The sequence below is a fragment of the Babylonia areolata genome, chromosome 16 (genome assembly GCF_041734735.1).
Source record: "Babylonia areolata isolate BAREFJ2019XMU chromosome 16, ASM4173473v1, whole genome shotgun sequence".
Classification (NCBI taxonomy): Eukaryota; Metazoa; Mollusca; class Gastropoda; order Neogastropoda; family Buccinidae; genus Babylonia; species Babylonia areolata.
The window spans coordinates 12,852,789-12,924,877 of NC_134891.1; the positions used below are offsets into that span (position 1 = coordinate 12,852,789).

Consider the following 72,089-nt stretch of genomic DNA (forward strand, 5'->3'; position numbering starts at 1 on the left):
TGTACTTTACAAGTAGGTTATCTCGGACAGGTACTGGCCACTGAAAGTTGTTCTCAGCTTTCCTCATACCAACAGCAATGATAAACCACACAGCGAAAACATCAGAAAATGTTGGCGTTGTTTTCTATTCAAAAAGTAACATAACACACACACACACACACACACACACACACACACACACACACACACACACACACACACACACACACACACACACACACACACACACACACACACACAGGGGTGGGGGGTCACAGACAGAAAGTACTCTGAGCACTTGAAGTGTTTTCTGCAAATCATGAACATTCTCTCTCTTTGTCTCTCTCTGTCTGTCTTTCTCTTTCGGTCAGTCTGTCTCATATATAAATGACTTCTCAATGTAATGGAGAAGCAATATATATATATATATACATTACATTGAGAAGTCATTTACAGCTTGACTGTGGCTCTCAATGTAGGAGGCAAGATTGCACTTGCTCTTGGTGGCGCTATTTGGTATTTGGAAGCCATCCGAACGCCGACTGAAAGGGTACATATATATTTACACACACACACACACACACACACACACACACACACACACATATATATATATATATATATATATATATATATACATATATATATGTTCACACACACACGTGTGTGTGTGTGTATGTGTGTGTGTGTGTGTGTGTGTGTGTGTGTGTAAATATATATGGACCCTTTCAAACTGTGGAGATGGGGTTGAGTTTTTATTATGAATATAACAAATGAATGCTTTTCGTGTTCATTATTGTATAACTCATGTAGAAAGTACAGGAGGATTGTTTAATCGCAAATACACTGCGTTGTTCTTTCTGTTCTTTTCATTCCCTTTTTGTTCTTTTTTTGTTTTGTTTTTTACAATGGAGAACCAATACCTCAGAGAGCAAAGTAACAGGATTGAATCAATCTTTATACTGAAAAAATACAGTACAAAACAGAGGTGGTGATGATGGACAGAGAGAAAGAGACAGAAACAGACGGAGACGGACAAACTCACGTGTCTCCATCGTCTCCAACAACGTCGGGGGAGAGGTTGTCAGGGTTGATGAACACGGTGATGATTTGGTTGAAGATGACGGACCCCAGACCAAAGCCAAAGAAAATGGCCCCGCCCACAAAGCCCCGGTAGTCAGGGAACCACTGGAGAAAGGGAGAGGAAATACAAAATGGGAAATTTAATGTGCTGTAACACAGTTCGAAATGCCATTGTGTTGTAACACAATATGAAATGTCATTGTGCTGTTACACAATACGAAGTGCCATTGTGCTGTAACACAATAAGACATGCTATTGTGCTGTAACACAGTTCGAAATGCTATTGTGCTGTAACACAATATGAAATGTCATTGTGCTGTAACACAATATGAAATGTCATTGTGTTGTAACACAAAAAGAAATGCCATTGTGCTGTAACACAATAAGACATGCTATTGTGCTGTAACACAATAGGAAATGCCGTTGTGCTGTAACACAATAGGAAATGCCGTTGTGCTGTAACACAAAAAGAAATGCCACTGTGCTGTTACACTATAAGAAATGCCATGGCCTCTGCAGATGGTTTTCCTGTCCATTCTGCACTGTTGTCAGCAGCAGCAGTAGTAGCAGCAGTAGTTGTTATTGCTGCTGTTGTGGTGATGGTGGTGGTGGTGGTGGTGGTGGTGGTGGTATGCTGCCAGAGTGAGGGTTTAAGGGACATAGCGACAGGCAGAGAGCGGTGGCCACTCACCCTCATGGCGGCGCCCACAGGGATGGCATAGGACGCCCCACAGCCCAGGCCGAACATGACTCCGTACGTCAGCACACTGGTGATGAACGACGTCTTCACTGTCAGGTAGGTAAGCAACACGCCCGCGCTGAACAGTCAATCCGTCATTCCATTCAATAACCTATCAATCAATCAATCAATCAATCAACCAATCAATCGACCAATTAATCAATGTATTAACCAATCGACCAATCTATCGACCAGTCAATCAATCAATCATAATAGAATTAAGAAACCAATCGTTCAATTAATCAATTATTCATTTGATCGATCGATGCAATCAATATTTGTTAATACGCCTCAAAGCAAAATAAAAGGAAAGAAAAAAAGTAAATATGTATAACAAAAATATTAATGAAGAGAAATACCTATCTGCCTTCCCACATACAGAAATACCTGCCTACGTGCCTACCAACAGAAATACATAGAAAAACGTATCAATGGGCCTACTTGTCGTTCAAGTGTGTACGTGTGGTGGATGGAATGATATATATATATATATATATATATATATATATATGTGTGTGTGTGTGTGTGTGTGTGTGTGTGTGTGAGAGAGAGAGAGAGGAAGGAAGCCCCTGACCTGAGGAACCATGCCCCAATCAGCGTGGCGAAGCGCGGGCCCAGCCTGACCTCCAGGACGCCACCCAGGAACATGCTGACTCCCTGACCCATCAGCATGCAGGCTTGCACCCAGATGCCGTCAATGTACTGCAGGTCGGAGGGCGACGAGCTGTTCCGGATGTAGGACACGAGGTAGGGGTTCGTATTGCCTGCACGTGCACAACGCTTCTGTCACCACAACAACCTCACCCCGTGAGAATCATGTGGTGACAACATGCAGCGTGATACTAAAGGTCCCATCTTAACGTCTGTTGCGGTCAGTGATGCCATGCTGACTGTGTCCAGTGCTCGGCGGAACCTAATCCGTCGTTTTAACCTTCCCCAGCCTCACACGTGTTCATCTCACTTTCTCACCACTAGATATAACTACTGCTAAAACACAACAAAAAACGTGTGTTCTGACCATAAAGCTTTGCTTCCATTTAGCGATGATTATATATTTCTATAATTCCGCGTTCATGCAATGTGTGTATGTGTGTGTGTGTGTGTGTGTGTGTGTGTGTGTGTGTGTTCTCTCTCTCTCTCTCTCTCTCTCTCTCTCTCTCTCTCTCTCTCACGCACACACGCACGCGTGCACTCTTATTCATACACACACGTGAAGGCGCGTTTACGAGCGATAGATACAAAAAGAGAGACAGGCAGACAGACAGACAGACTGATAGACAACTGACCATAGGTAAGCTGTGTGCCCAGTGTCAGGTGGACCAGGAAGCCACCAACGATGGTCATGATGCCCTTCACGGGCAGTCTGTGTCCCGCACAATGCATGGTGACTGACCACTCTGTCCTGCCTCCACTGACCACTCTGTCCTGCCTCCACTGACCACTGGTGACTGACCTCTCTGTCCTGCCTCCACTGACCACTGGTGACTGACCACTCTGTCCTGCCTCCACTGACCACTGGTGACTGACCGCTCTGTCCTGCCTCCACTGACCACTGGTAACTGACCACTCTGTCCTGCCTCTACTGACCACTGGTGACTGACCGCACTGTCCTGTCTCCACTGACCACTGGTGACTGACCGCACTGTCCTGCCTCCACTGACCACTGGTGACTGACCGCACTGTCCTGTCTCCACTGACCACTGGTGACTGACCGCACTGTCCTGCCTCCACTGACCACTGGCCTCTGCACACCTGAATGAGCCCGAGACTGTCTGTAGAAGTGTGTGGGGGGTGTTCTACACTGCTTCTTCTGTCCTCGTTCTGTTATTAGCCGTTTTCTTCAGTTTTCTCTCTTCTCTCTGTTCTTCGTCTTATCAATATTATTCTTTGTTTCTCTTCTTCTTCTTTGATGTCTTCTGTCGTTGAAAGTTTTTGTTTTAATTGCTACAGCTCCCACGTATCTACTATTATAACTTCTTTACCGTGTATGTTTTCGAAGTGATTTTTGTCGATCAACAACAAGAGTGCAAGAACCTGTAGAAGAGACCAGTGTGGTTGGTGATAACCTGTCACTCTCCAGTGGTGGTGATCACTTATATAGGCCTGTCATGACATTATACATGAGGTCTGACCCTCGATCCTCACCAAACACACACCACCACCCACCCACCCACCCTGTCCACTGTCCCTGACGCAGAGCGTGAGGACGTTTTGTAACAAGTTGGTTATCTCCTTCACGTGCACTGGCCGCCAGTCTGTGACATAACTTCTGGCTAAAGGGGCTGATCCACCCCACGAACGGTGATTTAACAGTCGTAGGACATCGTTCATTTCATGACGTTCGCAAAAATGATATTGTTACAGTTATAGTTGTTTCATATGTGAATTCTGAACCAGAAATGCCCTCGTTTCGATCGCTCTGTTTTGCTATCGGCCTTTATTCATACTCTTTTTTATGTCGTCTCTTACTGTCTGATCAGATGGCCTGTATTTTGTTTTCCAGAAAACCTTTGGCAATCCTTGAGATGCTAGACTGCCGTATACGCGTAGTCTGTTATCTTGACATGGATTCTAAACACTGGGCTGTACTATCTGCGACGTTGTTGTGTTGTGTAGTGTTGCATTGTGTTGCATTGACGATCAGCCTTCCACACTTCTCAATCGATCTGCTCATAACGTCTGGCTCGGTAAGGACATTTGATTACACTTCCATCACTCCTTCAAAGCCTATCCACACCCCACCTCCTTCTCCTCTGTTCCCCATCGTAATATTCAATAATATTATCTGTCTGGCAAGAGCGAAGGAAAAAAAAAGAAGACAAAGGGGGTTGGGGAGGGGGGCCGTGGGGGGGGGGGGATTCAGACCTCTAGTGAATTGAGGGCTTATTATTATTATTATCATCATTATTATTATTATTTTATCTTTAAGGGTGCTGACCTTTTTTATGACGTTACAATATGTAACTCAATGGGTGGGTGCATGATGTAACTGACTGTTGCGATGTGTCAACATTACGTGAGATGTCCACTGTTTTACCTTTGGTTTTTCACTTCTCGTTACTGTCTTACTTTGTGTATATACACCCCCTGTGTGTGTGTGTGTGTGTGTGTGTGTGTGTGTGTGTGTGTGTGCGTGCGTGCGTGCGCGTGTGTGTATGTGTGTATTTTCTTTTTTCCCCTTTTTATATATGATTTTGCATTTTTGTTTTTGTTTGATTGTTGTTGGGATTTGTTGTTGTTGTTTGTTTTGTTTTAAAAAAATAAAATAATGTTTTCCTGTCTTGTCTTGTGCCTTTACCAGTATCTGATGGGTGTGACATTACATTCCGTGGGGGAAGTGGTTACTGTGCTGTTGTGTGTTGGACGTGGTAGCCTTTTCGCTGTTCCACAAGTTTACCAGTAAGTGGGGTCCATTTTTCATGACATACTTTGTTATGCTGGAAAATAGAACGCTGCTGTCGAGATATCAGAATACCAGCTTTGCTCAGTGTGATCAATGTACTCCGACACAACTCGTGTATGCTGTGAATTTGTGGTTGCCACATGCAGTCGGTTTGAAGAAGAAAGAAAGGTACTTGGCAGTCTTCTACATGTCCAGTCCTCACCTGCCCTTCCTGGAGGACTGGTCTCTTCAGTCACCACAAGTCATGCCGCCATGGACAAAGTGATCTTCGTGTGAAAAGAAACGGCCATTATCATTATCATTATCATTACACATGCTGGTGGTTTCGAACTTTAGATCAGTTGAAATGTTATAGTATGTATTAATTCTGTTCTTTTATACTTTTTTTTTCAAGATAAAAAGAAGGTAAATGAGCATCAGAAAGACAGAAAAGCAAAAAGTGCAAATGCTTTATTCAGAAGACCTTGGTCACACTTAAAAGGAAAGTACATCACTTATGTGACAAGCGCTTCCAAATTGAGAGAAAGAGAGAGAGAGCGAGACAGACAGACACGGCTTAAAAGAAAGAAACCTGGAAAGGAAAATTAGCAGGCACCCTCTCACTAGCCATTCCGTCAATACTGAAAGAGAGAGGATCGTGGCCAGACATAAGGACTATACTGAACTGAGTGACTGCATTTAATAAACACCACGTGAGTTGAGGGGATGGGGTTGGGATAAGCACGGAGATAAAGGCATTGACCTGTTTTGAGGAACGCAGCATCTGGGGGCAACAAAGTAAATTAATTTAAAACACACACACAATGTTCAGAATACAGAGACTGGAGAAGTGGTGGTGGTGTGGTGTGGTCAGAAAGAGAGAGAGAGAGAGAAAAAAAACCAGGTAGATATATAGACAGACAGATAGATAGATAGATAGATAGATAGATAGATAGATAGATAGACAGATATGCATAAGAACACATCAGTACATGCACATAAACATACATATTCAAAGAATGAAACACTGCTGGTTCCCTCCACCCCTTTGGTGGTATGGGTGAAGGGGAAAAGTATGTTTAGACATATTGGTTTCTTGGAGAATCGACTAACAGAAGAAATCAAACAACAAAAATTGTAAGCTGCCTTGGACTGACCATGTCCTCCTTTCAGAACAATGACAGTGACTATAGCCACACCCTGTCCTCCTTTCAGAACAATGGTAGTGACTATAGCCACACCCTGTCCTCCTTTCAGAACAATGACAGTGACTATAGCCACACCCTGTCCTCCTGTCAGAACAATGACAGTGACTATAGCCACACCCTGTCCTCCTTTCAGAACAATGGTAGTGACCGTAGCCACACCCTGTCCTCCTTTCAGAACAATGACAGTGACCGTAGCGACAACCTGTCCTTCTTTCAGAACAATGACAGTGACTGTAGCCACAACCTGTCCTCCTTTCAGAACAATGGTAGTGACTATAGCCACACCCTGTCCTTTCAGAACAATGACAGTGACTATAGCCATACCCTGTCCTCCTTTCAGAACAATGGTAGTGACCGTAGCCACAACCTGTCCTTCTTTCAGAACAATGGTAGTGACCGTAGCCACACCCTGTCCTCCTTTCAGAACAATGGTAGTGACCGTAGCCACAACCTGTCCTTCTTTCAGAACAATGATAGTGACCGTAGCCATACCCTGTCCTCCTTTCAAAACAATGACAGTGACTATAGCCACACCCTGTCCTCCTTTCAGAACAATGACAGTGACCGTAGCCACACCCTGTACTCCTGTCAGAACAATGGTAGTGACCGTAGCCATACCCTGTCCTCCTTTCAGAACAATGACAGTGACCGTAGCCACACCCTGTCCTCCTTTCAGAACAATGACAGTGACCGTAGCCACAGCCTATCCTCCTTTCAGAACAATGACAGTGACTATAGCCACACCCTGTCCTCCTTTCAGAACAATGACAGTGACTATAGCAACACCCTGTCCTCCTTTCAGAACAATGGTAGTGACCGTAGCCGCACCCTGTCCTCCTTTTAGAACAATGGTAGTGACCGTAGCCACACCCTGTCCTGCTTTCAGAACAATGGTAGTGACCGTAGCCATACCCTGTCCTCCTTTCAGAACAATGGTAGTGACTATAGCCACACCCTGTCCTCCTTTCAGAACAATGGTAGTGACCGTAGCCACACCCTGTCCTCCTTTCAGAAGAATGACAGTGACTATAGCCACACCCTGTCCTCCTTTCAGAACAATGACAGTGACTATAGCCACACCCTGTCCTCCTTTCAGAACAATGACACTGACCGTAGCCACACCGTGTCCTCCCTTCAGAACAATGGTAGTGACCGTAGCCACACCGTGTCCTCCCTTCAGAACAATGGCAGTGACCGTAGCCATACCCTGTCCTCCTTTCAGAACAATGGTAGTGACTGTAGCCATACCCTGTCCTCCTTTCAGAACAATGGTAGTGACTGTAGCCATACCCTGTCCTCCTTTCAGAACAATGGTAGTGACTGCAGCCATACACTGTCCTCCTTTCAGAACAATGACAGTGACCGTAGCCACACCCTGTCCTCCTTTCAGAACAATGGTAGTGACCGTAGCCATACCCTGTCCTCCTTTCAGAACAATGGTAGTGACTGTAGCCACACCCTGTCCTCCTTTCAGAACAATGGTAGTGACTGTAGCCATACCCTGTCCTCCTTTCAGAACAATGGTAGTGACTGTAGCCACACCCTGTCCTCCTTTCAGAACAATGGTAGTGACTGTCAGACTCCTGTCCCACGTGCTGGACGTTGGAAAGTTATTACCGTTTCATTCGATCTGTATTTGGAAACACAAGACATGAAACATCCTTCCAGTGGATATGTGATCTACGACTTTGAACCACCAGACTGTTTTGTGTCCTGAAAATAGAAACTGATACCGCAGGTTACCACTGTTGCTTATTTCCCATTCGACATAAATTTTGTCTGACTTCTACAACTCCAACAGCAAGCAAATGAGATTTGTGGATGTCAGAGGGTGAGGGAGCTTTGTTCATGGAGAGGGGGGTGACGGGGCGGGCAGAGGACAGGCCACAGGCCACTGTCAGGTATAAATCACCAGTGACACAGGGAGATAACAAGGGCACATCCACCACAGCCTTCATGGGGAAGTCAGACCACATGTTGACCCTTTCCAGTACCATGTCTCGCAGTTGTATTGTATTGTATTGTATTGTGTTTTGTTGTATCGTATCGAACAACAGTTTTCAAAGAGAAAGATTGTTTTGGCCACGTTCTTTGATGTACAAAAAGCTTATGACCGCATTTGGCATGCCAGATTACTGTTTAAGCTAAAGAACATTTGGTTAAGTGACAATGTATACAGGTATATAAAATTTCTTTTGACAGAAAGAAGCATCATCACTAAAGTTGGGCAATCATTGTCGTCTTCAAGATCAATTAACATGGGTATTCCGCAAGGATCTGTAATTTCGCCACTTTTGTTCAACATAATATTTGTCTAAATATTTCTCTGCATCTATAAATCTCGCCCAATACGCTGATGATATAGCAGTTTCGTTGAACGTAACTTTCCGAAAGAAAACGGGCTTGCAATTTATACCAATCAGAACTTGACAAATTAGACATTAATATAAAAGATAATGGATTATATTTTCAACTGAAAAGACACACATGATACTTTTTAATAAGGGTGCCACCCCCACCCCCCCTCCCCCCACCCCAAATTACCAACTTTTCATCTTGATGGAAAAGAACTCTTCTACAAATCTGAGGGCAAATTCCTTTGTGTTTATTTTACTCCAAAGCTAAATTGAAAGAAACATCTAGAAAGCATGATATCAAAAGCAATGAAAAGCTTAACTTTTCTTAAAATCGTCAGTAAACAGCCTTGGGGTCAAGATTCAAAAACACTTATTCATCTCGCTACTGCACTGGTAAGATCTAGACTGACGTATGGACAGGTGGCATTTTTCTCTGCTCCGAATGCTTTCCTTCAAAAATTGCAAAGCCTAGATGGCAAAGCCATAAAGTTGGCCCTGGGTGTTCCGTTTCATACGAACACATTACAGTCGTACAGAGCTGCAGGAATACTTTCGAGTTTGACATGGTTAATATATGTATCACTAAACATGGAGTATAATACAAACTCCTCCTTTTGGTGTCATATACTGTACCATGTCAAACTGATGCAGAATGTAAAGCAAATGGAGGAGGGCAACGCCTACTGGTTCGTATGGGGAGCCCTTGTAACCGAGACGGCAGTGTTAGCCGTGACAAAGGAAATCCCCTTGGAACCGTCAGCCCTGGTCATACGGAAATCCCTGAGGTAGAAGTTGATGAAGGGATTCTCAGACCACCAGAAGGCTGCCTCCAAGACATGCTGCAGTGGCACTGAGTGCTGGAAAGCAGCCGAAGTAGCTATGGCCCGCATTTTGTGTGCTCTGGAGACCTATCCTAATAGCATTTGAGACACCGAACAGGGCAGAGATGCCCATCCTCATCATCTTGGGCAAGAATATCAGACAAAGGTCTGACCCTCAGAGAGGGGGGAGGGACCTTGGGGTCTTGGTTCTTAGCCAGAAACTCTGGAAGGAAACGAAGAGTGATGGAACCATCTTTGGGGAAGGCCAGATCTTGTGGCATTCCACTAAGACCATGAATCTCGCTTCTACGACGGCCTGTGGCCAGCAACTGAAGGAAAGTGGTCTTGAGGGTAAGTCGAAAGGAATAGAAAGGAAGGGTTGTTTTCGAATGAAATCCAGCACCAGGAACAAGTCCCAGAGGGGCACTCTTCTGGGGTTTCTAGCTTCCTTCAGAGAGGTGCCCCTAGCCACCTCTCTGAGCAGGAAATCCGCTTCAAAGGCGGGACCACCTAGCTGTTTGATTGTGGTACAGATGGCAGACCTGTACCCTCGCACAGAACTGGCAGACAGGTTGAGAACCGAGGAGCAGTGAGCCAGAAAGTTGGCCAGCTGCATGCTCGTAGGGTTAGTAGGGGGAACGTCCTGAGCTGTACACCACTGCAACCGTTTCTTCCAGTGAAAGTCATACAAAGTCTCAGTTCCCTCCCTCCTTGCTTTGGTGACTATGGAGAGGAGGTCAGAGGAGGCACCCCACTGGGTCAGCGCGGCCGACACAGAGGCTGACCGAGGGGTGGAAGACTTCAATGGTGATGCTGACAGTTCCGACCGCACAGCAGCCATGCGTGCAGGTGGAGCAGTTGAGGATTGGCATAAGGAATGCCTGAACGAGGCTGCCTCAGCAGATGAGGTTTGGTTTTGAGTTTCAGAGGTGGAACGTGTGTCAGGGACTGAAGGTCCGGATATCAGGTCTGGGCTGGCCATTTCGGCGCAATGAGAATCAGCTGCGGGCGTTCCAATCTGGCTTTCCGTATCACCTTGGACAGAATTGGAAATGGAGGAAACGCGTAGGCAATCAGACTGCTCCAGTCTAGAGAGAGAGCATCCACTGCCCACGCTTCTGGGTCGGCAACCGGAGAGACATAAGTGGGAAGTCTCTTGTTGAACTTTGTGGCAAAGAGGTCCACCATCGGCCGAAACCACCCTTTCCACACCCCCTGAAGGGTGTCCTTGTCCAGGTTCCACTCTGTGTGGATGACACTCTTGGACCTGCTGAGAGCATCTGCCAAGATGTTGGCTTTTCCTGCTATGTGTCTCACTGAAAGTGCAATGCCCTTGCTGTGGCACCAATGGAGGAGAGCCTCGGTCTGCAGGGAGAGGTCTGCCGAGTGTGCTCCCCCCCCCACCCCCCCACCCCCCCTTTGTTCACGTAACATGCGACCGTTGTATTGTCCGTGAACAAGCGGATGGTCTTGCCAGTGGCCTCCCCCATGAAGTGCAGGAGAGCCCTGCGAACTGCCTCCAGTTCCAGAACATTGATGTGGCATAGGCGCTCCTCCGGGGACCAAGTCCCTGCTGCATGGAGTGAGTCCATGTGGGCTCCCCAGTCCAGGGAGGAAGCGTCTGTGAAGAGTGCCACCTGAAGAGCAGGTGGGGCTATGGGCACCCCCTGTGTCCGAAGAGGGGTGGTTAGCCACTCTGGTGCCACCTTGAGGAACCACTCGCCCAGACATATCTGGGTATCCCATGGCTGAGTGCTCTGGGACCATCGTAACCTCAGTGCCCTCTGAAGAGGGCGCTTGATAAGCCTGCCCAGGGGAATGAGAGGTGCCATGGACTCCATCATGCCCAGGAGGGAAGAAAGTGTCCGCGCTGTTGCTTGGGAGGAATGGCGTAAGTGGCTGAGGAGGCCTGCCAGTCGGTCCCAGCGATCTGGCGTCGGAGAGACTATCATGGACCGCGTGTCGAATCTCATCCCTGAGAAGTCGAAGGACTGGCTCGGGGACAGATCGCATTTCTCCTGGTTCGTGATGATGCCCAGTTGGGAGCAAAGGTCTAGAAGTCTAGCCGTATGACTCTGGCACAGGGATGAATGGATTCCGACTGGATGATGGACACCAATTCCCGCACCACCTTGGTAAACAGGAAAGGGGCAGAGGACAAACCAAATGGGAGGGCCGAGAACTGGAACACCTTGTCCCTCCACACGAACCTCAGGTACCGACGTGACGCCGGATGGATGAGGATATGAAAATATGCATCTTTCAGATCGATAGAGGTAGCCCAATCGCCCTGTTGAATGGTCTCCCGAATCTGTGCCTGTGTGTCCATCTTGAATTTGATTCTGGGGAGGAATTTGTTGAGGGGGGACAAGTCCAAGACTGGTCTCTACCCTCCCGAGACCTTTGGAATCACGAACAACCGGCCGTAAAAACCGGGGCCCGGGTCCGAGAGTTGAGATATCACCCCTATGAGGAGTAGGTGCAATATCTCGGTCTCTAAGACACTCTCCTGCTCCATCGAGCTGGGCACATAAGGAGGAGGAGTGGATCTTAGAGGGGGGCGGTCCTCCACCCAAGGCAGCATGTACCCCGACTCTTGCACCGATACAATCCAGTCGTTGAGTCCCAGAGTACGCCACTGATGTGCATGCCGGGACAAGTTTCCTACTTGGAGGGGCTGAACGACTGGCGGTGCTGAATCTGGGCCCAGTCACTGGGGGTGCTGCCTTCTGGCCTTGGGCATGGCCAGTCGGCTTGGACAGACATGAGGTGGTTTATTCCTCTGCTGCTGATTCTGCACACGCCGCTTTGACTTAGGTGGCATGGTATATGGAGGGGCCCTGGTGGCCAGTCTCTTCAATGGCATAGAACCCTGGCGCCCCTGGGAGGTGTGGGATAAATATGAGGCCACCTCCCTGTTTGTCTCTGCCCTGTGGCTGACAAAATGGCGTGCATACTGGCCGAAGAGGGAGTACTGCTGTGCTGGGATGGACCGCAGGGCAGCCCTCTCCTCTACTGGAATGTTAGAGAGGCGGAAAACGGCATCACGCCGCGCTAGCACAGTATTGAAGTGAAGGCTGGTAGCTGTGTTTGCAGCTGCCGTGAGACCAGATGCTACCCTTTTGCCAAAAGTGTTTAACCTCTGGTCAGTGAAGAGGCCTGGCGGGACAGAGGAAGGAGACCCCGTGTCCTGATTAACCAGACGCTGTTCCCACAGCTCATTGGCCCTGTGGAGGAACGCGTCGAAGAAGGTACAAGCCGTGGAAACCTTGAGGCAGCGGCGGGCCAATCTGTCCCACTCTGCTAACGTTTTAAAAGATAGAGTAGCTGAAGTGGGGGAAGGTGGTGCACTGTGAGACCAACATCCTATCCTACGCAGAGGGCTCTGCTTCCCTGTAGGCAGGTGGTCCTGTGTGTACCAGGACCACACCCCTCCCTTGGAGGAATCTTTAAGGAACTTTCCCGGGGAAAAAGCGCCCGGGGCAGAGAGGGACTCCCTGCCTGGAGGAGGGATGGAAGCAGCACCCCTGACAGTGCGGGCTGCCTTTTTAAGCCATTCCTGCACCATTTTTGCCCCTCTGAGTCACCTTGTGGTTCTGGAGTTAGAGTCACATGGCCTAAGGAGGGTCAAGGGTAACAAAGTAGCCTGAGGGACTGATTCGGCATGCGTGACCCGATTGGGGAGGGTCAGTTCAAGCTCGGCTAAGTCCGAGTTTGGTTCAGGCTGGTCCCTAGGGAGGCGTGGGCTCCATCTGTCCCCCTGGGATGGGGGTGAAGAGTGCTCGTCCACTTGTTCGTCCTCATCCGAAGACAGGGGCTCCCACTCTTGTTCACAGTCCATCCCCTGCTGGGTGCTATCCCAAGTGGATGTACCCGCTGGGGCATCCTGTGAGCTGTAGTTAGCCCAGTGGGATGAGCTGGGACGATCCCGAGTAGGGACCATGGCCGCAGCTGTTATTTCCTTGACGCCTGAAGCGGGCGGAGAGAGTGTGGACCATAGGTCCAACCACGCTTGGGATGGTGGGTGCCACACCTTCTCAGAGAGGGCGTCCCTGGATGCAAGAGGGACCCACGAGTGCTGTGAGGGGACAAACACCCACTCATCTCCCTGTAGGACCGAGAGCTGGGTAGGTGGGAACTGCAGGCTCCCCCGGGCCGGGTGGGGCCTCTCGGCAGCCGTCGTTCCTGACAAGGAGGCCGTTGTGACCGTGATCACCTGTGGGTTGACAGAGGCCCGATTTGTGGACTGAGTGGCAATATTGGTCGAGGAGCTCGACCTGACCGACAAGAAGTCAATCCCACTTGTCGGGGCTGTGTGTGTGACCCTGTGAGATGTGCTGGCTTGGGTCTGGAGGGGAGCGGACAAGGGGTTGGCCCCTGGTCCTCCCAGCAACCCAGCGTGCACCATAGATGCACCCCAGTACGGGTAGAATGGGGGTAACCACCCGTGGGCACCAGCCATCCTGTGACCCCAACCCCAAGGGTCACTGGTGCCTTGACCTTCATGAAGGGAAAAACCTGGCCAAGTCAGAGGGAGGTCAGGTCCGACTTGGGTGTCAGTCCCGTCCAAAGACGAGCGGGCTGACTGCCCGGAACCGCCTGACATGTGCGGGCCTCCCCAAGCAGGGGAGACCAGCCGGATAGCGGGAAGACCTGCAGAGCAGGTGGCCACGTACCCCGAATCCGAGTAGGGACTCGGGTAACGGCCGGGCGCGGCCTCCCCTTGGGAGTTCGCACCTAGCCGCGAGTCCCCACCGCCAAGAGAGGACTTGCCACTCACCCCTCTTCCTGCCTCGTGCTGGGACACCTCGGGAGGCGACGCTCGTACTCCTTTCCCCCCAGTCCCCTTCATGACCGTTTTACTGGTACGAGTGTCGCCTCTGCGATCAGCGTCTAAAGACGCATCACCGCGGTCCCTATCGGGTGGAATCATGAGCTCCAGGCCTGGGAGAGTCTCTTGCCAAGTCTCAATCCCAGCCTCATGATTCCTGCCTTCGTGGGATGGCATACGAGGCATGGTACCCACGCTTAGGCACCCAGCGAAAATCCGATCCCCAACAGAGAAAGGAAAGACAGGATCGACAGAGAGGGAGAGAAAAACGAACGAATCGACCGAGTCGAATCAAGTACACGGAATAAACACAAGCTGTCTGCAACAAAATAAGGCCAAATTCTTTCTTTCTTTTGCGTTCGACAGCTATGCAGTCAAGGTCGAAGTCCGAGGGATGCCACAAACTCAGACGTCCGGTGAAGATCGGCTACCGTCCCCCAGAGCTTGGTGTTGAGGTCAGCACCCCCAGGCCAGGACTGCTGCCGCATCTTCTCATACAGGAGGCAGTCTTGGAGAATATGGGATGGGGTCTGGTCAACCTGGCCGCAATCACATAGTGATGTGGCTGCCACTCCAATCCTCTTCAGGTGCGCTCGGAGGCCGTAGTGTCCTGTGCGAAGGCGGTAGATGGTAGTCTGGTGTCTCCTCTCCAGTGTCCTGATGGGATCCTGGTGTGCCTGGTAGCCTCTTCGGAATCTGCTGCGGAGGAGAATTTTTGCTTCCTCATACGTGGCAGGAACGGTTGGCTGTGTGAGTTGGCTTCCTTCCTTAGCAAGGTGGTCTGCACGCTCGTTGCCTGGGAGGCCTACATGTGCAGGCACCCACTGAGGGGTCGTTGGGGCTGTTTGGGTACGGGTTGCGAGGGAGGCCTTAAGGGACTGGATCAGTGGACCAGGATCAGGGGAGTCAAGGGCCTGGAGTGTGGACATGGAGTCAGTGAAGATGGAGATGCTGCCAAGGGGCTTTCCACAGGAGGAGAGGAATTCTGCTGCTGTTTTAATGGCCAGGACTTCAACTCTGAAATTGGAACAGAGCTTTCCTCCAGGGAGTGCGATGCTGCTGTGCTCTCCATCGGGAAATCTGATGTAGACACCACTGCCTCCATTGTGTGTGGCTTCCTCCGCTGATCCATCCATGTATACATAGGTCCAGGAGCTGACTGGGTAGGACTCCTCTATCATGGCCAGAGTCAGGATCTTGAGAGTAGCTGGTTGCTGGTCTTTGGTGGTGATGCCAGGAACTCTGAGGTTGATGGTGGCCTCTATCTCTTGGTCGAGCCTCCAGTCAGGCAAGGCAAGGTCAGTGCAAGACTCCCCTTTTGCCGCCAGAACATCGCTGTGCTGTGCTCTGAGTGCTTTATACTGGTGGTTGAGGCTCTGACGTTTGAGATGGTTCTTGGTGGGCTGCTCCAGTCTGTGGTGTAGGTGATGTGAGGGCAGTCTTCTGAGCTTCTCTCCCTGCATCAGGACTTTCAGGTCGCGTCTTCTCTCCAGGGGCTCAACGTTAGCAGTTTTCTCCATGTCATGGATCGGCGTGGACCTCATGGCTCCAAGTATGAGGCGTAGTCCCATATTTTGGACTTTGTCGAGCCGGCTCTTGTTGGTCTTGGAGGCTGTGCCCCACGAGGTTGAGGCGTACTCCATGGTGGGTCTGACCGCTCCCATGTAGACCCTGGCGAGAAGCCTGCTATCTGCTCCCCAAGTCGTCCTGGCCAGCTTCTTCAGCAGGGCTAGCTTGCGGATGCCTCTCCTCTCCATCTCCTCAATCTGGGGCCTCCAGGTCAGGTGGGTGTCCAACTTGACGCCAAGGAATGTTGGTGTATCCGTCTGGGGCAAGACCTGTCCCTGGGGCTTCAGCTTGACTTGCTCGTTGGCGGTTGAGAGAGAGAAGAGTGTTGCGCTGGTTTTTGTGGTGTTGAGCTCAAGACCCCAGTCTTCTGTCCATGTAGCAATATTGCTGATGACTTCCTGAAGCCGGTAGGAGGCCGTGCTGGTGTGTTCAGCGGATGTCCATACTGCCAGGTCGTCTGCGTGCAGACTGTTGGAGACGTGCTTCATGATGTTGTCTCTGATGTCATTGATAAACAACAGAAACAATGTTGGGGAAAGCACTCCTCCCTGGGGGACACCCTCACGTAGCTTGACCTTTCTGCTGTGGAAGCTGTCTAGTTTGGTCCTGCCGAAGAGGTAGTGTTGGATCCACATGTACATCTTGCTACGTATGCCGGCTTGGAGAAGTTTCAGGATGAGGCCCTCCTTCCACACTTTGTCAAACGCTCTCGACAGGTCAAAAAACACGGCCAGTGTCTTCTTCTTCTCCAGAAAAGAGTTTTCGATGTCCTGGACTAGGAGGGCTAGTTGATCTTCTGTGTTTCGGAATTTTCTGTAGCTGGTCTGGGTAGGTGAAAAGATGTTCTGTGTTTCAAGGAGGAAGGTGAGGCGGCGGTTGACCATCCTTTCCAACAGCTTGCCGACACAGCTCAGAAGGCTGATTGGTCTGTAGCTGTGGGGGTCCTTCTTGTTCTTTCCCTTCTTTGGGATCGGGATGATCTCTGCCTCTTTCCAGATGGAAGGCACAACTCCCGCTGTCCAGCTGTAGTTGAAGATCTGAAGCAGCACTGTTCTGGATGCTGGTCCCAGGTGCTTCAACATGTCACCAGTGACACCATCAGGCCCCGGAGCTTTCTTGGGCTTCAGCTTGCGAATGCCTTGTTTCAGCTCCTTCATGGTTAATGGTTCGCTTGTACAGCTGTCATCTATGTCATGTGGGTCTGATGTCATAAGTTTCGTGGTTTCCTCTCGTACCTGCTTGATGCACTGTCTAGATATGTGGATCATACTCTCCTCTTGGTACAGTTCCGCAAAGGTGTTGGCTGCAGCCTTTTCTGTTTTCAGCTGGTTGTCCTGCTCGATGACGGTCTTGCCTCTGCTGGGGTTGTCATCGTTCAGTTTCTTTGTCAGCTTCCAGAGCCCCTGCATGTCTGTCTCCATGTTCAGGGAGGATGTCTTGTCTTGCCAACTCTTGCGTGTTGCTTGCAGCTTTTCCTTTATGAACGCAGCTTTCGCTCTGTTGTGTGTCTCTACATTTTCGTCAGTGGGGGAGCTCTCCATTGTGTCCCTGGCTTCACTGAGGGTCTTGTGCAGGATGTCGAGCTCAGGTGTCTAGTAGGGATGATAGTTCCTGCGTTTGTCTCGTGGAATAGCTGCCTGCGCCACGTCTAAAGCTGCCTTATTAAAATTCTTGGCATTTTCGTTGATGTCTTGGTGCGACAGTGTCAGCGCAGAAGTCCTCTTGTCTGCCTCGTGCTTGAAAAGGTCCCAGTTTGCCTTCTTGTAATTCCAGCTTGCTGAGAGCCTGGTGGGATGGGTTTCAAAATGTTTCTGTACTGTAATGATCACTGGCCTGTGGTCGCTGCCTCCAAGCTGGAGCGACACCTCCCTTTGGGCAATGCTGTGGATGTCGTCTGTTGCAAAGGCCAGGTCAGGAGTGCTTGTGGTCCTCCATGCTTGTGAGTAGCACGTAGGTGGATCTTTTGGACTGTTGATGAGGATCAGCTGGTTACTGATTGCCCAGTTTTCCACATCTTCTCCCTTCTTATTGGTAGCCCCAGCTGGGTGAGTGGCTGTTAAAGTCTCCTGTGATGATCCAGCTGTGGGAGTCAACGAGGATAGAGTCAAGCTGTATTTGGTTTGTAGGTGAGTAGACATTGAGGACTGTCACTGACGTGCCTGGCAACACCAACTTGACACCCAGAAATTCTGTGTCGAGATCAGCTTGACCAGAACTCTGGGTCTCTGCTGCTGGGATGTTGTTTCTTACCAGGGTGAAGAGGCCTCCCTTTGGTCTGTTCTCTCGGTCTTGTCTGAACAACTTGTAACCTCTTATGAAAAAGCGGTGAGTGTTCTTGAGGTGAGTCTCTTGGATGCAACATACATCGATCACATTTTCACGCAGAAACTGCTGGAGCTCAACCTTCTTGCGCTGTACTTCTTCTGCATTCCAGTGGACGATACGAAATGCTGCTTGCCCATGTGCTCCAATCTGTTCTCCCCAAAGAGTCTGAGAAGCATCATGTCTGTGGTCGGTAGTAGTGGATGGGCCCCTTTGAGGCTGAGGGCCCGGCACCGTCTCCCCCCGGCCATGGTCCAGGAAGACGACACATCGGTCTAACGTTGTCTGCGTAGCCATGTGTCGTAGAGTGCGTGCACAGCCGGTTTTGACTAGATCACGCCCCTTAGAGAGGCCACTGTGGCGCCTTCGGTGATCTCCTGTTCTGGCAACGGTTTAAAGTTGGCCGGGTTTTCTCTTGGGAGTTTTCCTTCTCTTGGGAGGACTGCCTGCTGAGGCTAACGGACTCCATCTGCCCGGGTTTGAAATCAGAGTTGTCCTTCTCCTAGGCTATGTGGGTTCACGGCACCTTATTCCATATCATTTGGTGCAACCCCCAAAGGGAGGGTTCCCCCAGCGACCGCCCGGAAGACGCGCCCCTACACCGTATAGTCCCAGCGCGAGGTAAGGCCAAATGAATACGCTTAATAGCCAAAAAAAAGCGTAAGACGAGACAGAGCGTAAACCTGACAAGATGGCGTGGAGAGCCTTGGCCAAAGGAATGATTTAGCGCTTATAGCTTTCAGAGGCGTTTGATTGGCTAAGAGCGGACCGGGCAAGACGGCTCGTCTTTTCACTGTTGGCTGCGCGAAATTTGGCCAAGCAGAGCAAACCGATAGGCCTAGTTTGCATCAGTTGACATGGTACAGTATATGACACCAAATATATATTGCACTGAATGGTGATCAGCAAGTGTTTTAGTGTGCATGGTCCATCAAAACAGAAAGTAGTGAGATGTCATCACCCTTTTCTTACATTGGCTTTCCTATTCACACTGTCCTCTTCTCATCCCTTGACAACGGGCTTATGGTTCGAAACGTCAGATCCCAGTAAACAAAGATGATTCATCTACCACCAAATAGGTTTTTATAAACTTTTTTTTTTTTTGTCTTTGAAGAATCCTGCAGTCATTTTTGTCTTCTTTCAGGAGAACGGTTTTCTTTGTATACTTCATTTAAATCAGTTCCTGACATTCCCCAAGCTGTATTCAAAATAAGTAACACTGCTGTTAGAAAAGCATTAATACACTTCAGGTTAGGTGTTTCTCCCTTAAAAACTCATAGATATCGCTTCATTGCCCGATCACCTGAGAGTATGCTTTGTCCATTTTGTAGAAATGCTCCAGAAGCTGAAATTCACTTTTTACTGTTCTGTTCAAATTATTGTGACACCAGGGAAAAATATTTACCCCGCAAATTTTTCTCCCGACCATCAGCAACCATGACACTTTTGATGGCCAGTGACAAACACTGTAAAGTTGTTGCATGGTATATTTTTGAGGCTTTAAAAAAGAGGCATTCGGATTTAGAGAAACTGTGTAACAGTTAACTTATCAAATTATTAAAAGTTAAAACGTGCTTAAACTTAAATACCTCCTTAACCGAACATTTATCAATCGCACTGCTGTGTATGTGTATGTCTGTACTATTGTTTGTATGTGTACTGATATGTATTCAATGTTGTTTATTTGATTTTGGCGTTTGTTTTTACTGCATTTTTGTTGTTGTTGCTGTTGTTGTTGGGTTTTGTTTGTTTGTTTTTCTTTTTTCTTTTTTTTTTGTCCTCGTCACTATGACATGGGTATATGGCATAGTGCATAGTGCATAGTGCATTCAATAATAATAATTGATAATATCATTTATATTCAGTCTAATATCATCAACTTAGATTAACAGACTACAAATAAATAAACGAACGAAACGGTTTTTTTCCCTATGATTTTCTATCTTATTCTGAGGCAAAAAGAGGTATCATCTGTAAACTGGCATATCTTAAAAATTTGTATTCACAATTCGTTCACCATTATTTTTTCTGTCTTCTCTTATCTTACTCGTACATTCAAGAATTTTTGTCGTGATAAATTTGAGCGTCAGCCTTCCCCGACCCTTCAACCCCTCCCCTCCCCCACAGCTCTCTCCCGTGCTGGACGTCAGCGGAATGCGGTCTGCTGCTGGGGTAACCTGGTACATGGTGACAGTGCAGTTTTACTGGCACTCTCAGTTGTGTGATCGGGAAATGTGATCTCATGCGTTTGCGCACGTGTACACTCACACAGACATGTGCGTGAGCACACACATCATACAAACATGTAACATGCATGTGCGCGCACACACACACACACACACACACACACACACACACACACACACACACACACAATCTGGGATGGACATCTACACCAAAAAAAAAAAATTCCTTCTTCCAAATATTATTGATTACATTAATCATTGAACTGTATAAAAATATTTTTGAACCATGCATTAAATAGTAATTTCTGTCACCCTTTCCTCTTTCTTTCAATCAAGCTAACTCCATCCAGGCTTTAGACTCAAACCAAGAACACACATTAGCCTCTGTGGCTGCGTACATGTGGTTTCAAGAAGAGGGCAAATATTCGGGAAAAAAACCCAACAAAAAACAAACCCCAAACAAAACAAACAAACAAACGCTCTGTAGTCATGTGTGACGTGAGTGCTACAGGCGGTGAACTGGACATATCACGTAGGCTGTTAATTTCCAGCCCCTCCCCTGTCAGTTTGCCCCGCCCCTGACCGCCGCACTGTGTCCTGGAATGTTATCGTCAGTTGACCCTGAGAACGAGTGTTGGAATTATCTGTTATATAGCAGGTTTAAATACTGATTTCTCAGGTTGACCGCTGCTCCGAGTGCATGACCTGCATTATCCGACTGACCCTCAACTGCCCCATCCCTGTTTTATAAACTGCCTCTGAAATAGCAGACGACAACCCCTCTGCTTATTACGCCTTCCTGGGTGACAAACTTATCTAATGGGAAGAGTTCCATTGTTTTTTGTCTGAAGCAGTTGTTCTTTGTTTTGATTTGTTTGATCTTCTATTGGGGGGAGGGGCTAGGAATTAGTGGGGGTCGAACATTTCTGTTACTTTTGCTTTATTTCATTCCTTTAATAATTGTATTATGAATAACTACCCATGATCAAAATAAAGTCATGTGTGTGTGTGTGTGTGTGTGTGTGTGTGCTGGGAGGTGGACCTCAAGTGTGTCTGCCTTCTCAACACTGTGTGAGGTGACTGAACAAAGAAATGAAGACAGTGAAATACAGCAGTCTATATTTCTGTACAGCTTTTGTGGGAGGTAAGTTGTCACAAAAGTGCACAGTCACATGCCTAACCAGCGTGTTGGGTTTTTGCGACGGTGAGGTATCTGCTCCTTTTCCCCCCCACAGCAGATGAGGTGTAGCGTATACAGTTCATGCTTTCTACGTCCCTTTCACAGCGTGCATTGTGCTTGTTCCCATGCCACAACACAGCATGAAGTCATCAACAGCAGGGAAGCTGGACCTTCTTAAGTTCTTTCTTTGTCAAATTCACAGTCACACTTTCTGCAAAAACAGCAACAACAAACAAATAACAAGACAACTGAATGGGACAAGAGATCGAGGCTGAAACAAAACCCAGCACATCTGCCATGGAAAGAGAACTAAAACAGATTTGTATTTCTTTTTTTTGTTTTTTTGTCACAACAGCTTTCTCTGTGTGAAATTCGGGCTGCTTTCCCCATGGAGAGCGGGTCGCTTCACTGGCAGCGCCGTCTTTATTTTTTGTATTTTTTTCTGCCTGCAATTTTATTTGTTTTCCAATCGAAGTAGATTTTTCTACAGAATTTTGTCAGGGACAACCCTTTTGTTGCCGTGGATTCTTTCATGACACACATAGAAAAAACATATGCACCAACTAACCAACGACAAAAACAATTGTACAACAAAACATTAACAACAAAAAAGTAAAAAGCAATTTGAAAAACTTCTGAAATGAAATGACTGTTTGAAAGCTCTGTGTGCATTTTAAGGTGCCTCACTTCCAAATCTAATATTAGCACCAGGTTCTTGTGTAATATGTTTTGTTGACAAATTTTGGATATTTTGTGGGTATTGTTTTCTGTTGACTTGTTCAGGAAGTGATTTTGTGGGTGTTATTTTCTGTTTGACTTATTTAGGAAGTGATTTTGTGGGTATTGATCTATTATTTTCTGTTGACTTATTTAAGAAGTGATTTTGTGGGTATTGATCTATTATTTTCTGTTGACTTATTTAGGAAGTGATTTTGTGGGTATTATTTTCTGTTGACTGATTCAGGATGTGATTTTGTGGGTGTTATTTTCTGTTGACTTATTTAGGATGTGATTTTGTGGGTATAATTTTCTGTTGACTTAATTAGGAAGTGATTTTGTGGGTATTATTTTCTGTTGACTGATTCAGGATGTGATTTTGTGGGTATTATTTTCTGGTGACTTATTTAGGATGTGATTTTGTGGGTATTATTTTTTGTTGACTTTTTTAGGATGTGATTTTGTGAGTATTATATTCTGTTGACTGATTGAACATGTGATTTTGTTGGTATTACTTTGTTGAATTATTTAGGATTTGATTTTGTGGGTATTATTTTCTGTGGACTTATTTAGGATGTGATTTTGTGGGTAATGTTTTCTGTTGACTTATTTGGTATGTGATTTTGTGGGTATTGTTTTCTATTGACTTATTTGGGTGTTATTTTGTGGGTACTATTTTCTGTTGACTTGTTTAGGATGTAATTTTGTGGGTATTATTTTCTGTCGATATATCAGGACATTGATTTTAGTGTGTATTATTTTCTGTCAACATATTTAAGACATGATTTCTATTATTTTCTGTCAACATATTAAATAGAATGTGGATTCTGTGTATCATTTTCTGTCAACATATTTAGGAATTATTTTCAATGCATATTACTTTGCTCTTCCTTTCACCTGTTTAGTACTACGAGTCTTTTTCTTTGATATTCAAACATCACACTTTGACCTGTTGCTTCTGTTATATGTAAATTTGATTATTCTAATAAAATAACTTTCCTTTGTGAGTCAAGCAAACCTCTTTGATATTCAAACATCACACTTTGACATGGTGCTTCTGTTCAATGAAAATTTGATAATTTCAAATAAAATAACTTTCCTTTGTGAGTAAAGCAAACACTGCACAGAAAGATCAACAGAGAGAGAAAGGAAAAAAAAGACAGTCAGTCACACACACAAACACACACTGAGACAGAACAACAGAGGCAGAGACAAGTGGGAGAGATAGTGAGAAGGGGAGGGAGGGCACAGAGAGAGGGGAAGGGAGAGAGAGAGAGAGAGAGAGAAGGGGAGGGACAGCAGAGAGAGAGAGAGAGACAGAAAGAGAGATATATATGAAAGGAACAAAACTGTCCACTTGGATTGTCAATTTTTCTATCATGTTTCCAGCCACTGTTCAAATTCCATGGTGTGTTTATTTGGTAAACAGTGTACACTCTTAGTCTTAAGGTAAGCAGCATACACAGGAGCACAGGTTTCACTTCCTCAGATCAACAGTACGCCATCAAAACCCATTCACCTAGCTTTAGTTGATCTATTGTTAACATTAGTAATCAGACAGAAGTGTCACTCCTGCATATTCAAAACACAAAGCTCTTTCAGCAATAAAATGCCATGCCCAGATTATATTTTAAAAAGTGTGTGTGTGTGTGTGTGTGTGTGTGTGTGTGTGTGCATGTCTCTCTGTGTGTGCAAGTGCATGTGTGAGAAAGAGAACTGCCTACCCAACTGTCACATCTACAGATAATTTGTGGACTCTAAACAATCAGAATGTTGTAATTGTTACAAAATACATATTTTTCAATTCTGTTTTCTTCTTTCATTCACTGCCATTGTTCACAGTTCCCCTGAAGGTTATATCACAAGCAGCACACAAGGCCTGTGATTTCCCTCATTATTGTCTGATTCAAACCAGTCTTGGGTTGATTCTATCCATACCTACCACTCTCGTCTTGCACAACCACACATCTCATCAATGTCATACACAAATACACATCCATGGTAAGCATTAAATACAAAAACCATGCTGAGTAATGACAAAAGCACTCCATGTTCAAGGTTACAACCCAACTGACTGAATGAATGTTATGAGGTCATTAAAACAGGACTGCACTGCTCAACCACTGTACTCATTAACACACACACACACACACACCACCACGCAAACCTGAAGTCAAATAAAACAAAACTTAACACTTCTTTTTGCACACGGTCTTCAACACTGCCAAGGCACACCATGTAGAAGAACAAAATTATCTCATACACTTTCACATCATGGGTGAGAGAGATTGATTTTTGTAATGCTAAAATGTTTGTGGCTGGTGTCGAGATGCCACTTGGCGAAGTTCATATCTTGACACCAAATAAAAATAAAATAACAGGGAAGAAAATTTCCAAAATTCCAATTTGGAAATCTGTTATATATATATAGAAGCACTCCCAGCCATGCCACACACTCTGTCTCTCTCTCATCACTCATTCGTTTCCCACTGTCACCACCCCTCTCTCCATACACATCAGCTTCCTCACCCTTTTTAATTCTCTCTTCAAATGCACACACACCAACCTCTGTCACACAAAGTCACAACCGTCAGCATCACATCTATCCCTGTTCCCCTGCTCCCTCATCTCCACTACTGCTGTTGTCTGATTCCAGCACATATTTCTGCACGATGGCTGACAGAGATTTGCGGGAGGGCTGGGAAGGGGAGGAACTCAGGTCAGTGGCGGCACTGGCTCGCTCCTGCTGGGCCTTGTCAAAGAAATAGTCAAAGCCAAACTGAGCGTAGCCCTGTTCCAGAACCATGTTACACTCCTTCCTCTCCCTGTCGTACCTCTGTACCTGCACACACACACACACAGGACAATGAACACATGTTTCACTGACACTGTTACTCTCCCACACACACACACAGGACAATGAACGCATGTTTCAATGACACTGCTACTCTCCTGCACACACACACATAGGACAATGAAAACATGTTTCACTTGACACTGTTACTCTCCTGCACACAGGACAATGAACACATGCTTCACTGACATTGTCACTCTCCTGCACACACACACACACACACACATGACAATGAACACATGCTTCACTGACATTGTCACTCTCCTGCACACACACACAGGACAATGAACACGTTTCACTTGACAACATTACTCTCCTGCACACACACACACACAGGACAATGAACATATGTTTCACTGACACTGGTGGTTCCTTGTACACACACACAGGACAATGAACACATGTTTCACTGACACTGGTACTGTCTTGTACACACACACAGGACAATGAAAGGAAATTTTCTACCTAAAATTAAGTTTAAGTAACATACTTACCGTGACCCACTAGTGCAGACTCCGGCAGGGGTCTGACATTCCTGTTCTGTGCAAACTACAAACCGCCTATGCGGTAGCTACGGCCGATAACCTCCCTGAAGAAGGTAACCTCCCCTTTGCCCCCATGACTAGCGCCCTCTTTTTACGGCAATTCGCCGCAACCAGCGCAGTGTGCAGGAACAGAAAGCAGGGAGAACGGGAGGGTCTTAAATGTGGGTCATGGTAAGTATGTTACTTAAATGTAATTTTAGGTAGAAAATTTCCTTTTAATTACACATACTTGACAGTGACCCACTACTGCAGAATGGCACAAGGTGGAGGGCTTGTCTGTTCTATCACCAGTGCGCTGCGATGGCCTGTTGTGTGACCACCACAGAGGCAATGCCTCTTGGGCCATCATCCCTAAAGCGGCAGATGTCCCTAAGTAGAATTCGATGAAGGTAGAGTGTACTGTGTCACCTAAGGATATTGGTGCAGGCAAAGAAGACAGAGGTCCGCAGCTGTATTGTGGGAGAGGTCTGTGGACCACAGCTGTGCCGATAAATGTAGCGCAAAGAAAATTGGGTCAGTGTGTTGAATCCACACTTTACTGAGAGCCCTTCGAATCAAAGGGAAGGAAACACGTACCCTATAGGGTTGTCTCACTTGAGCGCGGTTGAGCGTCAATGCAAGGAGGTGCACATGTGGTTTGATCTGATGATTCCACATCAGTTGTGGGCCGATAGTAGAAGTGATATGTGTTTGAAGGAAACTGTGGCACGAGACAGAGGTAGGCCACCATGTTGGGCTTGCCTTAGGCGTGATCGCCAGATCTGTAGAGCTCCTCCATGTGAGCTGACAGGCGATGGGCGCTCCCCCCACCACTTTTTTGTCACTGCCAAAAAACAGCACTGGCATGCTGCCTATGCATAGAATGGCAGACATTTGGCAAAAAGAGACTTAAGGTCCCTGGTGTCTCTGGGACAGGGCTGTGTAATTGCCCAGGTAGGTACCATGACGAAGGGGCATACGGAAGGCTTGGTGGCTTCACTACCTGCATGGCATTTTTGAGCAACCTGCAGAAAGTTGTCGGCAGTCAATGGCTGGGTTGGATCAGGCTGTGGGAGTGCACTTCATGTGCCTCCAGGTCACTGAGTCTCATTCTGTGGTGGAATTCCTAATGGAAGTGGGTTTCCATGGGGAAAATTTTCGCTGAAGGTTCTTTAGTGAGAAAGGGGACTGGATCCATGACAGGCCTCTGGCTGTGTGTGCTGCGCACTAAGTCTGAGATGGAGTGGGGCGGGAAGACCAAGTGCAGAAAGTGCTTTCAAATGCCAACTGTTTGAGACGTCGATGCTGGATCTCTGTTCAAGCAAGGTGATGGGGCAAACTGATGTGCTTGAATGTGGCATCTGCCGTGCTGGTATGAGTGGGCAGAAAGGTACACCCCTGTGGCTAATGAACGGTTCGTTGTGCTTTGTGAGACACATCCGTCCTCGTCAATATAACTTTCTCCCGAGTATAGAGGAAAACTGCTACTAGTGAGGAGTGGAAGAGATGGACTTAGGGTGATAGTCTCCTGCCCAGTGGGCAGTTTTTGGGCCTGCTAAAACTTGGAAGGCAAAGATAGACACCCCTTCATGGGAGGGCTGGCTAGGATGTAGGGCCCCTGTGCAGCTGTTGTCACAACCGCAGTGGTGCAAACCAAGGGTTGTTGTAGGCAAGGGGGGGAAGAAGGGATGCCTTACAAACTTGGAAGGAATGAAGGGCATGTGTGTCCGGAGTGGCACCTTCAAGTTGGACTGCTCATCCCTCCTTGTACCAGGTTAGGGCATCTCTAGCCCTGTAGGTGATTGTTGTAGGCAAATGAGTTGGGTTGCCTTGTCCCTCCATGCACCAAGAGAGGGTATCCTTAGCCCTGTGGGTGGGAAGGGAGTGTGTGTCGGTCCCTAAGGACCAGCCACTACTGATATGTGAAGAAGCATACATTCAGGTGTGAATGAGGCAGTTTTGTCTGTGAGTGCAGTTGTCCTCCGAAAGCAAGGTAGGGATGAATTTATGAAAATGAATACATATATGTGCAAAGGGATTATAAACTTCCATCAACTTAAGTGGTGATGTCAGGAATATGCCAATGAAAAGAGATCGAGTCACAAGAAATAAGCGGTTGTTTAAGCATATGTGTAGCGTGCACAGATATACCCAAGTAAATGGGTAAGTGTGCATAATCAGTAATGAAAAGGAATCTGTGTATGCACTTATATATAAGAGATGCACATATACATATGAATGATGTGCCAGTATGTAGACGCATGGAGTTCTGGGTATTGTGAACAGAATGACGCAAATGCAAGTGTGCCTATATTGCTATGTAGGGAATTTCAATGAACAGATGTCAATGAATAGATAGAAATATAATTGTACATGTTAATATGAAAATCGTATGAACCTATCCCGTAAGCGCACACACGTGTATACCAAGGGATAAGTATACATCTATAAGTGTAAATAGAAGTGTGTATAAATGTAGCAAGATATCATATATATATATATATATATATTTTTTTTTTTTTTCTGTTGGTCGTCGTTGTTGTTTTATATAATAAATCAAAAAGAATAGGAAGGGAAATATTGTGATTTATTTCCTGTTATTGTGTATAAAAAGAAAAGAATGGTAATAGGGTTGATTGCCTGCAGAGGACTGTGTGCAAGTCTGGGGGGATGAAGAACCCAAAAGTTCAGTGGCCAATAGCCTGAGAAACAGCAAGGTGCAATTGCTGTGCAAAGTTGTGTAATGCTGTGCAAAGTTGTGTAAAGTCCATGAATGGGCAGCAGGACCCAATGAGAAACCGAAAAAACATTGTTGGTGGACAGCATGGGGGGCAGGAGTGACGTGCTGTGTCAGCGGAAGTAACTACAGCGTCAACCGCCCAGGTTACAAATGTGTAGTTGCCTCCCTTGGCGCCGATTATCGGTGAAAAGGATGGTGTCTTTAGAGCACATATCCCCTGGTGTGACGTTTCTTCGCTGTAGAGGAAGGAGTGTCATGCTGCGTGTGAGAGTCCGTGGTTCAATGCCACTGTAACCGACACAGGTGAATACGGCCGCAAGGGGAATAATTATAACAGGGTTCCCAGGTGGTGGGCATGAAGCCAAAAAAGGACCTTTAAAGGACTTTATAAGGACCTCAAATCAGTTTAAAAGGACCTTTGCCGACATGACTTTACAGTACACCCCAATCTATTTGACATGCAGAACAGCAGACACTTACCTCTCATAAACGGAAGAACAGCTAATCCCATTTGACTGTCGTATTTAGTCTTTGCAATTCACGTCACTGTAGGCTAGGCCTAAGCAAAGCAGCAGCAGCAGGCGTGACTCACAGCCACTGTACCACGCTTCGCGTCTGCCACCGAGCAGAAAGCGCACTACTGTTAGGGCCTAGGCCTATAGGCTGTATCCTCCTACAGTAAGTACTGAGTTTCAGACGATCGCGTCAGCATCTTTCAACGCGCTTTGCAACTTGCGGTTTTGGTGTCGAAGGTGTTTCAGTTTTGTTCTCAAGTCTCTTTCTCTTCATAAAACAGGACTTAACAGTACCTTTCAAAAATTAAAAGGACCTCCTGATGAGTTAAAAGGACCAACTTTGCTGAATCAAAGCACTTAAAAGGCCTTTTGACCAAAATCCAATTCCTAAGGACTTAAAAGGACTTGAAAGGACCCTACGAACCTTGTATAACGTCACTTAGTGCCATGGGCATCCCTACTTGAATCGGTCGCCATCGGACGCGAGACGGTCGGGGCATGTGGCATGATGGCACCGTAATTCAGTGTTATGGGCATCGTGGATGAGGGGTGGCAAGTCCGTCAGCTTGCCGTGGGATGTGCATCCCCCTGTAGCTGAACTGCAGTCCAATCTCGCGAATAGCTCCTGCGAGAGGACCGACGTTCAGCTGTTGTGTGTTGACGGATAAAGGGATAGACAAGATCGGCCCGAGCACTGCTGAGTGGCAGGATCGAGTTATCATAGGGGAGGTTACCTACTTCTGGGAGGTTACTGGCCATAGCCACTTTCGTTTTCTCCGCATAGGCGGATAACAGTTTGCACAGGACAGGAATGTCAGACCCCTGCCAGAGTCTGCACTAGTGGGTCACGGTTAAGTATGTGTAATTCAACACATGTTTCACTGACACTGGTACTTTCTTGCACACACACACACACAGGACAATGAATATGTTTCACTGACACTGGTACTCCAAGAGGGCACAATGAGCATTTTCATAGTCCAACAGGCAACAGATTTGCTCCCCTTATTTAAATGGGTGTTCATGGTGTTGGTAGAAAGTGTGTAAAAAAAAACAACAAAAAAACAAAAAACAAAGAAAAAAGAAAAGAAAAAAAACTAACTTGCACACTGATAAGCATATGTAACTTCCTGCACAGAGACGAAGAAGAAAGCAATGGACAACAGAATAAACTGTCTTCATAGGAGTGTGGAAATTACCTGTGCTTCAAACTCTGCTCCCTCTCCATGTATGTCCAGTCCTGTGATGTGGTTGAACAACTGCTCTGGACTCAGCACACCATGGACCCCTCGCTTCTGGAAATGCTGTTCAACAACACACAACAGCAAATCAGTGCAGGAATATATGCTTTCAGTATTATGAGATCTGATATTAATGAAGGACATGACCAGAGCAATGAAAGAAATATAAATATTCATGCCAATTTATCAAATATTTAAATCTGTTACTAAAACAGCATGCCTGTCTAACAATTTCAAAGATGCTTTTTTTTCCCCCCTTAACTCACTCAGTACGGCCAGTCCTCTCTTCTCTTCTACACAGACCCCTCGGATGTCCAGAGGGTGTCTGAATGACCCAACCTTTAGCTTCCGTCGTCAGAATAGTGGTATTCTTTGTCAACATTCACCTCTTCAGTATAAGAGCCTTCCACTTGCAATATTTTGATGATGGTAATTGGGGTGAAACGCTGTTTACGTCGTTTCTTTCGCCGTTCGTATGGAGAGAGTTAACCAGTAGAGAGCCTATAAGACGTCAACTGACGTCTTACAAAAAGTGTTGCCTTACTGCCTATAAGACGTCCGTCCACTTATGTCCTTCATATGTTCCGATTTTTCCTTCAGTGGAGTTTGGTTCAATTCACATGAACAGACTCTGAACTGTTAGTTTGATGTGCCTGGATTATAAGAATACTATTGAAATGAACATACATCAGGTAGAAGACCCCTTTCTACTCAATAATTTGCTAACTGACCACATGATACGTGTGTGGAAAAGGGGGGGGTTGCATCATGTGCAAAAAAAGGCACTGAAAACTGTGTCCAGAAAAAACAAATAGTCACAGTCAGCAGATTTACACAATTCTGAAAGCTCTGCTTGTGATTATGGACAAGTTTTGTGATGGAGAAGGATCTCTCATGTCTGATGATTGGTTTGAAATTGAAGGTGATTGACAATGACAGTGATGAAACTGACAGCCCATTTGATGGTAATGCAGTCCATCCATCAAATCAGACAGCATTTTTGAACAAGTGGCTATGACCGAGTGACAGAATATGTCCAGTGAGCGTTGGAAGAAGGGGGACGAGAGAGAGAGGAATGATGTAAGACGATAGGTCGAATGCCAGCCAGAGGTCATCAAGGGGGCGTGGCTTTTGGGAAGAGTGTACTCAGATTTCAAGCGGACTGTAGGAAAATCAATAACCTCCAATGCCCCATGATTTTCATGAAACAGAGCTGAACCTGCACTGGACGTGAAACACATGCTTCTTGTTTTTAACGCTTTTTTTCCACTGAATCAGATGGATGGCTTGTTTTGAAGAGGTGGCAAGCCGGATGCACAGCAGACACTTTAACCCTTCTCCTGCCAGGAAAATAAGATTTAAGTGAAATCTATTTGCCAGGGTTTTATCACAAAAAACGGGTATAAATTTTCAAAAAATTCTGTGCTCTTTGTTATTGGAGAAAGACCCATAAAAGTATATATTTTCTGAAAGGTAAATGAATAAAGATGTTTAACCATTTTATATATTTTTAGTGACATGCTGTTGTTTTGAAATCAGTGTTTTGTTTTTTGTCACATTTTCAACTCGTTCATTACAAACAGTCAGGTAATTTGCACTAAAATATCATATTTTCTGGTCAAATGGATATCTGCACACACAGAATCATACTAGAACAACCACAATAAAAAAAAAAAGAAAATAAAAAAGAGATAGATACACAATGCATTGTGACTTCTCCCAGTGATAATGTGGATGTGAGGCCACGCCCCCTCAGTCTCCACCCCCCTCCTCTTCACCCCTCTCACACAGTCACTTTGTCCAGTTCTCATCAGACCACATTGGCTGAGTGCCAAGAAAATTGCTCACACTGTGTCCTGCTAATAATTTGGTCAACTTTCTGTCATCTGCTACAAGTGTACAGCTGGCATCACTCACTGATAGTCGTATTTTGGCCACTCTCTTGATTGCTTCTTTTATTTTCTATCAAATCGCCCTATAAATGTTCATCACTGTCTTCTCCGTCGAATTTACACTTCAATTCTTTCTGAGCATCAGCTAAAGAAAGCAATCTTGGTTGATTTAGTTCGCCACGATCTCACGTCCTGAGGACGGCATCAGTCCGACATTTTGTTGACGAGAGAGGAGAGGAGCCAGGCAAACACTGTGGCCAGTAACCCAACCAAAACGTTCAAATAAAGGACTGCCCCATGACGCTGATGGTGTTTCCAACTATGAATGGAATCTAGAAAGATTCCCCAAGCTAAAGCTACCAGCAATTTTGTCAACAAACTGAATGCAAAGCAGGGAAAAGTCAGAATATTTTGATGACGAGTTATCTCGTCATTGTGGCAGCGAAGCATACATGCTTGCCATGACCAGTTATCTCGTCATATAGGCAACCTAGGGGTTAATCAGCCCACATGCAACTTGAAAGGAGTGAATGCAATCAAAGAACTTCACCCTCTCACTCCAGATTGCTCCTAGCTGTCAAAAAGCTTGCCAGCTCAGTTTCTGAGACCGTGACTGACCTTTTACGTTGACTTTACCCACTTTTGTCATTGTTGGGACAGTGATTTACTTTGATGTCTGCATGAGCTGTGATTTGTTTTCATAAACTTCTAGCCTGTCTTAATTTCTTCTACAGGTATAATCTTACAATAGACATGCTATTTCTAGCTGTATTTTGTTTCTTTTCTTTTTGTTGCACAAAAATTATTATCTTGACTTTACATGCCCAAACAGTTATCTACAATCACACAAAAACGTTTACGTTCTTTCTGTATCGCCCATAGCTTTTGTGGTAGAAATTTTTGTGATTTATTACCCCCGAATCCTCAAAATTCCATGGCAAGGGGAGAGCACTTTAATTTTTTTATTTTTTTATTTTTTTTTTTACAAAATTCTCTGGCACTGAACTGGTTAAGGTCATGAATCAGACTACTATGTAACATAATCGAACGGCAGACTCTGTAACACTCACTTTGCTTTTATTTACTGAGATGATTGTATTTACACCTGATTATTACTGTTTCTGTTACCATAACTCTTTCAGAAAATTCACTCTTTTCATCCACTCCAATCAATTAAAAAGAAAGAGATAAAAGAAACAGCCAGTGAGTGTGTTCATACAAACACTATGATTGCACTAGCTTGCCCATTATTCCCTCCCGCATGTAGAGCACCAGTTATGATTGTACAAGTAACTAAATGGATTTTCCAACAGATAAGTCTGTGCTGAAAGAAACCATTCACTGATGGTGACGATACAATCATCAGCTTTAACAGCAACACCTGTACAAATTGTATGGTACTGAGATGCAGCCTTGCTGTCTACTGTCAGTTGCTATTCTTTCTCTGTTTCCCATCCGGAATGAGCTACCCATTTAGCTCTTTAAAGTCAACCCTAAAAAAATTGATTTATTTCAAAAACAATGTCTTGCAAGCATTTGTACAAACTTTCTCTTCTTTCTGTCTCATCCTCCACTTTAATTCACTCTTGTAAGCTGTTCCTGAACATGCATGCAAATGATCAGTGCTTTGTTCGTGTTTATCATTTTAATTAATCCGTGTCAGGTGTTCCTGTGTGCAAATGTGAATGATTTGCACATGCTTTCATTTCAATAAAACAAAACAAGCCAAGAGAACAGCAGAAGACTCACAGTGGAGATGTTGGTGCAGTCCCGGAACAGGAAGTTGAAGGCCTGATGATGGGTCAGATCCACCGCCTGGGAAACGTCAATGACATACACTGTCCCATCATGCCACAGCAAGTTGTAGGCACTCAAATCTGCGTGCACCAAACTGCACTTACTGTGAAGCATTTTCATTATCTGCAAAAAAAAACCCCAAACAAACCAGTCCTGTTTACTTAAAAACAAGTGACACTGCAAATCAGGCTGAAGTCTGCTGGTGATTGTCACTGCACTGAGAATATCAGGTAAATATTTCAGGGATAAGAACATTCTTTAAATTACTCTGCAACAATCGTGAAACTCCAAGTAAGTTCACATTGATTTAAAATACACACATACACAAACCCCGTCCCCAATTTTTCATAAAACAATATATGTTCCTGGTGCATGTTCTTTTCTGTTTTGTGTGAAATTTGTGTGCAAAACTCTCCATCTCACTCACACATAAATGCACACACATTTGTATTTCAAAAGAAAACCTAGACTTGTAAGAATAAATGTACCTAATGTTCAAATGTTAAAGCCCTCACCAGAAAACACCTTTGGTGCTGGCAGTAATCAGCAACCCATTACTACTGATCTTAAAATTTAAAAAAACCCAAAGGCTTAGTATTTGTTGAATTGTCAAATGTGTTCGCTCTTATTATGGTCACAATAAAATATTTCTGTAGTCTAATATCGTTTACCATAGCATTTGATGAAACTGAACCTCTTCACAACCACCAATGAAATAAAAGAAAAAGATCACAAAGAAATATACTTGGATAAACATAGCATCTTACATTCAGAAAAGATTTACAGCAATTTTATGTGTTCACAGTAAGTCTACACATCCACATTAAAGACACATATACTGATATAGCAACCACTAGTCATCAATTTCAAATATTTCTTTTCATCATCACCTTCCCATTTAGTCTTCCAAGACTGACTCAGTAAATGGCACATTCAATGAAATAAAACTCAAAACCCATTAACCTATCATATCATTTTTAGACAGTGCATACAAGCGCACAATGCAACTCAATGTGCTGTACATGCACCATGTACCACACTATTCATGCAATATGCACCAACACCACACACACTCATCCACACACACACAACCTATGACACAGCTACGGGAATGCCTGGCAGCACATAGGACTGACCTCCACAGTCTGTTCATACGCATCCTGCTCATCAGGGACGGACAACTTGATGTCGTGCAGTTTGGGGGCAGGTTTGTCATCTCCAATACATGACATCACCAGCACATGTTTCTTCAGGGTCACCACACGGGGACATGGAACATCAAACTTCCGCATCCTGAAATAATCAACGTTTGGACTGGTGCTGTAGTTTGCCTCATATCACACATTATGCAGGGCCAGAATATTGTTAAATCACTTCCAGTGTTCATCGTCTCAAATAAATATGTTCACCAGGAAATGACAACCCTTCGTCAGTTTCTGTCAGACCAAAGCCAGTGAAATAAGTAGCCCAAACTGAACTTGCACTTGCCAAAAAGCTAACACAATGTTCACTTTCAAAAATCTAAAACTGAGGATACAAATATGAAATTCACATTATCTCTGATCACCTATGAGCTGAACAAAGATTCATGAAATTGTGGAAAATAAATGAAGTCTAGCTACCGTTCCTTTTATCTTTAAAAAAAAAAAAAAAAAAAAAAAAAAAAAAAATTAAGTAATTGATTCCAGTGGTGAAATAAGCTTCTGCCTGGTGTGTTTTTCCTCCACCTTTTCCATGTTTCAGAGAAACTTCTGACATGAAAACTGCTGTGTGTCCAGTCAGATACCTTGTCAATATTTTCACCTGCCTGATCATTTGATCATTAGTCTTTCGGATGGGTTATAATCAATTCATTAAAACATGACTCAATAAAAATTACATCAATGCCAGAAACTACATAAATAAAACCTAAAAAAATAAATTAATCTAACAATTTTGGGTTTCATAATACATTTCCGGCATATACAACTTAACCATCAACGTGAGCCACTGAGTGTGTGCATTCACACCTTCAGAATTATTTTTCTACTTTAGCTGATCCCCCCCCACCCTCCCATACACACCCAGCTATTCCCCACCTGTCCACACACCTTTCCCTCCACAGCCTTACCTGTTCAGGTTGGCCACTTCCTTCATGGCCCAGATCTTGATGATTTTGCGGGGGTTCTGCTTCTTGTAGTCATCACTGGAGAAGCGGTGATCACCATGAACGTACTTCTCCCTGGTGCGGAAATCCAGCAGGGTCGTCTTGAACACCTTCACAGCCACTTTCTGTGGGACTTCCACCCCCTCCATGCTGTGACAGTGCAATACCATGCTGTGACACCACTTCACCACTGACAACAATGTACATCAACACCTCCATGCTGTGACATCACTTCACCACTGACAACAATGTTCATCAACACCTCCATGCTGTGTCATCACTTCACCACTGAGAACCGTGTACATAAACACCTCCATGCTGTGACAACACTTCACCACTGACAATGTACATCAACACCTTCATGTTGTGACATCACTTCACCACTGACAACAATGTACATCAACACCTCCATGCTGTGACATCACTTCACCACTGACAATGTACATCAACACCTCCATGCTGTGACATCACTTCACCACTGACAACAATGTACATCAACACCTCCATGCTGTGACACCACTTCACCACTGACAACAATGTACATCAACACCTTCATGCTGTGACATCACTTCACCACTGACAACAATGTACATCAACACCTTCATGCTGTGACATCACCTCACCACTGACAACAATGTACATCAACACCTTCATGCTGTGACACCACTTCACCACTGACAACAATGTACATCAACAACTTCATGCTGTGACATCACCTCACCACTGACAACAATGTACATCAACACCTCCATGCTGTGACATCACTTCACCACTGACAACAATGTACATCAACACCTCCATGCTGTGACATCATTTCATCACTGACAACAATGTACATCAACACCTCCATGCTGTGACATCACTTCACCACTGACAATGTACATCAACACCTCCATGCTGTGACATCAGCTCACCAATGACAACTATGTACATTAACACCTCCATGCTGTGACATCACTTCACCACTGACAACAATGTACATCAACACCTCCATGCTGTGACATCACTTCACCACTGACAACAATGTACATCAACACCTCCATGCTGTGACATCACTTCACCACTGACAACAATGTACATCAACACCTCCATGCTGTGACATCACTTCACCACTGACAATGTACATCAACACCTCCATGCTGTGACATCACTTCACCACTGACAACAATGTACATCAACACCTCCATGCTGTGACATCACCTCTCCACTGACAATGTACATCAACACCTCCATGCTATGACATCACTTCACCACTGACAATGTACATCAACACCTCCATGCTGTGACATCACCTCTCCACTGACAATGTACATCAACACCTCCATGCTATGACATCACTTCACCACTGACAATGTACATCAACACCTCCATGCTGTGACATCACTTCACCACTGACAACAATGTACATCAACACCTCCATGCTGTGACATCACTTCACCACTGACAACAATGTACATCAACACCTCCATGCTGTGACATCACTTCACCACTGACAATGTACATCAACACCTCCATGCTGTGACATCACTTCACCACTGACAATGTACATCAACACCTCCATGCTGTGACATCACCTCTCCACTGACAATGTACATCAACACCTCAGTGCTGTGACATCACTTCACCACTGACAATGTACATCAACACCTCCATGCTGTGACATCACTTCACCACTGACAACAATGTACATCAACACCTCCATGCTGTGACATCACTTCACCACTGACAATGTACATCAACACCTCCATGCTGTGACATCACTTCACCACTGACAATGTACATCAACACCTCCATGCTGTGACATCACCTCTCCACTGACAATGTACATCAACACCTCCATGCTATGACATCACTTCACCACTGACAATGTACATCAACACCTCCATGCTGTGACATCACCTCTCCACTGACAATGTACATCAACACCTCCATGCTATGACATCACTTCACCACTGACAATGTACATCAACACCTCCATGCTGTGACATCACTTCACCACTTCCTGGTGCGGAAATCCAGCAGGGTCGTCTTGAACACCTTCACAGCCACTTTCTGTGGGACTTCCACCCCCTCCATGCTGTGACAGTGCAATACCATGCTGTGACACCACTTCACCACTGACAACAATGTACATCAACACCTCCATGCTGTGACATCACTTCACCACTGACAACAATGTTCATCAACACCTCCATGCTGTGTCATCACTTCACCACTGAGAACCGTGTACATAAACACCTCCATGCTGTGACAACACTTCACCACTGACAATGTACATCAACACCTTCATGTTGTGACATCACTTCACCACTGACAACAATGTACATCAACACCTCCATGCTGTGACATCACTTCACCACTGACAATGTACATCAACACCTCCATGCTGTGACATCACTTCACCACTGACAACAATGTACATCAACACCTCCATGCTGTGACACCACTTCACCACTGACAACAATGTACATCAACACCTTCATGCTGTGACATCACTTCACCACTGACAACAATGTACATCAACACCTTCATGCTGTGACATCACCTCACCACTGACAACAATGTACATCAACACCTTCATGCTGTGACACCACTTCACCACTGACAACAATGTACATCAACAACTTCATGCTGTGACATCACCTCACCACTGACAACAATGTACATCAACACCTCCATGCTGTGACATCACTTCACCACTGACAACAATGTACATCAACACCTCCATGCTGTGACATCATTTCATCACTGACAACAATGTACATCAACACCTCCATGCTGTGACATCACTTCACCACTGACAATGTACATCAACACCTCCATGCTGTGACATCAGCCTCACCAATGACAACTATGTACATTAACACCTCCATGCTGTGACATCACTTCACCACTGACAACAATGTACATCAACACCTCCATGCTGTGACATCACTTCACCACTGACAACAATGTACATCAACACCTCCATGCTGTGACATCACTTCACCACTGACAACAATGTACATCAACACCTCCATGCTGTGACATCACTTCACCACTGACAATGTACATCAACACCTCCATGCTGTGACATCACTTCACCACTGACAACAATGTACATCAACACCTCCATGCTGTGACATCACCTCTCCACTGACAATGTACATCAACACCTCCATGCTATGACATCACTTCACCACTGACAATGTACATCAACACCTCCATGCTGTGACATCACCTCTCCACTGACAATGTACATCAACACCTCCATGCTATGACATCACTTCACCACTGACAATGTACATCAACACCTCCATGCTGTGACATCACTTCACCACTGACAACAATGTACATCAACACCTCCATGCTGTGACATCACTTCACCACTGACAACAATGTACATCAACACCTCCATGCTGTGACATCACTTCACCACTGACAATGTACATCAACACCTCCATGCTGTGACATCACTTCACCACTGACAATGTACATCAACACCTCCATGCTGTGACATCACCTCTCCACTGACAATGTACATCAACACCTCAGTGCTGTGACATCACTTCACCACTGACAATGTACATCAACACCTCCATGCTGTGACATCACTTCACCACTGACAACAATGTACATCAACACCTCCATGCTGTGACATCACTTCACCACTGACAATGTACATCAACACCTCCATGCTGTGACATCACTTCACCACTGACAATGTACATCAACACCTCCATGCTGTGACATCACCTCTCCACTGACAATGTACATCAACACCTCCATGCTATGACATCACTTCACCACTGACAATGTACATCAACACCTCCATGCTGTGACATCACCTCTCCACTGACAATGTACATCAACACCTCCATGCTATGACATCACTTCACCACTGACAATGTACATCAACACCTCCATGCTGTGACATCACTTCACCACTGACAATGTACATCAACACCTCCATGCTGTGACATCACTTCACCACTGACAATGTACATCAACACCTCCATGCTATGACATCACTTCACCACTGACAATGTACATCAACACCTCCATGCTGTGACATCACTTCACCACTGACAATGTACATCAACACCTCAGTGCTGTAACATCACTTCACCACTGACAATGCACACCAACCTGAAATGAAACCACGTCAACAATGCACATAACACTATTTTCCTTCTCTCAACACACTTTCTGTTCTCACAGTTAATGTTTAAACTCAACACTCAATGTTATAAACAAATACCACCAAGAACCAAACTTCCAAGAACATAACTCTTCTCTGACGATAACGAAATTAAAAAACAAAAACAAAAAAAAACAACCAAAAAACCATCATGCTGAAGTTATATCCTCCCAACTCCCCTCCATGTTAACACATACAGTTAAGTTATACAGATAACCTAAAAACAGACATGCACACACACAGACAACATAATGAAAGGTTGAAACATCAGCAAAGTGACCACACATAGGTTGGTTCAGTCTTTACCTTCCTCCTCTGCCTTCAAACACAGCCGACTCCTTCCCTTCAGCAAAACAGCCACCAATGGACTCCAAAAGACCACTGTTCACTAGTTTAAACAGCAGCACTCTGGTTTTGGAATCCACAGCCTTTTCCTGTAAACATATAAACCACGCCACACCTTGGGAACATTCAGCGGTATCTTGAATTTACACATTCTATAATATCTTAGAAATACTTAGCTTTTAAAGTATCAGTTAACCTAATTTTACAGCTATCAACATAGCAACTAACAAGTAAACCTCCTGCACAAGAAATAACAACAATGTGAACAATTCATTCACAAAATTCCCCTTAACCTTTAAAGTTAATGAGAGCAATGATCCAATCAGCTTTAAAAGTAAAAGCTGGAACTAGTGTAAGCCAAACAATAAATTGTGGCCCAAAACCAAAAGCATGATGAACACAGCAACATTTGAGCTCTTCATCTGTCTTTTGCCCATCTTGTACTGAACAACAGCAGAAGTAAAGTACATGAAGCTGCTTGTGGTTATAATAATTATATATATATATAGCGCTGAATCTTGTGCAGAGACAAATCAAAGCGCTTTCGCACCAATCATTTAAACGCATGCATAACTCTAAAACCGGAGAGAAAAAAACAAAAACAAAAAACCCACAAAAAACTCATAATGTTCAGCATACTTTCATTGCATTATTTAAAAAAAAAGTATTATCAATTCATAAGGTGGAAAAAAAAAACAACACCCACCCCCCTCAAACCAAAACAAAAGCCAACCCAGTAAAAAAAATAAATAAATACCCCCCCCCAAAAAAAACAAAAAACAAACTCACAGCAGTGGAATGTTCTTTGTGTTCTGATTCTCTGGTTCTGCGCTTCAGTTCAGTCATGGAGTGCTTCTTCAGCTTGTTGTACACTTTGTTGGGCAGCTGCATGTCCATGCCCTCCCCATCACCACTCTCAAACTCAGGGGGAAACTGTACATAGTCAACAACAGGTCAACAGTTTTCCTTGAGAGAAATTTTTGGTTCAGCAATACAAAACATGTAGCATTTCTGGCATTTCCAAAGAATATATAAACTGTACATGTAAATAGGTTTGTTATTTTCAAATATATTAGTTTGATACAAAAATAGTGAAATACTACTCCATTCAACATTGAACAAGGTAACAGCAGTTCAGTGAGTGACCCAAATGACTTTCTGCACACACTTGTAAACAAATGCACACAAAGTCACACAAATGACAGATAAACACAAACACACATAGAAGTTACACTGGAACAGCCACTGGTCACTCAATCTGTCTGAAGGTCTAGCTGATCCATAATAACAAGTCAGCAGAGTGTCCAGAACTGCAGCTTTTCAACCCCACTGAACATGTCCACCAATGTATCAATTGTTATCATGCATTATTTCCTGATAGTAACTGCTGATCTGAAACAAGAACTTGCATTTAAAAGAACAGTAGTAATTATTTAAAAGAATCAAATATCTTTTCAAGTTCAGTAACTGAATTCATTATGAAAATCAAAGACTTTTCTCAAACTCAAATAAAAAGCTTTTTCTCTCAAATATTCTATTTCATTTTCAATTACTTAAGTCCAGGACATATATTTTTGACATCCCAAGACTTAGTTTCCAATTTTACATCAACATGTTGATCTACAGGTATAAACCCTATCAGTAAAATCCAATTTCATGCTGTCATTCAACTTGCAATCAAAAGAGTCAACACATATGATTGAACATTTTTAATAAATAACAAAATCTGTCATCAATTCTCCAATACATTATCAATTTCATTTATTCCATATATTCTAATGCAGTTTTCTTAAATTTCTTAAAAGAATACCAAAAAATAACTCTTGGGGATACCGGACAGGCTAAAAAAAAAAAAGATCACAGAAAGAAATGAATGAAATACAATCACTGATTGACTGAACCTGCAACACTGTTTCCTACTTACCTCCATCAGACGCTCAGCATTCTTTCTTCCACAAATGACTTTGTCGTGTTTGGTGGTGATCTTTTTCCCTGATCCAGCATAGCCCTTACTACCCATGTTTGGTGTCTTCTCTTCTGCAAACATAGACAATAAAAAGCTTAATACACAAAACTTTGTGGCAGCTGTAATTACTGACATTATCAGATCCCTGTTACCAACAACTTTATGCAATTGCACATAAACAGAATGAATTAAAATAAGTGATCAAAATGATTGTTAGTGGCATTGTTTGGACAAGCCACACAGTCCACTTTTCCTCCATTGAATTTTACATGATTGATAATTCATATGCAATGTTTGTTAGTCCCACCAACATCTTTCTGCAATAGCTACAATGCACAAAAAGACAATTTTTGACTCACTTGTGTAAACAAAGTTTACATTGCCATTTTCTCTGCAAATACTTTGTCAGTTGACACCAAATTTGGCATAAAAATAGGAAAAATTCAGTTCTTTCCAGTCATCTTGTTTAAAACAATATTGCACCTCTGAGATGGGCACAAATTTTTTTAAAAAGAAGCCAAATTATATGCAAACTGATAATTTACTGTTATATTTATATTTTTTTATTCTCTAAACTTGGCACTTTGATCTGATATTCTGACACAACAACAAGAGCAGTCATTTTTATCATTTTTTGTTCAAACAGGAACTTCTTTTGCTAAGCATGGAAGTTATTTATTTTGCATGTCTTTGGTGCAGACAGTAAAAAAGGGAAATTAATCTCTAATTAATGCTAGGGGGGTTAATTTGCTTTAAACTTTTCTTTCTCATCTTAAACATTGCATTTTGAAATTATGCTCAATACATAAAAAGCTTGTGTGTTTTACTCTCAGTGTACAGGGCTTTCACTATGTTCATTCGCCCAAGTGGTCTTTTTCAGAAAATATAAAATCAATTCTACGAGTGGACTTTATAGATCTATTGGCTGAACAATGAAGGTCATGGGCAAAAATCAACTGCGTACACATATTTATACATATTCAAAGCGCATACTCGCAAGCTCAAACGGCGACATTTTGTTTAAGTAGTTGACCTGCCCGTTCAATCCAATATTCAATCGACAATACATGATAACATGTGATGGAAAGTTGGAGACCGTTAAATATTTATTCAGAGAAAGATCTGTGAATGCCTCATCACTTACTGGATTATGCCCCAAACTGCCATAAAAATATCAACAAAATCAGTTGGAATTCACAGTTAAAAATAATAAACCATGAGAGTTAATACCCTTGATGAAACATAAAAATTTCCAGTCTTTACTTTTTTCAAAATTAAACCAAGTTAATAATAGAAATCCACTGATAATCAATAAACTGCAATGTATGCTTGATAGGAAATATTTTCCCTAAAATTACGTTTATGTGACCCACTAGTGCAGACTCCGGCAGGGAGTCCGATTCCTGTCCTGTGCAATCTACTATCTGCCTATGTGGAGAAAACGAAAGTAGCTACGGCTGATAACCTCCCAGAAGTAGGTTACCTCCCCTCTGTATCCCTGACTAGCTTCCTCTTTTGATAGCACCTAACCATAACCAGTGCAGTGTGCAGAGAGAACAGGAAAGCTGGGAGGACAGAAGGGTCTTAAATGTGGGTCACAGTAACTATGTTAGATAAACGTAATTTTAGGAAAAAAAATTCCTTTTCACTACACATACTTTACCATGACACACTAGTGCAGAATGATATGACAAGGTGGAGGGCTCACCTGTTCTACTGTCTGTGTATGGCGATGGCTTGTTGTGCGACCACTGCAGAGGTGATGCCTCTTGAGCCGTCCTTGCTGAAGTGTGAAACGTCTCTCAAGTAGAAATCAGTAAGTAAGCAGGGTTTTTCCTGAGTGGGCAAGGCGAGAGATGAGGACCATGCCCTGACTTCATGAACTCTGGCTGAGGAGGCATAAGTCCTAAGTCCCAACCCTACGTCTGCATGCATGCTTTTGATCACATTGATCGTCCTTCGAGACAGAGATGTTTTGCTTATCTCGTGAGAGTGGTCAAGGAGTGAACTGATGAACTAGTGTCAAACCCTTCCAATCAAACTGAGAGGTGGCAAAGTGTACCCTGTGGGGTTTTCTGAATTGAGCTAGAAGGCGGACAGTTTATCACGAAGGCCTCGAGAAATGTAAGAGGGCAGGCGGAGGCTGAACCTCAATGCAAGGTGCACGTGGCCTGATCCTATGAGTTGTGGGCCAATGGGAAAGAAATAATTGTGTTTGAAGGGATCTGTGGCCTCAGATAGAGGCAGCCCATAAGGATGTTGGGCTTGCCTAAGGCGTGACTGTCCTGTCTGTAGAGCTCTTCCATGTGAGCCAACAGGTGATGGGTGCCCCCCCCCCCAGCCCCCCCATGTGTGGTACGTTTGAAGTAGGGGATGGAGCTGTGAGGGGCAGTTGGGGTAGAATGGCTGTTGATCTGCTGTACTAGCTATTGGAGGGCATGAGTCAGCATGAGTAAAACAGGAAACGGCTGTTGTGTGCTTGAACTGAGTTGATGTATGCAGGTGACCACCAAGGAGGTTCTGCTGAAATGTAAGGATGTGACATGGTCTGTGGGGCAACCGTGTGACAGAGAGAAATGGTGCTTGCTGTCACAGTGACAACAACAAAGTCATCCTCAGACAGGCCCTTGGCTGAAGAATGAGGCTCTGTAAACACCTCAGGGGGTGTCCCACTGGCAAGGCAGTGCTTGTTGGCAGGGGATGTGCCAGAGTATCAACCTTTCTGTGAGAAGCCCCTGGGGTGGTCACTGTGTTGAGTGATAGGGGAAACAGGAGGTGACCCTGTGAATGAGGGGACTGCATGAGGAGTTAATGAGGGGCCGCCTGTAGTGCGGAGAGTGAAAACTCTGGAGAGAGAGGGAACAAGCATCGCAATAGGGACGATGCCGGCTTAAAGAACAGAGTAGGCCGGTATTGCGTGCTGCCACCTGGCTAATGGCCTTTGTTGCAGCAAGATTTGTTGGAGAAGTGTATGCAGAGATTGCCCCTCTGTAATCACTGCAGTGGTTGTGTCAAAATTGAAAAGGGCCAGGCAAGTAAGACCAGGTGGGGAAATCATTTTCCAACACCAATGGTTTTGGGAGTTGATGTGGCGTTAATGTTCAAGCAGGATGGCGGGCCAAACTAACTGACCAAAAAGCGGCGGCCACTGTGCTGGTACAAGAGGCCACAAAGATGTGCTTCTGTGGCCAGCAAACGAATCCACTGATAATCAATAAACTGCAATGTATGCTTGATACTGATTTTTCAGTTACACATCAAAATCAAAACAAAATTAATTTAATTTTATTTGCCAATGGAACTGATTGTGACACCAGATTACAATATGATCCCAACCTCAGAGAAGGATCAATACACAGTATGCACACCAATGTTTCTGCATGATGTCAAAAATTGAAAAAGACGCGCATGTCACTCTCCAGTCACCAAATGTTTCATAACTACTGAGACAAATTGACCACAGGGTGCAACACCATGGAACTTTCTCCACTTTGCTAAAGGTCAAAATGGGCAAGCAGACTGTCTGTATAAAAGTATTAAAACTATAAAGGACTATTTGCCGCAGTTTCTTTCGATTTCTCTGCATAGCGGACTAGTAGTTTGGACAGGACAGGAATCCAGACCCCTGCCAGAGTCTGCACCAGTGGGTCACGGTTAAGCATGCGTAGTTAAACTATAAATATTGCAACTCACCCCATTTTGTTTTGGCAGGCATTAATTCATCATCTTCATAATCTTCGTCATCTTCTTCTTCATACACTGGATGTTGTGTTTTGTAGTTTTCAAAAGATACAGTGACTGAAAAAATAAATAAACAAATTAAAGTGTTAAATTTTCTAAAAACTAATTGCTCCTGAAAACAACTGCAACAAAAAACAACTCCAAAACAAATCCAACCTGAAGTAGTATGGTAAAAGAAATAAGATAAGACAGTGGCCTACAATATTTACCGTCACAAGTGTCATAATGAATTATCAAAAAAGGAATCTACAGATAATATACGTTGAACACTTGAGTGCAGAGCATAATTCAATTCCTTTGCACAAGTACAAAATGAATATGATCCTACCAATATTAAACTTATGAAGAAGATACAATGTTTCATTTATATTTCTTAATAATATTATCATATCCAAGAAAAGATACTTTTTGTTTCTCTTTCAAACACTACTTGGTTAGTAGGGTATATTTTGTTTGTTTTCTTTTCATAATGTTTATTTTCATGTTTTATGTACAAAAAATGTACAATCATTTTAATGAATCACTGAATGTCTGTACATCTGTCTCAATGCAACATATGAATAAAAAAAAAATCGAGAAAAGCAAATAACTAACTTCCTGTCTGCAAACATATTAGTTATTAATACTGCACAACTTCACGACTGCTCTATTGATACTATGATAGGGACAATGAATAATTCCCAACAGGTTTTCATGTTTGATTGCAAACAGAAGCATCAATTAACTACAGTACCAGGTAGTCATGTGTTCCCGCTAAAGAAATGAAGATCATCAGGGCCTTAATTATATATATATATATATATATATATATATATATATATATATATATAAAATACATTAAAGGAATCAGAATAAACAACTGAACACACTTCTCACCTTTGCTGGAGCCATTGAACTGTTTGGCTTCTCTGTCCAGCATTGCGTTGTGCTCACGGTCAAACTGAAGCTGCAGCATACGTGCTATCATTTCATCACTGTAAGTCTCGTTTGCATCTGCTGCTGCCAGTATTGCTGCAAAGTCTTCTTCACTCGGTTCTACTGCCAGCGTTTCTGTTTTCTGCACACTGAAGAAGATATATAACAACCAATTAAAAAGTGATTAAAAAAAAATTACTATTACTATTCCTTACTATATATATATATAATCATAATATACATACATATATATATATATATATATATATATACCAAGCTTGCTTAATAAGCCTTTACTGTCAAATAAAAATTCTATTCGGAATAAACTGTGTGTATCTGTATGCATTTATAGAATATATCACACACAAACACACACATGTGCACATGGGTACTTTGGGGATAGACCTCACTGTATGGAATTCCACATATCCACACTCACATTTTTATTTTTGGAGCAGACTAGGCCTCACTGTAGAACATGTAATTATGGAGATTTGTGACTTTTCTGTTTTCAAACATGTGCTGCATATAATTATATGCACAACAGTAAATAGCAAGGCTTGACCTGTCTAGTCTGTGAGTTACTGTGTATACTTGTAGTAAGTGATGGTATCATTTATCCTGTTTTGTTTGGTTTCGGCGATGACCATTAAAGTTTACCACGTCATACACACACATGCCACGCATGTCATATGACAACGAGAAAGTCAACTCACAAAGATTCTTCGGTTGTTAGTTGTGGTGTTCTTTGATTTTCGCCATCTTGTATTTGTGATGCCAACTGCTCACTCATGACATCTTCCAGAGAACAAGGAACCACCACCGGTGCTTTTCCCCACGGACTGGACACAGTCTGCGAACTTGCCATGTTGGATGTTCTTCACGAGTCTGCTTACCTTCCTTTAACTAAAACAAGTACTAGATCTATATCCTTTTCTTTTACAACGGTGCTTCACGTTCACCGACTACTGGTACAGAAGTTTGGTCCTTTCCTAATATATATTGTAAAATTTCACAACCGTTATATGTTACGACGGAAGTATGCAAGAATAATGTATTTTAAGAAGCCAGTCTGTGGTGAAATGCGCAGCCTTCCTTTCCAAAAGTTGCTCTTGCGTGGCTTGATGCAACTTCCGCTGGGTCAGTGACCGGAAGTTTGGCTTGATCATCACGACAGCAGACGACAAATTTGGGTGATTCGACTTCAAGTGAAGGCAAAACATTGAATCACATTTTGTGGTTTGATGGTGAACATCGATTCAGCTCCAATGAAACAGTTTCAAACTTCCATTATACGGAAATCTTCAATGAAAAAAGCCCCATAAAACTGATTCATTTCGACTTTTTCACTGTTGGAGCTCGGTAATGTCCCACTGACATTTGGAGCTCACATCATGACTGTCGTGGCTGCCCATTCAATTGTTTAAACTTATTTTTCCTTGTCCTTGTATAAAATTGAAAGCGTAAATAAATCTGACAATGCTTTGAGAGGTAAATCATTAGTAAAAAAAGAAAAGAAAAAAGAGACTTTATTTTATTTTATTTATTTATTTTTTTAAGTTGACGACAGATCGCCGGATCGGAGATGGAATCTAACAATGAGCTCAGCGAGAAGACGGATTCACCATTTACGCATAGTGACATCTTCCGTTTGAGAAGCTGCATCGTAGAACAAATGGAAGATCTGAAACTGAGAAAGGTACAATTAAAACTCTCTCTCTCTCTCTCTCTCTCTCTCTCTCTCTCTCTGGGCTTACCGTAGGTCACCGAATGAGTAAGTAAACTGAACTCCATAAATTAGTTGTCATGGTCTGTAAATCAAGACTTGAGTATCTGCCCGTCTCAACAGTGTTTGTGTCGGTCTCATCTTCAGCCTATGGCATATTAATACAGCCTCATTCCTAACAATTCTGATTTCACTAGGCGCCCTGTCGCGGATCTCGTTGTCTGGTGAAGAATATATAGCTTTTGCTGCCCCGTTCTCCCTGTCCAGTTAGTTCACAAACAACGCAAATAGTCTGTAAATACAGCCTGCACACACACACAAATAACACACACTCGATCAGTGTACACACACACATGCACACTGGCACACACAGTGGTACACACCACTTTCTCGCCAAAGACAGTGCACTCGGATGCCAAATGCAGTCAGGAGGCTTTATACATTATGCGAATGTATCGCCCATGTGTAGTCGAATCTAGATTTGAATCAGAATGTAAGGCAGTACAATAACATATATGTTTATTTTACTTTTGCTTATCCGATTATTTCATATTACCCACATCGATCAGCCCTCGCTCCCTCTCTATGGTCTGTCTCTGCCTCTCTATCTCGGTCTCTTTGTCTCTGTCTGTCTGTCTCTCTCTGCGTGTGCATGTGTGTGCATGTGTGTGTGTGTGTGTGTGTGTGTGTGTGTGTGTGGCTTAGCAAATGCACTGACTAATTGTCTTTGTGACCGTGACGGTGTGTGGTGTGGTGTGGTGTGTGTGTGTGTGTGTGTGTGTGTGTGTGTGTGTGTGGCTTAGCAAATGCACTAACTGTCTTTGTTCTCCCCAGGTAGTGGAGAAAGACAACGAGGAACGTATTAGCCATCTTCTTTCTGAGAAACATGAACTGGAACGGAGTCTGGTATGTCACAGTCATACACTGAGATGCGATATAGTGATGATATGATATGAATACCTGTATAGCGCCTGTTCTCGGTTAGGTCAAACACGTAGTCATTTGAACAACAGCCTGCCAACCTGAGTAGAACTGACTGAGAGCTGTCTTTTAGCATTGATTGTCATCAGTTCGTTTCCTGTGTCATTCATTAAGTTTTCAGTCACACTGACACTCACACACACACACACACACACACACACACACACACACACACACGCATACACACACGGACGCACGCACGCACGCACGAACACACACACACACACACACACACACACACACACACACACACACACACACTGACACACATACACACACATGCAACTTTTTACGTGCATGACCGTTTGTTTATTACCCCGCCATGTAGGCAGGCATATACCTACTTAAGTTTTTTGGCGTTTGCATACTGGGTATATTCTTCTTTGTATAACCCAGCGAACGCTGACATGGATTACAGGATCTTTAACGTGCGTCAGGTTTGGCTGATTATCGTTGATATAAACTTTAAAGACTTATATTTCGCGAACCGCGTACACTGATCAGCTGTTCTCCGAGATCATAGATTATCGACAGTGCAATAATATGGTGCATATCAAATATAACTTTGTAAGTTTGAGATAGCGCTGTGCATAGATGCAAAATTTCGCCAACGCTGAGTTGCTAGATACAGTGAATATCCCCAGTTGCCTGGTAAATGTAACAGCAGATTAATACCAGATAGTTAATCTAGTAAATAAACGTTTTACTATCATTTTCACTTCACTTATAAATTTCTAAAATACCTGAAAAATGAAAGGACGACACATGTACGTCAAAATACCGCTGAGTCTGATCTCAGTAAAGTGTGAACTTTCCATATGGGGCTCTTTGTGCGTGCCTTAAAACGTTGATGACAGTGACATCAGTTTAACCAGTAGAGAGGATGGATACTAATTACTAAGTGCGGTATTTAAAGACTGCAGCTGCTAGGTATGACAGGACTCCACCCTTTCGAACAAGAAAAAACCTTCACAAAACCAGGACGTCAGTATTGAACAACATAACCTTAGGTTACAAACCAACAGGTCGTGAAATTCATAAAATTATTTACTACTACTTGGTATGACACAATACCGTGTGAAGGCAAGGTTAAAATTATTGATCTGCAGCCGTTTGAACTGAAAGGCAATGTAAGACAATGTGTGCACCAACTAATCAGGAAGGCAGATTGCCCTTTCATTGCTTGTTGTTTGGTCCACAAGCAGAAAGTCATGCCTGAAACTGCAGATACTGAAAGGTATGATTTCTTTTTTTAAAGGAAACATTTTCGTCGGGATTCGGAGGAAACTAAATCCGTGAAAAGATTTTTAAAGGCCAGACTTGAAGGACGCTTTCGTATGATTTTCTTATCATTGGTGGCAGAAAAAATGTCATCGACACACACAACCCATTTAAAGAACAGAATTAATAATAATTATTATTATTGTTATTATTGTCAATATTATTATTCCATAATAATGGTCTAGTTGGAAACGCAAAGAAGGGAATTTTTAATACGAACACAAGACAGACAGATACTATACAGTTCGTCAGAACAGTCTTTAACTTTCATCGTGTATCCAACACGTGAGGACTGAGAGTGCGAGTTTTTGTTTTCGGGTTAAGTACGAATGTGAAAACAGCTCGTTTTTACTATCATTATCATTATCTTAATATTATACGGTCTGGTTGGAAACATGAAGAGGGAAAATGACACTTTACTTTCACATGATAAAAAAAAAAAACAATTTTTTCCTCAGCAATGCTTCCTTCTGTCTTGCGTACATTAAACTCCGACGTTTTCTGGGAATATTGTGTGTGTGTGTGTGTGTGTGTGTGTGTGTGTGTGTGTTTCACTGACGACATGTTGTACATGACAGGAATCGGAAAAACAAAGTCAGCAGAGACTGGAGGAGAAGCACCAGCAAGAAATGGTCCAAGTCAAACAACAGTGTGAGGAGAAACTGAAATCCCTGGAAGAGGAACAAGTAAACACAAATTATAAGTACACTGATTTATAAACTCTTTTCGAAAAATACCACCACCACTACCACCACCACCAACACTACTGCTACTACTACTACTACTACTACTACTGTTACTGCTGCTACTACAACTACTGCCGTTGATGATTATCAGTGATGGTGATAACAGCAGCAACGATAATTGATAATAATACTAATATATATAATAAGAAAAAAAAAAACGGAACAAGGAGAGGTTGGATGTCACGTGGACGGGTGGAGATACAAGAGGAGAGGGGGCGGTCGGGACTTAAGTGTTAAGACTGTTTATTGACCAAAACCGGTGGCATACTGTATGTGTGTTTAGTGGGAAATAGAGGGGAAAGATGGGGGAGGGAGTGGGAGTAGGGTCGAGTTCGTTCAACATAATTGATTTGACTGCTTTTTGTTACAATAGATTCGCAGTTTTAAACGATCCCTCAGAACACGGACTGAGTGACAAGGTCAGTAATTATTATGTTAGGGTTATGTGTTAAAACGAACTTTTAATAAGTAAAAAATCCCATGTATGGTGACATATAAAAACCGTAAAGTAGAACTGATGAATATTAAAACCTATCAAATAAAATACCAGCGAAGCAAACTGTCAGGTTAATCGTCATCATAAATTTTCTTGACTTTTCAAAACTACAAAACCTCGTTGCACCACACCAACAACCACCTTTAGATGGTAAACCCACTGTTTATTTGGGAGTACACATACACGAACACAAGCACGCACGAACGCCTCTTTCCCCTTTTCTCTGTACGAGAAATATACAGTGAAAAACTGCAATTCTGATAGTCGCACAGTTGTTTTACTTTCAGATCAACTGAGCTAAATGTAAAGCAAGGCGCGCGTCTTTTGTATCTTGTTCATACCTGCAGGAGACAGATAGACAGAGAAGCGAAAAGACAGACAGTTAGGTTATCACGTTCTATGACTCGGATGTGCAGAAGCAGTTCCACATTCTGAAGAACTGTGCCGAGAAAGACATGGCGGCAATTAGAGAAGAGGCTCGTGAATTGCAGGTAAGCAAATGTTATCTCTGTGTGTGTGTGTGTGTGTGTGTGTGGTGTGTGTGTGTGTGTGTGTTAACGACCACCCGTCTACTTGAGAACGGAGAAAAGTGAAATGATTGTATCGACAATTGAACCAGTATCTGACGCAGGACCAACGACAACACAGGGCTGCGGCACTACCGGGAGGACAGGTCCAGGAACCAGACGTCAGTTGTACCGTTACCGATAGAGCATAATGAAGGAGTTGGGGGAAGGTGGTGGTGGTGATGATGATGATATGGATACTTATATAGAATCAGTATCAGTAGCTCAAAGAGGCGTCACTGCGTTCGGTCAAATCCATATACGCTACACCACATCTGCCAAGCAGATGCCTGACCAGCAGCGTAACCCAGCGCGCTTAGTCAGGCCTTGAGGAAATACAAAAAAACCCAAACATATATATATATATACGTATCCTCGGTCAGAGACCACTTTCCAAGCAAGCGCGCGTGTGGGGGGACTGGGTGGGGTGAGTGGGTTGGGTGTGGGGTTGATCAATATCAATGTATGATATAGCACGATTATATTCAGTCTGTCGTGTATTCTTGATTTTTGACTGTTTGATGCGCGCGCGGGCACGTCTGTTCGTTCGTTCGTTCTTTTGTTTAACGTCTTTTCACTGTAGGTGATATTAGACGAGAGTAGGGAAAAAATCAAGTGGGTGGAGGGGGCGGGGAAATTACTGTGTACGCATGCGAGTAAGTGAAAGTGTGTGTGTGTGTGTGTGCGCGCGCGCGCACGTGTGTGTGTGTGTGTGTTACATATAGAAAATGATTGATTTAAGTTTTGTTAAAAAAAAAAAAAGCAAAAAAAAAAAAAAAAAAAAAGCATAACAATATAGCATATCTCTAATGAAAAACTAAAAACTATAACATTGAACCAACTGGACTATTTAACAAGGAGTTATGTGGTGGTGGTGGTGGTGTGTCAATCGAGATCGATGATGACCATCGTTGTCATCCAGCTGGGGGATGGGGGGAGGGTGGTGATGGGGTGGGGGGGAGGATGCTCATGAATCTATCTGTGAATGCGCAGATGGCTGAATAGTCCAATCTGCGCACGAAATGTTCGCTGACAGTTGGGGCAGACAAAGACAGGCATATCATTGTCAGGGAGCTTTTTTGCCCGTGACTTTCTGGCCTGCCTCTTCTGAATAGCTGCAGCAGTCCTGTTGGCCTCGCACAACCTGGCGCCTTTGTGCACAGCAGCGCGCCATTTGTCACGGTCCACTGCAGATTCCTCCCAGGAGTCAGGGTTGATATCAAATGCTTTCAGAGAGACTTTCAGAATATCTCTGAAGCGCTTCTTCTGACCTCCGTGTGATCTTCTGAATAGCTGCAGCAGTCCTGTTGGCCTCGCACAACCTGGCGCCTTTGTGCGCAGCAGCGCGCCATTTGTCACGGTCCACTGCAGATTCCTCCCAGGAGTCAGGGTTGATATCAAATGCTTTCAGAGAGACTTTCAGAATATTTCTGAAGCGCTTCTTCTGACCTCCGTGTGATCTCTTCCCTTGTTGCAGCTCGCCATAGAAGAGCCTTTTGGGCAGCCGATGGTCTGGCATGCGCGCCACGTGTCCAGCCCAGCGAAGCTGGGACTGCATCAGGATGGTGAAGATGGTGGGAAGGGTGGCTTTTGCGAGCACCTCTGTGTCTGGGGTCCTGTCTTGCCACTTGATGTTCAGTAGCTTCCTGAGGCATGTTGTGTGGAAGTGGTTCAGCTTCTTGGCATGTCGTTGGTACACTGTCCAAGTTTCGCAGGCGTACAGTAGTGTGGGGAGAACTACTGCTCTGTAGACCTTTAGCTTGGTCTCAAGACTAATGCCTCTTCTGTTCCAGACATTTGCATTGAGTCTACCAAAAGTTGCGCTTGCTCTTGCAATCCTGACGTTCACTTCATCGTCGATGGTCGCATTTCGTGACAGTGTGCTGCCAAGGTATGTGAACCGCTCCACCGCACTGAGTCTCTGACCGTTGACTGTGATGTTGGGCTCAACGTAGGGTTTCCCTGGGGCTGGCTGATGGAGAACTTCAGTTTTCCACGTGCTGATGGTAAGGCCAAAGTTCCTGCTGGCAGTGGGAAACTTGTCGACGCTGAGTTGCATGTCAGCTTCAGATCCAGCATTGAGGGCACAATCATCAGCAAACAAAAAGTCTCTGATGATGTCTGTCATGACCTTCGTTTTTGCTTGAAGCCTTCTGAGGTTAAACAACTTGCCATCTGTTCGGTACTTTAGGCCGATCCCAACATCGCCATCTCTGAAGGCATCAGTAAGCATTGCAGAGAACATGAGGCTGAACAGCGTTGGAGCCAGGACGCAGCCTTGCTTGACACCATTTGTGACAGCAAAAGGAGCAGATGTTTCGCCATTGTCCTGGACTCGAGCCTGCATGCCTTCATGGAATTGGCTGACCAAGGAAATAAATTTCCGAGGGCATCCGTACTTGGCCATGATCTTCCACAGTCCCTCTCTACTCACGGTGTCGAAGGCCTTAGTGAGGTCGACATAGGTGGAGAACAGATCAGCATTTTGCTCCTGACATTTCTCTTGCAGCTGCCTTGCAGCAAACACCATGTCGGTGGTTCCGCGCTCTTTCCGGAATCCACATTGGCTCTCAGGCAAATGACCTTGGTCAAGGTGTGCTGTGAGGCGGTTTAGTAGGATCCTGGCAAGTATCTTGCCTGCGATGGAGAGCAAGGAAATGCCCCGATGGTTATCACAGGCTTGCCGGTTCCCCTTTCGCTTGCACAAGTGAATGATAGATGCATCTTTGAAATCCTGGGGGATCATCCCTTCTTTCCACATGAGTGAGTACAGCTGATGGAGCTTCTCAGTCAGCACAGTGCCTCCATCCTTGTAGACCTCTGCTGGTATGGAGTCTGAGCCAGGTGCTTTGCCACTGGATAGCAGACGGATTGTTTTCTGGGTCCCAAGAAGTGTTGGCGGATCGTCCAGTGCTTCGTTGATGGGGACTTGTGGGAGACGGTCTATGGCTTCATCATTTATGGAGGAAGGGCGATTTAAGACACTGTTGAAGTGCTCAGCCCAGCGTTCGATAATTTTCTCCTTCTCGGTGATCAAGGTATTCCCATCTGCATTGAGGAGGGGGGGTGATCCTGAGGATGTGGGGCCGTAGACTTCTTTTAAGGCATCATAGAACCTCTTCATATCGTGCCTGTCAGCATATCCCTGGATCTCATCAGCTTTTTCACTCAGCCACTTATCCTGCATCTGGCGTAACTTTTGCTGAACAGTCCTGCGGATGGCATCGTACGCATCCTTTTTTGATGTGGACTTTGGGTTGCTCAGGTAGGCTTGATGCAGACGGCGTTTCTCATCCAGAAGCTGCTTGATTTCATCACAGTTTTCATCAAACCAGTCTTTGTGCTTTCTGGTCATGGGTCCCAGGGTCTCTGAAGGTGTACTGTAGATCAGCTCACGCAGGGTCCTCCAGTCAGACTCCACATTCTGGTTGTCCAGAGAGGCGGATTCCAGACGATCTTCCAGCAGCTCCACAAAGGACTGTTTGATGGTGATGTTTTTCAGCTTAGCGATGTTGAGCCGTTTTGGAGCCTTCTGGCCTTGGGGGCGTCTCTTGGGCTGGAGTTATACATCAGCAATGGACTGCTGAAGATCGTCAACACTGAAGATGATTTCAGTCCAGGGATGTGAGACTTTAACATATCGCAAGTTGGTATATGGTCGGCCGTTATGTGAGCACCACAGATGCAAGAAACATTACTGACATATTTTGCCTTAAAACAATTCATTTTCCATCTGCAGATTAGAGAAATGATTTGCCTCTTATGAAAATCATTATGGTAATGTTTTCCCATGAAACCATACATTTTCTGTATATTCTTATGTAACTCAGAGTTACCGGTGTGTTTTTCTTCAAGCCGAAATTTTGACCATTGGACTTTTTCTACCATGGTGTAACATTCCTGTAGTGAAAGCGAAATATTTAAATCTAACTCCTTCATGGAGCTTCTACGAGGGTCATTCAATAAATAAGGTGAATTTTTCGGTATAAGGACTTCTAATACAGATAGAAGCTTACTTTTTTTTTTTCTTTTTTTTTTTTTACTTCTTTTTCACATGGATTTAATTTGTTTTGCAGATTAAAAAAAACTTTGAGAGTTTTGGCGATTAACAAAGATGGCCGACCAAGAAGCATGCTCCAGGATTGAACAGCGGTCAGTTATCAAGTTTTTGGTTGCTGAAGGGTGCAAACCAGTTGAAATTCATAGGAGAATGTCAACTGTGTATGGTGCCACATGTTTCAGCCGAAAAAATGTCTACAAGTGGGCTAAATTGTTTAAAGAAGGACGGAGCAGTGTTGAGGATGAAGACAGGCCTGGAAGGCCTACAGAAGTGAGGTCTCCTGAGGTGATCGAATCAGTCAATGACCTCATTCAGTCTGACAGAAGGGTGACAGTGGATGACATTGCAAGGACTTTGAGCTTATCTGTTGGGACAGCACACAAAATTGTCCATGATGACCTTGGCTACTCGAAGGTCAGCTGCCGGTGGGTGCCAAAGATGCTTACTTCAGAGCACAAACAGAGGAGGGTCGAGTTGTCCCAGCAGTGTCTCTGCCGCTATGAGAAGGATGGTGATGAGTTTCTGAAGAAGGTGGTCACATGTGACGAAACATGGGTTTGGCACTATGAGCCTGAGTCCAAACGGCAGTCCATGGCGTGGAAGCACGTAGGCTCTCCAGTGAAGAAGAAGTTCAAGTCCCAGCGGTCCACAAGGTAGGTGATGCTCACCGTTTTTTGGGATATGCAAGGCCCAATCACCATTTCATTCCTTGAGAAAGGAAGCACTGTGAACAGTGCCAACTACTGTGAACTGCTGAGGCAGGTCAAGAAAGACATAAAGAACAAACGCAGGGGTCATCAGTCAGAAGGAGTCATCTTGCATCATGACAACGCAAGGCCTCACACAGCAGCCCGAACGGTGCAGACCATCAACGAGCTGGGCTGGGAACTGCTCCCTCATCCCCCTTACAGCCCAGACCTTGCCCCTTCAGACTTTCACCTGTTTGGTCCCTTGAAAGCGTTCACGAGAGGCACGAAGTTTGAAAGTGACGATGAAGTCAAAAAGTGTTGTGAGCGACTGGCTGAGACATCAGTCCAAAGATTTTTACGCTGAGGGAATACGGAAGCTTGTGCACAGATGGGAAAAGTGTGTGACAGTGCTGGGAGACTACGTTGAAAAAAAGAAGAAAAAAAGTAAGCTTCTATCTGTATTAGAAGTCCTTATACCGAAAAATTCACCTTATTTATTGAATGACCCTCGTGGCTCCTTTTTTAGCCAAAATGTCAACTTTTTCATTATAGTGAAAACCGCAATGAGAAGGAATCCAGCAAAAGGTTATGTAAGAGCCTCTTAGTAAGAGTTCATGAATCAAATGGTTGATTTCAATAATGAGAGTTCATACCTGACCCTTTCTTTTATAAGTTCAATAGCGTGAAGAAGTGATCTAGAATCAACACAAAATAGAGTCTGAAATATAGTTTCCGGAAAGGATATGAAATTTAACGCCATTAGAATTGCTTTGAGTTCAGCTGTGAAGATGGACTTATTCTATCCCAGATGAAATGAGTTTTGAAAGCTAAGGTCTGGAATAACAAAAGCAGCACCAGCTCTATCATTTACAACAGAGCCGTCTGTAAATATCTTTAGATGATTAAGGTATTTCTCTTCCAAATGGATTCGCACATGCGATGTAAGTCATCTTTGGTCAGATTAGTATGATCGATATCAAATTGCGCTCTTTGAAGTTCCCATACAGGTGTAGGTGATACCACAGACCTTTGGCACGTGTGTGTGTGTGTGTGTGTGTGTGTGTGTGTGTGTGCGCGCGCGCGCGCGTGTGTGTGTTTGTGTGTATGTGTGCGTGCGTGTGTACATGCGTGTGTGTTTTTGTATGTTGTGTGTGTCTGCGTGCGTGTGTTTGACTTTGCTTGCGTGCGTGCGTGCGTGCGTGTATGAATGTGTGTGTGTGTGTGTGTGTGTGTGTGTGTGTGAGTGTGTGTCCAGCTGAGCAAGTACAAGGCGGAGAAGCGCGTGAAGGAGTTGGAGAGCAAGCTGAGCAGCCAGGAGCAGTGGTCGGAGACTCACCTGGCGCAGGTGTCTGGGCTGGAGAACAAGGTGACCGCCGTCAAGACACACTGCCGCCGCCTGGAGGGATCACAGTCACGCCTGGATAAGAACGGTCAGTCGTGTGTTTGGTTGTTTTTTTGTTGTTTTTTTCTCTGTGTGTGTGTGTGTGTGTGTGTGTCTGTCTGTCTGTGTGTTTTTTTGTTGTTTATTTTCTTTGTGTGTGTGTGTGGACTGGTCTCTGATGTCTGTTTATGATGGTTGGTCACCTGCAGTGATGGTGGTGGTGGCGACTTGGATATGATTATATGCGTGTGTATGTATGCCTGTACATGGACATGCTTGTATCGGTACATGTTTGTGGTGTCAGTATAATATTATCTCTGGTGTACAGAGTTGACATCTTCAGTCACAGACAGGTGAAGGGAAGGATAGGGAGAGATGGAGGAGGCGCGGGGGAAGAGTTGCTTGTCGGCTGATTTGTATATTGACTAGCCCTTTGGGAGTCAGGCTGGTTCTTTCATTTCGCTAGTTTCTGGGTTGAATGATTGCTATTTCTGCCCTATTTGTGCGATCGGAGGGAGATGAGAGACCTGCAGGTAACCAATTATGTTTAGTGTTTTTGTTTTGTGCCATGATGTACGATGCGCCACACAAAGCCCAACCATGCTTGCTGCTCTTGTCTCACTCAATGGCTCTGGGATTGCCCTGAGTTGATTCACTCTCCTTTCCCCCGCTTATCTGCACTTCCGTTATATTGAATTGACATGATTAAAAAAAAAAGTCTCAAGTCGATTGCCAATCAGTTACGGATGTGAAGTACTTTGTCGCTCTGTCTGTCTGTCTGATTATGTCTTCCAGTCTCTGTCTGTCTATGTACCCGATTTCGTCTCTGTCTTTCTGTCTTCCACTGTCTGACTGTCTGTCTGTCTGTCTGGCTGATTCTGTCTTCCAGTCTCTGTCTGTCTATGTACCCGATTTCGTCTCAGTCTTTCTGTCTTCCACTGTCTGTCTGACCGTCTGTCTTTCGCACTCAAGCTTGGTTGCTTGCTCACGTGTATGAGCACTTGTGGGGTGAATCTGGATGTTTCTGGCTGAACATGATTCTATGTGTGTGAACCTGAATCCTTCGACTCTCTCTGCCCGGTTCTCTGACTGTTTGTCTGTGTTGTTGTATCTCTCAGTCTTTCTTTCTCCCTCCCTCACTGTCTCTTTCTTCGTCACATTACGCGCGCGCACGCGCGCGCACACACACACACACACACACACACACACACACACACACACACACACACACACACACACACACACACACATTCCCAGTTGGCGCTGCTGAATTGAATGCTGAAGAAATGAACTGAAATGAAGACTTTCCAGCACAGATAAAAATAATGTGCTACGCATTCGCCATTGCATGGGACCGAATTATTCGATAATTTCATTATCTGGTTGTACCTGCCCGGTTCTCTGACTGTTTGTCTGTGTTGTTGTATCTCTCAGTCTTTCTTTCTCCCTCCCTCACTGTCTCTTTCTTCGTCACATTACGCGCGCGCGCGCACACACACACACACACACACACACACACACACATTCCCAGTTGGCGCTGCTGAATTGAATGCTGAAGAAATGAAATGAAGACTTTCCAGCACAGATAAAAATAATGTGTTACGCATTCGCCATTGCATGGGACCGAATTATTCGATAATTTCATTATCTGGTTGTACCTGCCCGGTTCTCTGACTGTTTGTCTGTGTTGTTGTATCTCTCAGTCTTTCTTTCTCCCTCCCTCGCTGTCTCTTTCTTCGTCACATTACGCGCGCGCGCGCATGCACACACACACACACACACACACACACACACACACACACACACACACACACACACACACATTCCCAGTTGGCGCTGCTGAATTGAATGCTGAAGAAATGAATTGAAATGAAGACTTTCCAGCACAGATAAAAATAATGCGTTACGCTCAGCCTCGGTCCGCGACTTTTGGAATTATTGGTGATTGTCAATGCAGGACTATAAGAATGCCATGTTATTCTGCACATCGTTCTGGAGGATTTCGTGTGATTTCTATAGCACACAAACTAAAGATGAAACAAAAACTATGAAATGGCACCGGTGCTGTCTATCTCTCCGTTTCTCCCAATCCCCTCTCTCTTTCTGTCTGTCTGTGTCTGTCTCTTTGTCTGTCTCTTTTTTTAATCTCTCTCACACACACAAATGAACAAACACACGCGAATACACCCCTCCTCCGCATCCCCCTCTCCCCCGCACACGTGCGTGCATACACTGAAAAGAAAAGAGAGAGAGAGAGAGAGAGAGTGTGTGTGTGTGTGTGTGTGTGTGTGTGTGTGTAACATGTCTGCAGAGAACCCATTTTTGCGATGCCAGCATCTGAAGGAACATTTTACATTTGTTGCATGAAAATATAGCACTTTGCAGTCATAACATTACATTAACAATATTCCCAAAGTACAACCCATAAATACTATGCAAAAGACTGTCCAGAGCAACGCAAACAGGAACGTTCAGCCGTATCTCAAAGAGACTTGCACACGTTATCAGTCTTACTCAAGTTACTGGGCCAGTTCAAACATCTTGTCGTTTTCGAGAAGAAAATGGTCATGACTGTTTCACAAACACAGCACATTTATGGAACCGAGGCCTTTTCAAGAAATGTTCGTGCCTTTCGTACGCGTTCCAGTAAAACTGTTACAAGCCCTGTGGTGAAAAAAGGCCATACCACGGTTGTTCAGGGTTTTATCTTCAACTTAGCCCACAACTTCTTTAAGAAAAGAAGACGCTGCCTGTCTCACTGTGTCACGAAGAGAGCTTGAGTTTCTTGTTAGTGACTTTGAACTTCTCGTTCTCTTTCTGCAGTTTCTGTCGTTGTTTGACGAGCGTGCCCCGCTCTCTCTGCAGGCTGTCATACTGGGCTTGTATTTTATGCAGGCTGGTTTTCACCATGCCTTTCTCCAGCTCCAACTTCCGGTTGGCTGTCTTGGCCTCCGTCAGCTCCGTCTCCAGGCGTTGGATTTTGTACAGCATTTCTTTGTCCGGGTCCTTGAGGCGCCGGATTTCTTTGGCTTGCTGGGCTGACTGGACCTGTAACAGACAAAACGGAAATAAGCCTGTAATGTAACAATGGTGATATTGGCTCAGAAAGGAAGACTGGGACTACACAGTCGAGGGTCATCCACTTCACGGATGGTTTTTACTTCGCCTGCACGTTTCTGCTATATGTTACATCGCTGAAACAGCCAGTCATTCTGACCGAGACTGCTCAGAAATGATTTGCTTTCTACACAGATATCAGTTGCATTATCTCCGGGGCCGCATTGCACAAGCGACCCAAACATGCATTGGATTTGCTAAGCGGTAAGAAATTACCAAAGTTTACTCAAATTCCGTATCCTTACTGCTGAGCAAACTTCGCACATGCAAAGATCGTTTGTTCAACCCGTTTCTTGTGTTATTGCAGCTATTGTCAGATTTATCCCAGAGTCACCGTAGTCCTCCGTTTCTTACCTCTTTATAATGCGCGATGTAGCAACCCGCATGATGTCTTTTATGTCGCCGCCCAGTCTCAAATTTCCCGTATGAATGCTACTTTTTTCTCAGACCCTCAGGCAGCCGTTCTCAACTCACGTATGTAACAAAAGTCCTGGTAACTACCAACTATGTTTCCGTTAGCCTTTCGACAGGTTATACATAGGTCATTTTGCTTTTGTGTCTGAAATTCATCAAATATGAACGCCAGTTTGAAATCATAATCAAACGTTTTTTCTTCTTTGCTGCTCCTCACATCTGGAACAACCTTCCTCATCATATCCGTGCATCTGATTGTATTTCTGCTTTTCGCTCATCACTAAAGACTCATCTTTTTAAAACCTATCTATAAGTACTCTCAGCTTCCTTTTCTCCAACACCACCCATGTCAGCTCGCTTTGGATGAATGTGGAGTGGGAAAGGGAGAGTGTGAGTGGGGGTGGGTGGTGGTGGTGGGTTTAGAAAGAGTGGTAATGAATGTTTTATGTTACTTGTAATATTTTTCTTTCATGTAAAGCGCCCTGAGCACTTAGAAAGGGCGTTATATAAATGTACATTATTATCATTATTATTATAAACCAACTGAGATTTTTCTGTTACTTTTAATCCACTTTCTACCAAAGATATTGAAGAGAAGGTTTTTACAAGACAGAAGAACGATCTCTCAGAAATTAATTCCAATAAGTGAAGAAAAAAGGGAAGCATTCCTCATTTTTTAATGAATGAAATATCCCCCAAATGTTATTAAAATCAAGTACATCATGATATTGTCGTTCGTCGATGTCATACATCGTGCTGACATCGTGTATCTAGAAGAGTGTGAATGTGTACGAGTCTAGACACCCTTCTAATGAAGAGAAAATAAACCAGTGAGAGGAAATCATGAGAAGTGGATACGGTGGCTTAACTGCATTGGAAAAATCACTTAAATTGTCAACTTCCTTGACGAGCCTTACCTAATTTCAGTCTTGCTAGTTTTCACCTTCACCCTCGTCCCTCCTTACATCACAAGAATGAAATGTAATCGCGTTGGACGAAAAAAAAAGATAAGAAAATTAAAAACCAATGACAGCGAGAGAAAAAAGTGAAGAGTGATGTGTGCAGATCCTGTGAGCCTGCGGCATAAAAAATGATGTCAACACCCTTTAGACCGTACGTACCTGTAACTGCGCACAGGTGTCCTGCAGTTTCATGAGGTCCTTGTGGACGAGGGCGTTGCTCTCCTGATACCACAGCATTTGCTTTTTTAGCCTGGCGTTGTCGTCTACCAGGTGTTGTTGGGAGTTCTTCGCCTGACGTCGCTGGTCCTTCAGCTCCAGCACATAGTCGCACAGGTCCCGGTTCTGCTCCACCAGTCGCTTGAACTCCTTCTCCATCTGCACACTCGTCTCCTCCAGGGCCTCAGACCTGTGGACAAAAGCAGTGGTGATGAGATTATTCAAAACATATCGACGACAGCATTAGATTGTTCACGACATATCGACGACAGAATTAGATTGTTCACGACATATCGACGACAGAATTAGATTGTTCACGACATATCGACGACAGAGTGCAGCGACACTTGGGGTCAGTTTGCTTCCAATGTAAACTGTCGATACTGGACGTATGTAACCAGAGATAACAGAAGAATGACATGGCGTAAAAGGAAAGATTATATAGGACTGGCTGAGTGGGAAAGGTGATGCAGAAAGTCCAAGGCCAGTGTGTAAGATTCTTTCTCTAAGTCACACCATACACGCTTGCACGCGCGCGCGCGCGCGCACACACACACACACACACACACACACACACACACACACAACACACACACACAAACACACACACACACACACACACAGAGACCAACCTGTTCTTAGTCTGTGTCTGCTGCTGGATGGCCTCATCCTTTTCCTTCCTCAGCTCGTGGTACTTGTCGTGCAGGATGTCGTAGTCCGCCTCCAGGGCCAGTACGGCGTCCCTCACCAGCAGGGGCACCGACTTGCTGCCCCTCTTGTCCGTCAGGTGTCGTTCCACCCCGTCCAGACACAGGGCCAGGTCCACCTCCAGCAGCTCCACCATCTCTGACACCTGAACAGTGGAAGAATAATCTGGCACCTTCACCATCTCTGACACCTAAACAGTGGAAGAATTATCTAGCAATTCCACCATCTCTGACACCTGAACAGTGGAAGAATAATCTGGCACCTTCACCATCTCTGAGACGTGAACAGTGGAAGAAGAATCTAGCAATTCCACCATCTCTGACACCTGAACAGTGGAAGAATAATCTGGCACCTTCACCATCTCTGACACCTAAACAGTGGAAGAATTATCTAGCAATTCCACCATCTCTGACACCTGAACAGTGGAAGAATAATCTGGCACCTTCACCATCTCTGAGACGTGAACAGTGGAAGAAGAATCTAGCAATTCCACCATCTCTGACACCTGAACAGTGGAAGAATAATCTGGCACCTTCACCATCTCTGAGACGTGAACAGTGGAAGAAGAATCTAGCAATTCCACCATCTCTGACACCTGAACAGTGGAAGCATAATCTGGCACCTTCACCATCTCTGACACGTGAACAGTGGAAGAATAATCTGGCACCTTCACCATCTCTGACACGTGAACAGTGGAAGAATAATCTGGCACCTTCACCATCTCTGACACGTGAACAGTGGAAGAAGAATCCAGAGCAGATCAACCATCAACCATTTCTGACACCTGAACAGTGGGAGAAGGTGTTTCCTTCTGTTTCAGAAAGAAAAGAAGAAACATAAGAAGTAAGAGGTAGATGTTTTCGATATGTCTGAAAGAGAGCAAAGATCAGTTCGGTGCTTGGTGGTTGTTTGCCACGGAAAGAATGCCAAACACGATCGGCAGACGCATTCTGAGAAGAAATAATGACAAACAATAAATACTTTCTGATTACACGATCTTGAGCAATTACCATAGTTTGACAGATATGTATATTAAAAAATGAAGAAATACATAAAATTTTAGAACATTAAAAAAAAATCGGATCAAAACAGATTAAGTGGTTGTGATGAAATCCCTTTTCATGTACAAACATATCGCTTCCCTGTCTTACCCTAGCTTCGATTTGTTTTGGTCGTGGATCCAAAGCCCTGGAGAAGATGGGTAGAGACAATTAATAGACTAGAACAAACAGAATTTCTCCTTTACAGACTACGGTATGTAGGAGACGGTTGCAGAGCGGAAAACATCGTGGAAAGAACTTAAAAAAAAAAAAAAAGCAACAAGAGCAGAAGAAAAAACAATCCTCGTGATGACTCACCTTGAGCACCAGCTCCTCCAGGTTGTCCTCGATCTTCTTCAGGTTGGTCTTGTTGGTCTTGCCGTGCAGCAGCAGGTCCAGCGGCTGGCCGATAGTGCTGCGCAGCGTGGCACACATGGCTGACGTGTCCTGGGCCTGCTGCTGCTGCTGGGTCTGTAGCTCCTTCACCGCCTGCTCCCAGATCCTCACGGCCAGGTCACGCACCTTCGTCTCCGCCACCCGGCTTCGGCGTAGATAGCTCTCGATCTTCTCTTTGCCTGTCAGCCCCTCGTTCTCTGCACCCGGGGTGGACAGGGTCAGGGTGTCGGTCGGTCGTGAATGGTGAACAGTCACACACCTTCTCAGAATTGATGATTTCTAAGTAATAATAATGATCATGATCATAGAAATGATAATAATATCATTTATTTTCAGTCTGATATCATCATCTTAGATGAACTGACAATAAAACTGCAAGCAGGAAAAAATACAAAAATAAAGGGATGGCGCTGTAGTAAAGCGACGCGCTCTCCCTGGGGAGAGCAGCCCGAATTTCACACAGAGAAATCTGTTGTGATAAAAAGAAATACAAATACAAATAAAATAATAAATGAATAAACGAACGAACTCTTATCACAGTGTTGCGTGTAAACTGCAAACTGTTAGCTTACTAGTGCTGCAGTATTCAGACTGTTTAAGTTAATAAATTTTCATTATGGTGAATGTACTTGCAGCCAATCGTTTTATTGTGTGTCAAGTGACATCACATCAACAAGGATGATTACGGCAATTGACATCAGTATATAGTATATTCATGTCATGGTGGAACTGAAATTTGTTAGCATTTACCAAGTGAAGAAAAGTCTCCCTCCTCTACCCTGTCTGTCTATCTCTCTCTCTCTCTCACTCTCTCTTGAGGGCTGGGTGTAAAAAAGCAGCTGTGCTTACTCCACTACCCTCGTGAACTAAAAAAAATGTTTCGTTTCGTTTTTCTCTATTCTGTCTCTCTCTCTCTCTCTCTCTCTCGTGTTCACTGAATTCTGAACCAATTCCAGAACTTACCCACATTGTCCAACCCCCCCTCATCCTCGTCTGAAATGTAGACACTCTTTGCGGAAAAAGTGACGCTGACATTGCGCGCGCTCTGACTTCTCCCTTTCTTGCCTTTCTTGTTGCTGTTGGCGAGAAAGGTGCCACCGGGCGGGGTGTGGCTGTGTTTGGAGCCAGTGGTGCCCGTGATGCCCCGGGGTGTGAAGGGCGTGAAGCTGCTCTCTTCCTCCTGCGCCTGCTCCTTTGCTCGGATGTCTCGCTTCGTCTTGTTTGTCTGACAATCGATGGAGAAGGGGGAAAACAGTAACACACGTTAAATATTATTCAATAACGGAATAATTCTCAGAGGCATACTTCAATGGAGGCATTTCTTCTTCGAGAAAAGCAGGTACATACGTCCTCACAAAACCGTTTTGAAAACATCAGAGAAAACAGGAAGGATTGCTATCCGTTTCTCTTCCGACAGCCAACCCTCAATCCAAAAAAGAAAGCAGTGAAAAGTGATCAGAATATATTTTGTGTGTGTATAATCGCTATCAGGGCAGGTAACATCACAAAAGGTGCAGCTCACTATTGAACACTTGTATAGACATTTTTGTATCTTATATCTTTCTTATAGTAATAATAATGATGTACATTTATATGTGGCCCTTTCTCTCTAAGAGTTCAGGGCGTTTTACATGAAAGAAAAATATTACAAATTACATAAATCATTCATGATCACTCATTCTCAAAACCCCTCCCTCTCCCCCCACTCTCTCTCTCCCACTTCATGCATCCAAAGTGAGCTGACATGGATTGTGTTGGAGAACAAGGAAGCTGAGAATGCTTATAGATAGGTTTTAAAAATGATTAGTTTTTAGTGATGAGCGAAAAGCAGAGATAGAATCAGATGCATGGATATGATGAGGAAGTTTGTTCCAGATGTGAGGAGCAGCAAAGAGGAAAGAATGTTTATCATAGGTTCTTGTATTGACACGAGGAAGTTTTTTAATGTGATCAGTATGTGTGACTCTGAAAGTCGTATAACTCGTAGCACCAAATAACAGTTGCAACAACTTAGAAACAATACTTATCAAAGTTTCATGACCCCATTGTCCTAAACTTTTCCAAGATTACTTGTCCAAAATGTAGTTTTTGCTCTTTTGATTTATTTATTCTGCGTGTGTTGATGAAACAACAGCCGTATTTGATCAAGAGAACTCAAGAGGCAATCGATTGTTTAAAAAATATTCTGAGTTTCATTCGCTTGTCCAGTTTTATTAGAGCCAAATGATTTCAAAGAAATTATCACAGTTTATACAGCGATTTCTTTGACATGACGACCTTGAACCAACGTCAAGATCAACCGAGTCATCAGTTTCATTTTTTTTGTTCAAACCGCAGCAAAATTGTTCTAGAAATATTTGAGAATCTAGTGTGACTAAGTCACCAGATTATATTCAGTCAAGATGACACAGGAAGAAATGAGTTCTGATAATTAGCGGTACTCTTCGTCACGTGTTATCCAAGTCAGTCAAACAGACTTTGGAATTAATGATCACGCACGCTTCCTTAGTGTTGTCATTTTGAACCAAAATTTACATCAATAATGATTTCTGTGGGTTTCGAACGTGTAATCTGAATTCATCTAAGCTGCATTCTTCTTTTATCGTGGTTCATTCGTATACACGAGTGGGCTTGTACGTGTATGACCGTTTTTATTCCCGCATTCGCACTCCATTTTCGTAGGGGGGGTGGGGGGTTTGCATGTCGGGTATGGTCTTGTTTTCATAACCCACTGAACTCTGACATTGATCTCGGGATGTATGTAAAAAACTTCACGCCCCCCCCCCCCCCCCTCACACATAATACATACTATGGCGCGCTCCGACACACACGCACACACACACACGCATTAAGCAAGAAAACAAACAAACACACACACACACACACACACACACACACACACATAAGTGCACACACAAAGAAAGAGCGATGAAGACCATGATGATGATAATGATGACAAAGTGAGGTTACCCTGAGGATGGTGCTGCGGTTGTCTAGGGGCCGTCTGATGGAGGTGTGACGAGGGTAGGGGGCCTGAGTGCTGTGGATGTAGTCGTGGGTCTCGTCGTCCACGTGGGAGGGGGTGCTGCCCATCCTGCCACACAGTGCACACACCCTGAACGCAGTGCACACACCCTGAACACAGTGCATACACCCTCAACACAGTGCACACACCCTCGACACAATGCATACACCCTGAACACAATGCACACACCCTCGACACAATGCATACACCCTCAACACAGTGCATGCACCCTCAACACAGTGCACACACCCTCGACACAGTGCATGCACCCTCAACACAGTGCATGCACCGTCAAGACAGTGCACACACCCTGAACACAGTGCACACACCCTCAGCACAGTGCATATACCATCAAGACAGTGCACACACCCTGAACACAGTGCACGCACCCTGAACACAGTGCATGCACCCTTAACACAGTGCATGCACCCTCAACACAGTGCATGCACCCTCAACACGGTGCATATACCGTCAAGACAGTGCACACACCCTGAACACAGTGTATGCACCCTCAAGACAGTGCATGCACCCTCAACACAGTGCATATACCGTCAAGACAGTGCACACACCCTAAACACAGTGCACACACCTACAACATAGTGCATACACTCTCAACACAGTGCATGCACCCTCAACACAGTGCACGTATACACCCTCAACACAGTGCACGCATACACCCCCAACACAGTGCATGCACCCTCAACACAGTGCATATACCGTCAAGACAGTGCACACACCCTGAACACAGTGCACACACCCTCAACACAGTGCTCACACCCTCAACACAGTGCATACACCCTCAACACAGTGCATACACCCTCAACACAGTGCATGCACCCACAACACAGTGCATACACCCTCGACACAGTGCACACACCCTCAGCACAGTGCATATACCATCAAGACAGTGCACACATCTTGAACCCAGTGCACGCACCCTGAACACAAGGCACACACCCTGAACACAGTGTATGCACCCTCAAGACAGTGCATGCACCCTCAACACAGTGCATATACCGTCAAGACAGTGCACACACCCTAAACACAGTGCACACACCTACAACATAGTGCATACACTCTCAACACAGTGCATGCACCCTCAACACAGTGCACGCATACACCCCCAACACAGTGCATGCACCCTCAACACAGTGCATATACCGTCAAGACAGTGCACACACCCTGAACACAGTGCACACACCCTGAACACAGTGCTCAGACCCTCAACACAGTGCACACACCCTCAACACAGTGCACACACCCTCAACACAGTGCATACACCCTCAGCACAGTGCGCACACCCTCAGCACAGTGCATACACCTTCAACACAGTGCACACACCCCCAACACAATGCACACACCCTCAACACAGTGCATACACCCTCAACACAATGCATACACCCTCATCACAGTGCACACACCCTCAACACAGTGCTTGCTTGTTACAGGCTTACATGGTGTGTTTTACAGTCATAAGATCTTTTTTTTATAGACTGTTTTGTGGTGAAGTTAATATTGTTTATGATGATTAGGATATATTAAGTTGATATTGTTTATGATGAGTAGGATATAATTAAGTTGATATTGTTTATGATGAGTAGGATATATTAAGTTGATATTGTTTATGATGAGTAGGATATAATTAAGTTGATATTGTTTATGATGAGTAGGATTTTATAACAAAGTCAGGTATTACCAAATGTAATGTGTCAGTCAGGATATACGACATACGAGACACATATAACTGGTGGTGGTGGTGGTGGTGGTGTGATGTGGTGTGGTGGTGGTAATGTGTGTGTGTGTATGTGTGTGTGTGTGTGTGTGTGTGTTGACGCATAGGAACGTACATGGTTCTAGTTGTACTTGCGTTAAAGGTGTCATTGTTGCCAGTCAGATGGCTATTTCCATTATATTTGTCATCCTTATCAACATCGTCATCACGCTGTCATGCGCGCACGCACTTACACACACGCATACACAGGTGCATCTACCTATCTACCAAAACGCACACACACACACACACACACACACACACACACACACACATATATATATATATATATATATATATATATATATATATATATATATACACACACACACACACATACATACATACTTGCGTCTATACGCAAATTCCATACAAATAGAGAAAGAAAGAAAATCTTCGTAATTAACGGCTCAGCCTATACATGAAACCAAAACCGGTACGTACGTGATCAATATCCAAACAGTTGAACTGTCTTCTGTCTGCCAAACCAGCACTGGCATAGCCGTGTTATAATGTTCATTTGATGACAAAGAACAGCGACGCACATGCCCAGGTGTTTATGTTTATCCTCTGAATGGTGGAGCATGTTTCACAAAACATACCATGATGACGGAATGGCAGACTATCCACACATGTCAGCTTTCTCCAGGTTGCTCACAGTGTTCTTGTTGAAAACAGCCAGTAACACCAAGCCTGCTAGTCAGATCCTGTTAACGCCAACAGAAGAACCTGACTCGCTCTGTACGTTGAGAATCCGCGATCCGGAAAGAATCCTTCATCGTCACCAGTGATAAGCCTGCTGACATGCAGGATGTCGGCGGTTAAATTTAATGATAGTGCATTTCAGACTAATAAGCTCGAGAAATTCTCCATTTTCATTTGGGTACCAGAGTGAAAATGATTTTCAGACAAAGCACAGGCCATAGATAAGTGTGCATTAGTTTTATTGTGTGCATTGTTGAAAACATGGCAGTAATTTTGTTACTCCGTTATGTGTTCACTGCAAAGGACCTGCTCCGAAAAAAAATAAATGTTTTAATTAAGTTAACATCCCATATCCCACCCCTTCCTTCCTCCAGGTAATTTGATTTTGTTTTCTTTTGCGAGATTTACGGTAATGACTTTTGTCGTAACCGCTGTGATGTATTAAGCTTTAAGGACGTACTGGTAGCATGTAAACCTGATTATTAATCAGCCGGTGTATTTCGGCAGAAAGTGTCATTTACCATTCTCGTTTTAGAAACAGAACAGTGTCGCATTGACGGTATGTGCCTTGGATAATAT

The 72,089-nt window shown here is 44.3% G+C and overlaps 3 protein-coding genes across 3 annotated transcripts in view; 1 reads left to right on the top strand and 2 right to left on the bottom strand.

The window, feature by feature from the left end:
* The window catches only part of LOC143290754 (apicoplast pyruvate carrier 1-like), a 12,087-nt gene extending 8,903 nt beyond the window's left edge, over positions 1-3,184 (bottom strand). The window contains exons 1-4 of the mRNA XM_076600268.1: positions 3,088-3,184; positions 2,376-2,565; positions 1,754-1,880; positions 1,025-1,167 (exon numbers count right to left, since the gene is read on the bottom strand). Coding sequence (XP_076456383.1) covers positions 1,025-1,167; positions 1,754-1,880; positions 2,376-2,565; positions 3,088-3,184 — 557 coding nt within the window. The remainder of the gene's footprint in view (positions 1-1,024; positions 1,168-1,753; positions 1,881-2,375; positions 2,566-3,087) is intronic.
* A 21,709-nt stretch (positions 3,185-24,893) lies between these two features.
* On the bottom strand, positions 24,894-48,359 carry LOC143291165 (serine/threonine-protein kinase RIO3-like). The gene is made up of 11 exons (XM_076600868.1): positions 47,947-48,359; positions 47,192-47,379; positions 46,268-46,372; positions 42,533-42,645; positions 41,398-41,541; positions 40,570-40,697; positions 36,048-36,233; positions 35,074-35,230; positions 33,890-34,060; positions 30,207-30,311; positions 24,894-25,216 (listed from the first exon to the last, which is right to left on the bottom strand). The coding sequence occupies exons 1-11, from the start codon at positions 48,096-48,098 to the stop codon at positions 24,977-24,979; spliced, it is 1,689 nt and encodes a 562-aa protein (XP_076456983.1). The 5' UTR covers positions 48,099-48,359; the 3' UTR covers positions 24,894-24,976.
* Positions 48,360-52,893: 4,534 nt separating this feature from the next.
* LOC143291168 (uncharacterized) overlaps positions 52,894-72,089 on the top strand; it is a 184,891-nt gene continuing 165,695 nt past the window's right edge. The window contains exons 1-2 of the mRNA XM_076600870.1: positions 52,894-52,951; positions 59,031-59,205. Coding sequence (XP_076456985.1) covers positions 52,916-52,951; positions 59,031-59,205 — 211 coding nt within the window. The 5' untranslated portion in view covers positions 52,894-52,915. The remainder of the gene's footprint in view (positions 52,952-59,030; positions 59,206-72,089) is intronic.

Excerpts from the sequence above, each read along its gene's own strand:
- LOC143291165 (XM_076600868.1), bottom strand. The coding sequence starts at position 48,098 with ATGGCAAGTTCGCAGACTGTGTCCAGTCCGTGGGGAAAAGCACCGGTG. Across the intron at positions 36,234-40,569 it reads TTTGAAGGCAGAGGAGGAAG|CATGGAGGGGGTGGAAGTCC; the intron begins GTAAAGACTGAA and ends GCACTGTCACAG. Across the intron at positions 25,217-30,206 it reads GAGCAGAGTTTGAAGCACAG|GTACAGAGGTACGACAGGGA; the intron begins GTAATTTCCACA and ends GTGTGTGTGCAG.